At 39.9% G+C, this 72,089-nt stretch overlaps 1 protein-coding gene, 1 long non-coding RNA gene and 2 other non-coding genes across 4 annotated transcripts; 1 reads left to right on the top strand and 3 right to left on the bottom strand.

The window, feature by feature from the left end:
• The first annotated feature begins 5,606 nt into the window (after positions 1–5,606).
• Positions 5,607–5,713, top strand: LOC141650855 (small nucleolar RNA R71). The gene has a single exon (XR_012546867.1). It is a non-coding gene; the product is annotated as a small nucleolar RNA R71 (small nucleolar RNA).
• Positions 5,714–15,657: 9,944 nt separating this feature from the next.
• Positions 15,658–15,764, bottom strand: LOC141650010 (small nucleolar RNA R71). Its single transcript, XR_012546075.1, has one exon. It is a non-coding gene; the product is annotated as a small nucleolar RNA R71 (small nucleolar RNA).
• A 22,868-nt stretch (positions 15,765–38,632) lies between these two features.
• Positions 38,633–45,032, bottom strand: LOC141647802 (pre-mRNA-splicing factor SPF27 homolog). The gene is made up of 6 exons (XM_074456136.1): positions 44,672–45,032; positions 41,399–41,574; positions 39,985–40,068; positions 39,284–39,353; positions 39,065–39,198; positions 38,633–38,975 (listed from the first exon to the last, which is right to left on the bottom strand). The coding sequence occupies exons 1-6, from the start codon at positions 44,918–44,920 to the stop codon at positions 38,921–38,923; spliced, it is 768 nt and encodes a 255-aa protein (XP_074312237.1). The 5' UTR covers positions 44,921–45,032; the 3' UTR covers positions 38,633–38,920.
• Positions 45,033–68,056: 23,024 nt separating this feature from the next.
• On the bottom strand, positions 68,057–70,883 carry LOC141646199 (uncharacterized). Its single transcript, XR_012545421.1, has 4 exons — positions 70,727–70,883; positions 70,561–70,628; positions 69,642–69,728; positions 68,057–68,190 (listed from the first exon to the last, which is right to left on the bottom strand). It is a non-coding gene; the product is annotated as an uncharacterized LOC141646199 (long non-coding RNA).
• Between the last annotated feature and the right edge of the window lie 1,206 nt (positions 70,884–72,089).

Here is a 72,089-nt window from a genome sequence, read left to right on the forward strand (position 1 = left end):
GAGGTCCTTCATGGGGTTGCCCGCTTCGGGTGCTAGTCCTCGTTATTTGATGGCGGTGGGTTTGAAGGTTATTTACCTCATTTATCCCGAAAGGCTCATGAGGCAAATGGGGCGTCAACAAAAGGTGCCCGCTCAAGATACCCATGTCCAAGAGAATGTTTTCCGGAACTCCGAGCTTATGGAGGTCTTCGAAATATGGTGGGCCACTCGGCCGCTTTGGGAGGTACCAAACCCCGTTGCCACGACATGGGTGACTCCCGCTTATGTCAAGTGGTCACGAGCTCCGTCCTTGGAAGAGAGATCCAAATTCTGTAAGGACGAGGTTGTCGACTTGAAGTACCGAGAGGTTGGCAAAGCCAACCGTGCCTTCTTTGAGGAGTATGTTGATGGAGCTACCCCCGATGTGACGAGACCACCGAAGAGGAGGAGTTCCGGCCCCAAGAATATGGTGGGCCGTGAATTGGCTCTTTTTGGGTCGAACATGGGGTCTTGTGCTAGACCGGAGGCCGTCGCCGTCTTAGATCCATTGAGGATCCGTTCCGAGGAGGAAGTCCATGCTAGGCGGGCCAACAAGAAGAACAAGGGGAAGATGTACCCCGAGGAAAAAGGCAAGGGTAGAATGGAAGAGTGAAGACCTCCATTACCCGTTCTATTATTATGTTGTATTATTGTTGTGAGTTTTTATTATGTTGTACTAGCTAGCTATTGTGTGTTTTGTGCTAGTTTTATTATTGGTCGAGCCCTCTTGAGAGGTTTAGTTTTCGGTACTTGTCGTTAGGAGCACCTAGACCAAAACAATATTTATAACTCCACAAACAACTCTACTATTAGTAAAGAGGCAAGTAAAGGTCGGATCCCAAGGGACGGGTATTGAAGTGAGATTTTCAATTGCAAGTAGCGGTGTCTAGGGGTGTCACAATTTGGGGTTGGAATAGAAGATCACTAAACTAAATAGCAATGAAAGTAAACAAGAAAGATGATTAAAAAGGGATGTAAACAATTGATAAAAGGCACTAGGGTGTCATGGGGTCATAGGGGATTCATGGGAATTGATCATACAAACATATTCTCAAATTATAAGCAAGCAATTATTGTTGTGATGGATTGAGTTGGTTTATATCTTACAATCCTAGGAAAGTTTCGGTCCCGGAGCCGAATCGACCCTTAATGCTTGAGGAATCCTAAGAGCGTGATTAATGACCCTTAATACACCCAGGTAAATGCTCCATCTATCATCTGTAGAGCTCCCAAAAAGCATCCTAAGCATGTTGGAATCTTATGCTTTGCACCTTGACTTGGACTTGACCATTGGGCTTTGACTTTGATTGTTGGCAATATTTGCATTATACATATTAATCCATCAATTTCTCCATGCAAAACCCAATCCAATGCTCCATGCTTAGTCCAACACTTGGTCTTGATTAGCTTAGTGAACTTGGTGTATAAAATGATAAGAAAAAGCCTCTAAATGCTTAGATTCCTATAAAACCGTAACAAACACGACAATACACCTAGAACACAAGATTAGCTCAAAAATATACTAATTAAAGTATGATGAACAATAGAAACCGAGATAAAATGAGGGGTAAAAGTATGTAAATTATGCACTTATCAAACTCCCCCAAGCTAAACCCTTGCTTGTCCCCAAGCAAGAAATCAAATCCCATCAATTGCTATATCCCAAACAGGCTAAGCATAATGATTTAAAAACCCGAAACAACAAGGGCAAGGAATAGAGCAAAACATGGATGAGATTTACATGGCGGCATAGCATGGAAAACTTTGAATGAACCTTTAAGCTCTTGCATAGTCTTTCGACTTATGGACTCTCACGGTGCACTCAAACTCTTTTTTTTGTATGTGAAAGGACAATTATGTGAACGATCACTCAACTATCCTCGACTTATAACAATGTGCCCGCAATCTAATATGGTAAACATGTCAAAACTAGCAAGCAAAAACAATCAAATGTAAGCATGATAAAGAAGCCAAATGGGTAGGAAGAAGGCAAATAAACATGGGTAAAAAAGGGAAACAAAAGAGTTATGGTAATGTGGAGCTAAGTCAAGCTAGCAACTACCAAAATGCAAGGATGCTCAATCCCATTTTAACCCAATTTTGCAATTCAACCCATAAGAAAATTCTCCAAAATAATATAAATAATGCTTGAGAATTTCTCATATCTTTTCTTTTTCTTCTCTTTCTTTTCTTTTTCAATACATACTTCTTTTTTCATGTTTTTTCTCATTCATTCATTTTCTTCATTCTCATTTTTTTCCGTCATTTCAACTCTTTTTTTCCTCATTTTTTCTTTCTCTTTTTTTTTTCTTGAGCATTAAGACCAAGCTCACATGACTTCAAACAATAAAACATATCCCAATGAGCACCCAAACACTATCCAACTAAGCTACTAGCTCAACAAGGGTAGGCAATTTCAATGATGTAGCTAGGGATAAATTTTTGTGAAGGGGTCAAAAAGGCTAAAATATCGTGTGAATGGCTCCAAAATGCTATAACAAATGAATGCATGCTTACCAAGAGATGACATGAGAACCATACTTGTGCGTTTTGATGAAACATACATTATAAGGAGACACCTACACTCACCTAAGAGAGACCGGATATGGATGCATCGGTCAAAAAGAGGCTCTACCTTACCATTTTGTAGCTTGCCACAAGTCAAGATCAAGCCTATTCGGTTCATTCTTCATCTCCCACCTACTATGTCAAGACATTCCTATGTAGCTAATATCCCATCATTAAAGAATAAATCATTAGCAACAAGCCATTATTAGGATAAGCAAAGAGGAAAGTGGGCTACAAGCAAGCACAAAGCAAAAATTTCTCTCAAAAATTTTCAAAATTTCTATACTACATGCGAACTACACTATATGCAAATGCAATATCTCCCCCCAAGCTAAACATCACATTGTCCTCAATGTGCCAACAATTCAAAACACCCAATCAAACCATAAAAATGGCTCAAGGCACAAAACAAGAAGGACTAGAGGTTATGTTTAATGGGTTGCAAGATCTAAACTAAAATGCAAAGCAATGAAAAACTTACTCGACTTGCTAGCCTCCCCCAAGCTAGCATGAACTCGGGGGATGTAGATGTTTCCTTGTGACTAAGGTGAAAAATAGTGAAGAAAAATGGTAGAGAAAGAGAATGGAGGTACCATCGGGTTTCTATAAGAATGATAAAATGATTCACTCTTTACCCGCATAAGAAAGAAAGGCCAAAATTTCACGGAACCACGACCCCGATCGGGGCTGGCAACCCCGATCGGGGTTGACCTCCTCTTCGGGTTTTGACTCTTTTCCGCATTTGATTTTAATTCCTTCTCGTTTCTCGAAAACCATGTCCCCGAACGGGGATCTTGCATGGGGTTGCGTGCCAGATTCACTTTTCTCCATTTTCACCTATAAAAGACAAAAAGGAACATTATTAAGTCGAGTATTTTATTACTAATCTACGAAAAACAATAAATTGCAGAAAATTAAAAACAAAAATAAATAAAAGCAATAAAAAGCTTGGGTTGCCTCCCAAGAAGCGCTGGTTTAACGTCCCGCACGACGTAAGAAGCTATTTGATTCAAGTTTTGTTTTTGAGCTTGCCACCAACCAAGCTCCATGTCATAGCTCCTTTAGCATTCCGCAATCATTTGAAATTTCTCAAATAAAATTTCCCTTTCTTCTTTTTGGCACTCTTAGCAATAGTGCCCTTAGCATCATCACCTACAAAACAAACAACACCCATATCGTCCTCCCAACGGATCCATTAGTAAGGAGCCAAGTGTAGTAGAGGCAAGAGAAGAGTCCACAGTGCTAAATAAATAACAAGACTCTTGTAACATTGGGCTTCTAATGGTGTTGTTTTTGCTAAAGGAGACCCGGTCATCACCCACTTCCAACGTCAACCTCCCATTTTTCACATCAATTAACGCACCCGCGGTGCGTAAAAATAGCCTACCCAATATAATTGGGGTTTGTGAGTCCTCGGCCATATCAAGTATGAGGAAGTCAACGGGTATGAAAAACTTGCCAACTTTGACCGGTACATCTTCTAAGACACCTAAGGGTCGCTTTAAAGAACGGTCCGCCATTTGCAATGTTGTACTTGTGCATTTTAGAGCACCCATGGTCGCAAAGGGCCTTATCAATGGTATATGTGCCTATAGTGCAAGGAATAGAATAGCTACTGGGGTCCTTAAGTTTCGGGGGAGACTTATTTTGTAAGAGTGTACTACACTCTTCGATGAAAGCAATGGTCTCAACCTCATTGAAGGATCGCTTCTTTGAGAGAATTTCCTTCATAAACTTTGCGTAGGAGGGGACTTGGGTAAGCAATTCTAAAAATGGGACGGTGACTTGTAAATTCTTACACATTTCCATGAACTTACCGAACTTACCTTCTTCCTTGTGCTTTGCGAGGCGATGAGGAAATGGTATTTGAACAAATTCCTTGGGAGGAGTATCCTCCACACCTTTATCATTCTTATTCTCATTGGGAACACTCACCATCTTTGAAACGGCATTACTCTCCTTAGCATTAGGAGAGACTTCTTCAACAATCACCTTGTCACTTTTTTCGGGCATAGGGTGCTCAACAACTTTGCCATCAAGCTTGCTCTTCCTTTTTAGCATCAACAACCGGTGGGGAAATGGTACACGGTCCTTAACAAGAGGCTCTTCACTAGCCTTCTTTTTGTCATCTCCACCAAGCTTGGCCTTTTTAACAACCACTTCTTCATCCAAAGTCATGGACGGCCCATCGTATCTAGTACCACTTCTTAAGGAGATAGAATTGACGGTCTCGTGTGGTTGCTCACCTTGGGGAGGTAGTTGACCGTTCTTCCTTTGAGAATTGGAAGCGGCTAATTGAGCCACTTGTTGTTCCAACATCTTGAATTTGAGTCAATAGTTCCCTTTGCATTTGGATTATCGTGCCCTCGAGCTTACTAACTCCTTGATTGTTTTGTTGGGTATTTTGTGGTGGATTTTGTTGGTAATTGTTTTGTGGGGGCCTTTGTTGATTTTGATAACCCGGTGGAGGGATATACTTTTGTTGTTGAGGAACATAGGCATTTTGTTGTGGTGGGGGTTGAGGGTTTAGCACATTGTTGCTAGTGTAAGACAAGTTCGGATAAAATTTTATATTCGGGTTATAAGTGTTGGAAAATGTACCCGATGGATATGAACTTTGTCTTAGAGCTTGAAAAGCATTCACCTCTTCAATGGGGGCTCGGCAATGAGCGGCATAATGACCCGCACCTCCGCAACCATCACAAACAATGATTTGGCTTGTTGAAGACATGGCATTGAGTTGTTGAACGGAATCTTTAGCATCCCTTTCCGCCAATTGTTGTTGGAGCAAAGCAATTTGAGCTAGTAAAACGGAGTTGTTGGAGGATTCTTCTTTACCTTTGGATGGCACAACCCGGGAATTGACATATTGGGCATCATAGACCGCTATAGATTCGATCGTGGCATGAGCAAGGTCGGTGTCAATTTGATCAAACCGCCCATTGTTGGCGGAATCAAGAATCCTTCGGGATTCCGCACAACATCCATTGTAAAATGTTATTGCTAGAAACCAATCATCTAGCCCATGATGTGGGCATTGCCTTTGAAGATCTTTGTACCTCTCCCAAGCCTCATATAAGCTCTCAAGAGCTTGTTGACGGAATTCGGTAATTTGGCTCCTCAAAGTTTGAGTTTTCTCCGGTGGAAAAAACTTTTGGTAGAAGGCTAGAGCCAAAGTCTCCCAATTGGTGATTCCCATGGCGGTGCGGTCAAGGCTATTGATCCAAAGCTTGGCCTTGTCCTTCAAAGAGAAAGGGAAAAGTATCTCCCTTATTTGGGCTTGAGTGACACCCGTTTGACGGATCATGGAGCAATAGTCACAAAAATTTTGCACACGCAAATTGGGATCCTCCAAAGGACTTCCTCCAAATTGCTTCCTCTCCACAAGGCTAATGAAAGCCGGCTTGATCTCGAATTCCGGCGCGGTGATTTGAGTGGTTGTGATTCCGGCCGGAAGCATGGCCGCGGTGGGTTTTGAGTGATCGGAAAGTTTCACCATCTTTTTGGTAGTAGATGGTGATGGTGGTGGAGTTGATGAAGAAGAAACCTCCTCCTCTTCAAGAACCTCTAGATCGTCTAAGTAAGACTTTCTAGCACTTTCAACTTGTATGGGAGAAGTGGCCTCTTTCACTTCCTTCCAGAAACGTCGTCTTCTCCTAAATGTTTTCTCGGGATCGGAATCCGGTGAAAGCAATTCTCCACTACGAGAGGACCTGGGCATAAGACAACAATTTCTAGGAAAATGATAAGTAACGGTCTTAAGGAACAAGTGTTCCCCAAGACAAAGGAAAACAAGATAAAAATCGACAATTCAAAAAGCAATAAAACTGTTTCCCCGGCAACGGCGCCAAAATTTGATAGGCTTATCGCGTACCTATGCAAAGATAAATTCCCTAAACACAAGTAAATGTAGTAATAGGGGTCGAACCACAAGGAAACGGGAATTACGTTGTGAATTGCTATGGGTAGATTTTTATCAAGGTCGATTTCGTTTTTGGTTTAGTTTGTTTGTTTGATGATTAATAAAAATTGTAATGTAAATTATATGATAAAAGAGAGTCTAAGGGGTTCGGGTCACACATGCAAGGGTAAATATACGATCATGATAAATTCAGTACTAATAACATTGTCAATTGCTTAGGCTTAGAGACACCCACCTTACGATATTAGTGTCAACCATAGACCCGGTCCTAGAGAAACTCCCGTCCATGACTAAGTCGTCCTACTATACATGCTTAGTCTAATTCAATTCCGTGCCTCTCGACTTATAGAACGAATGAACAAACTTAATCAATTTAATAAGGCCTTAAACAAAGATTAAACGTTATGGCGCAAGCATGTCATAGAAGCAATTTGAACAATATTAATATTAACTTATTTTATCATGTTACATATTTAATTTATGCATGACTCCCCTAGCCCTTAGACTAAGAGATTTAGCTACTCATATTAAGGTGTAAATTGTAAGCTATATTAAGAGAAATGATAAACATGATAATGAAAATGATGTAAACTAAATGGTAAGATATATGAGATAAAATTAAACTATGTGGTATAAAAGGACTAGTGATGAAAACTATATGATAACTATAATAAAAACGTAAATTAAACAAGCTAGAATTAGAATTACCGAATGGAAATAGAACTTGCAAGGAAGAACAAAGTAGAACAAAAAGCTTGAATGTATAAATAACCAAATGTTTAACAACTACAAGCTTAACAATATTGAAAACTAATGAGAGAAAAAATAATGCTTAAGGCTATTGTAAAGTAAAATGAGACGTGAAGAAGAGGTGCCTAAGCCTTGGGATACCTCTCCTATTTATAGGAGAGGAAGAAGAAACGTAAACAATCAGGATGCATGCGGCCCCGATCGGGGTTGGGTGGCCCCGATCGGGGTTGTGTGTTTCCGGGTATTTTCTCTTAATTCCTCACTTAATTGCTTGAGGAATCCTAAGAGCGTGATTAATGACCCTTAATGCACCCGGGTAAATGCTCCATCTATCATCTTTAGAGCTCCCAAAAAGCATCCTAAGCATGTTGGAATCTTATGCTTTCCACCTTTATGATGCGTGTCTATAATATGATGTTTTACATCTTTATTTCCACGCATTTTATGTCTATTATTAGTAGTTTATTCTACTATTTGCCCCTTTTCGTCGACTTCCGCCTTTTTATGTAATATTGCAGATTATTGCGGAATTGAGTAGATAATGAGCCAAATCCGTCCCAAAGTGTTTAGCATAGCATTTGACATGAAGGGAAAGGTCGAGAAGTGAACTTGGTGCGCATTTCAAGGCCTGAAAGATATATTTGCGAGAGTTTAGAAGCGGATTACCAGCTACAGTGGTCTATAGACTGACCTACATGGTCTATAGACTGTCAGAATGCTTCTTGACATTTCAGCCTTATTCAGATGGCCATATCTCGAGTTCTAGACCTGATAATCAAGTGATTCCAATTGGAGGGTAAAGCTTATCCTCTTAGCTTTCCAACGCTGTGTAGAACGCCTGATTTGACCAAGTGACGAAGAAATGGCAGCTGTTTTAAGATCGGTGCGCGCTGCAGGAATCGTCAGAATGCAATTCTGTACAGCACTCTTGGTCGATCGACTGGTACAAGTGGCCGATCGACCACCCCACGAGCTGATGCGCAAGTTAAAAGATCGAGAATTCCAAAGCCTTGTGATTAGGTTTAGGAATAAAGGTTACGCAGGATTATTCCTATATAACAACCTTAGTTTTCAGAATAACTATCGAGTTATTATTTCAGTCTTTATCATCAAATTTATTAGGGTTCTATATTGCGTTTAGCATTAGGGCATAATTGTTCGAATAGAATTTGCTTTCGTTCTTGCTTTTCGGATTCTTCCTTTCTCTGCAATTCCATTCGGTATTTCTTTGTTCCAATTTCAGTTTACTGCTTTATTTCGTTCATAGTTTAGAATTGTTAGAGTATTTTCCCAAAAGCCAATTTATCGTCTCATGTTAATTGCTTGTTTCGTTAGTTTAATCATGCATTCAATATCTTTGTTTGTTAATTTCATTGTTGTTTTTATCACAAGTATGAGTAGCTAAATTACCCTGTGCTAGGATGTAGGGGATCTATAGCGTAGATGGTGTAGAATTAGGCGACCTGAATTAGGGCATTGGTCGATCGACTGGCTTCTTTGGTCGATCGATTGTGCCAGTTGGTCGATCGACTGCCTATAGTGGTCGATCGACTGACGCGTGTATGATTAGCACCGTTTTAATTTATTAATTGCAATATTTGACAACGAGACCGAGAGGGGACCTGTTAGATGCTTAGTATTGACCAACCCATTAAGATCGAGAGATAGGGGAGGGAAATAATTAATGAATTAGAACGACTAAATTGCCAAGATCGAAAGACAGGTAATTCAGGCTTTAAGAATCACTTTTCAGTGCGAGAGCTAGCATTAGTGAGACTTAGGGGCTAGTAGCATAGGCCGAAAGGAGCTACTGGTTAACTTGGACTGAGAGGACTTGTTATTTACCCATCTACACGACTTTATTTCAAACTTACCTAGGATTTTGTGCCATCGCAGCTATAGTGAACCGACCGTCTTAGCATTTCTTCTATCATTGTTTACCTTCTTTATTACATTTATTGCTTATTTAGTTTATGCATTTTGACTTAGATTTACTTCAATCCAAAACCCCTCAAACTGTTACCTTTAGACTAAAATTAAAAGCAACTATTATCTCCCTACCTCCCTGCGGATCGACCCTTACTACCGCTTGGTAGTTGTAGTTTGGAATTTATAAATATTATTTTTGGTACTCACTTCGACAGGTATCAAATTTTGGCGCCGTTGCCGGGGAGGCAGCGCTAGTTTTAGTTGTTTTTATTTTAGTCTGTCTTCAGCCTCAAGGGATTTATTCCTTGAGGCAGTTCTCATCTTTTTCCTTTAGTTTTGTTTTTTATAGGTCTTTTAGGTCCTATCTAAGCAGGATTTTGGAAGGAGAACATCAAAGGGAAGGCTTGAGTACCTTTGATTCTTCCACCAATATGTCCAACGTCTCCAGAATTATAGCACAATTTGAAGCTCAGAATGCAAAATCTGACAAGCTGGAGAGTAGACAGTCGCGGAAAGCAAGTGTAGAGATGAGTACTGTTGCGGCACTTGAGGCTTCTTTTAATGCTCAATCTGAAAAGCTTGAGGTGGCACAATTGAAGCAAGAAAATTCAGAGCAGAATGCTTCGGTTCATGGCACCAATGAGATTGCGGAATTGAGAACGGTAGTCCAAGCTCTTATGGCTCATATGGTGAAAATTGAAAGCCAAATAGCAATCTTAGCGGCTAATCAGCGAGGAGAGGATTCAGGTAATATGAAGAAGCTTATTAAAGTTTCTGATGCGGAAAGAGATCACGTTCCCAGTGCTCATGGTCGACCGACCGCCCACCATGGTCGATCGACCAACATACCTGATGCTACTGTACACGCTGACAGTCAGGAGCTTTCTGATCCCAAATCCAGTGGTCGACCGACCAGTATACCTGAGCAGAACGCAAATCCGTCAATTAATTTGTATGACACCACAGCTAATGATAATATGACGATGGTTTTGAACATGCGCAAGTTCGATGTTGTTGATTTGCATGATACTTCGGCCCGAATTATTGACGGGTCGTTCATTTCAAGAGCTATGAAGTCATTTCCGAGAGTTGATAAGGACAAGATCCTTAATTCAAAGGATGTTTCGAGGAAGGAAGTAGAAGAGCGGGCCAAGTTGTCGATAAAGCTTCCATTTCCTGAGCGGCTCCAGAAATCGGAAGATGAGGTACATTATGTGAATATTGATGATGTCCCACCTTTTATTCCTACCCTTATTACTGCTCTAACACCTCCGCCCCAGATTGGGAGCAAGATGGAGGAAGATTTTCCGCTTTGACTGTTTCAGATTTGGTTTGGGGAAGAAAGAGCCACCTGATTTTCCAGCTTTGAAGAAGTCAGAGCGAGGCATGGAGTATGATCTAAAATTCGATGAGCCGGACGATACTAGAGCATGGAGGGCTAGAGCTGCTGACGATCCATTGAGTTGCCTAGATGACGGAGATGGGTGGTCTTCATCTGCTGAGATTAGTATTGCTGAGGCGACTGCATCTAGCCAAAGGCCATGGTTGGAGTTATCCCGCAGTTTCCGCGGATAAACACTTTCACATTTTATTGCTTGAGTTTTAAGACAATTCTTTTTATTGCACTTGTTAGACTATTTATTGTTTTGGTTTGCGCGAGACTTCGCATTTTATATTCGTTTGCTTAGAATTTTTAAAAGACCTTTAGACTATTACTTTGGGTTTTGCGCAATTTTTGGGCGCGTTATTGTGTGTATTTGCAGGTTTATATACCATATTAGCTCAATTTATTGAGCTAATTCGAAGAAATCAGAACTTACAAAGAGATTTTGGTCGATCGACCGCCTACTTGGTCGATCGATCGATCGCTACTGATTCTGAAGCTTCATTCGTGTCAACTTGGTCGATCGATTCTGCTATGGTCGATCGACCGCCTTTATTCTTTGTACTGTTTTTGATCATTCCCCTGCTGTGTTTGGTCGATTTGCGGAGTTGAGGGAGTCTTTTCTCCACTTTATTCTCCGCTTAGTTTCTGTTTCCTTCTGTTTTATTATTTTACACATAATTACCGTTCCAATATTGTTTTCTCGGAATTACGCATGGTATTGTTTGTCTTTTCAGGTACTTATTGGTAGCACTGCTGGCTACGGAAACCTCCTAGCTCACGCTGGTTTGGGGAGGTTTCCTTCTGCGCTTAAAGTCTTGTGAGTTTCCGAGTTTTAACTTCATGTCTTATTTAGTTAATTTTATCGCAAATTCCCGTTTCCCTTTTATTTCATTACATGATTTTGCACAATTCCTTGGTTCGTTGGGACAAAATAAGCTTCCTTAATACCCAGCTTGTGAGCAGTCTTGAGGGGAATGACATTCACCGTGGATCCGTCATCTACAAGGATCATGGGCACATTCTTCTTGAGGCATTGTACGGTGATGTACAGGGCAAGGTTATGGTTGGCTCCGAAGGGAGGGATATCTTCGTCGGAGAAGATGACTGGGTTGTTCAAATCAGGGGCATCCCTCGTCATGTGCGCCACTATTTCTTCAGGGAAGAGGTGGAGGGTACAGTTAATTTTCCCAAGGCTTGCAGCAAAGCATGTCGATGCTCAAAGGATGTCGCGATCAGTTGCCAAATCGAGATCTCGGCTTTTGCCTTCTGAAGCTGTTTGAGGATTGAATTCTCAGGAGCCCTCGGTTGAGTGTCTACTTCCGGGACAACTTGGTCGTTTGTTGTTGGAACGACCGTTGGATGGTTTGGGTTCTGATAGGGGCGTCCGGACCGAGTAAGGTGGGCGATCTCATTTGCCCGTTTCTCTTTCTCTGGGACAAGGTAGACATCTTCAATGTCGTTTCTCCAAATGTCGTTGATTTCAGGATCTCGAAGGCACTTTGGAGGGGTATTTCTTGGTGGGCAGTTTTTGTGAGGGATATTTTTGTGTGGGTAATTTTTGTGGGGGTAGTTTTTGTGGGGTTAATTATTGTGAGGATGATTATTGTGGGGTGCATGCCAGAATGATCGCGGGAGCAATCCGTCCTGGTGTGGGTAGTTTTGGGCGCGCGGGTGATAAGTAGTATTTTGGTAGCTTTTACCCCTCATTTATACTTTATTCGGACTCGATTTTGTGTGCGTTAAATGATTAATAGCTCATTTTACTATTTAATTATAAATAATTAATATTATTAATATCATTGCGAATAATTGTTATTATTGAAGAATTTGGCACTGCTCTTTATTATTTCAATTTTTGTAGGAATGAAGACGGAAAATTAAGAGGTAAACAAATGAAGACGGGTCAAAGCTAGCTACAAGACAAAAGAAAAGGGGAATGAAGGTCAACCTTTGACCTTCAATTATGCAAAAGTGTATCTCCTCCATCCTGTATTTCGTTTCATCACCAGTACACTTCATCACCTTCATTTCACCATTCATCATTCAAAACCTTCATCACTATAAACCCGTCATCATCAAACCAGACCTGCAAACAATACCACCATTCACCATTTTCACCTTCCCCTGCATCATTCACCAACCCGACAATCACCTGCAGCTTCGACATCAACAACAACTGTAGCACCATCTTCATCGTCTCCATCACCTCCGACCTGACCTGCGACAATTCACCTGCTTCTCCTCAGCGTTCAAACCCTTTCGAACTCGTCAATCTCCGACAACAACAATCAATCATCTTCTTCAGCAGCTTCACTTCATCACCCGCCATATCTCCACTCCTTTCATCACTCACCATTTTCATCAATTCTCCATTAACAACCACCATCACCACTTCTTGTCAACAGCAACAAGTCGCAGCAACAGACCCCGAGCTCGAAATTCACATCACACACCTTCATCATCATTCGTCTCCATCATCTTAAACCCGTCACTTCCCTATCACTTTCATTTCACCATGACAACCACCCTTTACCACCATCTCACCTGCAAACCACCATCATACCGGCAGCAGCAACATTATCAACAATTGAAGCCCGAAAACCCGACCACACCATCATTCTCACGCTCAATTTAAACCGCATATGTGCCCTATACCGGTCAACCGGCAGCCGCCCTCAAACCGGCAGGGAATACCTTAACATTTTGGTCCAATTAATCATGCACTCGCTACCGGCCATAGCCACCGGCAGCCGGGCAACCGGCATACAACAACGCAGACAACATTATCGCATCAATTTGTGTTCCTATGCCGGTGCCCCGGCAGCCGCCCCACCGGCAGCCACACACACCTAGTGAATTTCCGCCTTTTCTTCAAGTACGCGCTGCCGGCACCTCGCACCGACCGCCGGCTGACCGGCAAAGAACCCTTGTGCTGCGATTTGTTCACCCGCATTCTTCTCTTTTTCCCTTTTTGTTTTTGTTTTGTTTGTCTAATGTATTACTATGTCGGTTGATTTGGGGTTTTATTAGTGCTAGGTTTATTATTAGTATTAGAATTATTATTATCATTATTATTATTATTATTATTATTATTATTAGCTAATTAAAATTGTAATTAGAAGATGTTATATAAGTCTCCTCTCACATTACACACTAGACTTTACATTAGACATTAGATAGAAAATTAGATTAGTTCATCTTTCTCTCAACATTTTGTAGAACCCTAATATTTACTCTCTCATTTTCATTCAATAAAAAGTTGTAATCTTTCTTTAATTATTAGTTTAATTCTTCCTTTGTTCATTCAAGTTCTTCATCTCTCATTAATATACAATTAGTATTTTGGGTTGTATTTGAAGATTAGAAGAAATTCATTCTTCCATTATTATCCAAGATTGTTACTTTCCTCTTTGTTGGTAAAATTCTCATCTTTTGTTTACATTACTTTCATTAGTTTACATTTCTTATGTTGTTTTATCATTATTCATCAAAAGTTTCCATCTTTATCAATTTTACAATGTTTACTTGTGTATTGTTGGAAATTGTTGGTGATTTCTCATCCATGAACATGAGTGAGTAGTCTTATCTAAGGTCTAGGGGGAATTTGGGTAATTAAGGGGATGAATTTGGGTGGTTAACCTTTTGAATTGGGTGATTATGTGGTTTATACTCTTAATGCATTTGAAGTGTTTGTGGAAATGCCTCAATGAAAATTGGACATTTTATTAACATGTTTGGCTTAATTACCTTGGTGCATTGTGCTATTAGATGGTTATAGAAGTGTTTATAGATGAGTTTTAATGAAAGTTAGAACATCTCTTTGATGCATTCGGTCCGTCTTGGTGCTCATGCTATTGGGTAGTCTTTATGCTTTATTTGTAGCTAGTTCATCTCGATCAAGTGACAACTTATTGAGGAGCTTAAGGTGACTAAGAAATTAGTCTTAAACCCTTGACCACTATTATTACCCTTCTCTTGTTAGACCTTGTTTCTCCCCCTAATTGCCCTTTGTGAACCCAAAGACCTTAGCCTCCCCTTATTAATTAAAAGCAATTTCATCTAGTTTAAATTTTATACCTTGTTGCATCTTAGTTTATAATTAATCAATCTTATTTTGTTTGACTAAAATAGGACTTAAACGGACTAAGTATACACCCCCGCCATCTTTGTGTTCGACACCCGAATAAATACTACTTTTATTGGGTTCTTTATAAATAGTTTTTGGTACCGGAAGTGACGACAAAAGCCGGTCATCAAAATGGCGCCGTTGCCGGGGATGGCGTTAGGTTATGCTTAGTTAGTTAGAGTCTTAGGCTTAGTCTTAGTTACTTGTTGTTTGCTTGTTTGTGTAGTTAGTGTGCTTCTTGTAGAGTGTGTGTGATTTTTGCCTTGCCCTAGTGTGTAAAAGCACTAGGAGTCTTACGGTTTGTCAAGTTGTATGCCTAGGAGGAACCACCAAGCTTTGCTCTTTGACTCCGATCCCGAAAGGCTTTTTAGAGCCTTAAGGAATAGGACCATTGCAAGGGTTAGAACCTCTTCTCAAGCAACCATAAACCAAGCAAATTCACCCACCCAACCTCTCTTTGAAAACACAACACAACAACAACCAAACAACACCATTGATCACCCCCTAGAAAATCCTTTCTACAATTTCCAACTCCCAAATACTCCACCTCAAACACCACCTTCTCATATACCAAATCCACCACCACCACCACCAATGGCTTTACGTGACCATAACCGTCCTAACCACAATGATGCTTGTGACCCTATCAATTTTGGCACCTTGGCCCCAAACAACTTTGAAATGCATCCCGCCCAAGTCGGGTTAATTGAGAAGGACTTGTTCGGGGGTCATATTGAAGAGGATGCCCATGCTCATCTCCGGAAGTTTAAGAGGAAAGTTTCAATGATGAAGAAGAATGGGGTGTCCGAAGACACCTTGAGAATGATGTTGTTCCCGTTTTCATTGACGGGCAAAGCGGACCGATGGTTGAACATCCACCCACCGGATACTTTCACTACTTGGGATGCTTTGGCTAAAGCATTCATGGCCAAGTATTACCCTTCCTCCAAGACCGCGATGCTCCGTAATGAGATCCATACGTTCCAACAAGAGGATGGGGAGTCCTTGGGTGAAGCTTGGGACCGTTATCAAGACTTGATAGCAAGTTGCCCCCACCATGGAATACCGGAATGGTACATCACTCAAACATTCTTCCAAACTTTGCTACCGAGGACTAAGGAGATGGTAAATGCCTCCGCGGGGGGAGGATTTGATCACTTGAATGATGAAGAGGGCACGACATTGATCAAGAAAATGGTAGATTCGGAAGCAAACTATGGTTCTAGAGGAAACATGCTAAGAAGGAATGGGAAGTTTCCTAAGGAAAACTCCTCCAACTCCGAGACAAATGCCAAGCTCGACTTACTCACAAAACAATTTGAGAAGTTTCAAAGAAATCAAGTGCACCAAGCCGCAACCTCACATGGGGCACCCATGGAGGAAGTGGCTCAAGTCTCAAGTTGTGAACTTTGTGGAGGAAGTGGTCACACATATGACTTGTGTGCCAACAATTACAACAACTTTGATGGGAACAATGTGCAAGAGGTGAATGCTTTCCAAGCATTTAACAATTTTTCCAACCGTCCACCTAGACCCTCATTCAACAACAACCAAGGATCTAACCAAAACTTTGCCAACCAATCTCATGCATATCAAGATTATAAGGGTAACCAAGGGAACCAAGGTAATCAAAACTTTTACCAAGGAAACCAAGGAAACCAAGCTAACCAAGGGTTTGGCCAAGGATTCAATCAATGGAACAACAACAATGGGTTCAATCAAGGATACAACAATAATCAAAGGTACAACCAAGGGCAAAATCAAGGGTTCAATCGAGGGTACCAAGGGAACAACCAAAATTCCAACTTTAAAGATCAAGGATATGGCTTTTCTCTTCCAATTTCCAACCAACCTTTCAACCAAGAGCCACCATCCCAAGCAAGCAATACCATGGGAGATGATAAATATGACAACTTGGTGAAGTTGATAGGGGATTTGGCAAGTAATACCCAACAACAAATCAAGAGTCTTGAAGCTAAGGTGGCTTCCCAAGCTCTCATGAGTTCTCAAAAACCACCGGGTGTGTTTCTAAGACAAGGGCAAAATCCAAGGGACCCTATGAAGTCAAAGGAAGTTAATGCTATCATGGTTGGAGTTGAAGAGGAAAAAGAAGAATCATTTGATTTGCCAAGTCAAGAGAAGTTATCTTACACTACTCCATTTTCCATGACTATGGAAACATTCCAAGAAGTTGACCATGAGCCCGAAAAAGAGAGCATAGAAGACTATGTACTTGAGCAAATAATGACAATTCATGGTACAAGCTTGGATGTTGAAGTTGACCCGGGTAAGGGAGAGATGATTATGACTTCACCAACCACTATGAGTGAAGAATTTGTGCTTGAAGAAATTGTGAAATCACCAAATGTGATGGTAGAAGTTGAGAAGAGCCCGGAAGAAGAAGAGGTGGTGATGATTGAAGATCACTCTTTGGCCAAGCAAGAAGAATTCATTTCTAGAAGAGTGGAGATTAGTAGACATGAGCTTGATTTCTCAAGTGAGAAGTGCAATGTGGTCAAGTCTAAAGAAATCCCCATCAAACTTGATGACCCCGGGAGTTTCTCAATTCCTTGTACCGTTGGTGACCAAAAGGTGGATAGTGCTTTGTGTGACTTAGGGGCAAGTGTGAGTGTCATACCACTTGCCCTTGTGAAGAGGTTGAATATTTCAAGCTTTGCCCACACTTCCATTACAATCAAGCTTGCCGACGGGACAATCAAATCTCCGAATGGGATTCTCAAGGATATCATGGTTCAAATTGGTAAGCTTTCAATTCCTACCGACTTTGTTGTGTTGGATATCCCTATGGGAAGAAGCTCTCGTGTCATTCTTGGTAGGCCATTCTTGGCCACGGGAGGAGCTATCATAGATGTCAAAGAGGGAAGATTGTCATTCAAAGTTGGGAAGGAAAAAGTTGAATTCAAGCTACCACATGCTTCAAAGAAAACCGTGGTTCAAAACATGTTTGCCGTGGAAACATTAGAACTCCATGAGAATGAAGATGAGAACATGGAGCTCTTAATTTCTTGTGAGCCGAAAGTTGATGATAAGCCACCGGGTAAGTTCCTTGAAGAACAAGTGAATGCTAAAGATAAGTGTGGGGAAATGAGTAAGACTTGGGAAACCAAGTTCGATTCTAGCACAAATGCCCCTCCAAATTCAAAACCAAGAATTGAAAAGAAGAAACCAAAAAGATGGAGGAAGAGATCGAAAGGAAAAAGGGTATGTGACCCTAATGTTGATAAAGAGACTAAGGAAAAGCTTGAAGAAGAAATGAACCGAAAATGGCAAGAAGTTCAAGATGCCATGAGTAAGTTGCATGCTTTGATGATGAAGAACAAGGGTTCATGTGTTGTTGATCCTTGTATTGAAGGTAGAAAGTTAGTGGGATCTCGGGATATTGATCCCGGTTGATTGAAGACTTTGAATGAAGAGGTTTGGTGGAGTTACTTAAGAACCACCGCAATGTATATATTCTTCTCCTCTTTAATTAAGTTTTTACCGCATTTTGCATTTAGTGACATGATTTGATAAGGAGCTAATCCAAATTAGCTCTCTTTGCATTCATATAGTATAGCTTGCATCGTATTCCAATATTGCATATAGGTTAGATCATGCATTGCATGCTTATTTGAAAATCACTAAAAATTTGAATAATCAAAAATCACCAAAAACATGTATTTCATTTCCGAATTTCCTCCACACATTTATTTCCATTGGAATTATGTAAATAAATAAGTGTGGGGAGGAAATTCCATCATTTAAAAATACAAAAAACATGTTATTTATTTTCAAATATTCAAAAAAAATCAAAAACATGTCTTTAATTTTGAAAAATTTGAAAAACACAAAAATATGTTATTTATTTTTCCTATTCTCTCCCTATACTTTGTTCCATTGAGGACAATGTAAGTTTCAAGTGTGGGGAGGGAAATATCCACTTTGTGAATATTTGTTTATATTTGTATATACCTTTAAATGTGATAAAAATTCAAGAAAATGCCTAAAAATCGAAAAATCGAAAAAATTCAAAAATTACAAAAATATTGCATTGTATATATATGTTTGTCTAACAAGTGGTGCAGGCACATACGGGACATTTGAGGCATTAGGAGACTAGAAGACCGCTCGGTTTAATCTTTCTTATCTCTTTCTCCTTTTTCATTCCTTTTCTTTTACAATTGTTGGATATATGGAGGAGGATGGGCTATGTCGATGAGGATGTTCCATTTTGGAACTTGGTGTGTGTTGCTTACGTGCTGATAGGTTTAGACAATTGTTGCATGTTTATTTATGTTGCTAGTACTTAGAAATGCATTTCGTATCTTGTGAATATGTGTTGGTTGCTTTATTTACAGTTTGCATCAAGTTTGTACGTATTTTAAAACAAAATGTGGTCTAGGAAGGGAGCATGATACCCTCAATGATGATTTATGTCTTGACCGTGCCTTCCCCCTCCCCATGGCTCGCACCCGTGTCACATGGTTAGCATATGGGAAAAAGGGCATGTCCACCAAGTTTTGGCCGCCTTGTGAGACCGAGAGGACCGTAGTCTAGATCTAGACCTCGACCTAACTACTCAAATGTGAGGATTAGAGCCTCCTAGGGTCGGTGCATTTATACCCGACCCCCACTTAGGATTGTGAGTAGGTCTCCTCGCGAGACGTGTTATGTCTAGACGCATAAGTGTGTCGTTCCGTCCTTTGGCCATGATTTGCATTTCATTTTTTGTGCACAAGTTATGAAATAAAATTTGTTTCCGCATGCATATGAACCTCACATAGCCAAATTGCCTTGTTTTGTCCCTTACGTTATCTCCCTTTTTGATTCACCCCCTTTGAGCCTCAACCTATTCATTTGGCAAACTCACTAAAATAGCTACATCCCATAACCACCCTTCCTTGATCAAGAATTGGTCGGTTTTGTAGTAGTGTTGTAGGAGGTGATTTGGGTCATAGTGGTGGATAGTTTACATATCCACATGGGTCGGAACTTGGTATGCATTTGGCATTGTATATAATTAAGAGATTTTGAAAAAGAAATGAAAAACAAAATAGAAAAGTGAAAAAGTTGTGAAAAATTCAAATCTTTGTGTTAAAAGAAGAAAAAAGGCAAGCAACACCCCTCCTCATCATTAAACGGGGTAGAAAGAGCCGTTGCTAAATAAAGGGGCAATTTGATGTTTTTTCTAAAATGAGTCGGGTTTACACAATTTTTGCAAGACTTGAGAAACCGAGTCTTTGTTAGGGTGTAGACGTTACCATTTGTTGAAATAAGAGGAGTACTTTCAAAGTTTTTCCAATTTGAGTTGGGTTTATGCAATTTTTGCATAGTTTTGGTGATCCATTCTATGTTAGGGCATAGACGTGTCTCAAGTGTTGCAATAAGGAAAGGGATGTGATGTGTCGATAATTCTTGATTTGAACTCCACATATCCAAACGGTGCTTGCACCAATCCCGTTCCGTCCTACTCCTTAGCCCCATTACAACCCTTATTTCATGGCTTGCGCATTGTTACATTTTGCATCTCATTTGGACATAGGACTGTCTTACACATTAGATTGCGGACACGTTCTCACGAGTCGTAGTAGGAGAGTGTTTGGCTACTTTTTGTACAAAAACACCCGGTCTTTAAATGAGTGACGAATGAAATCCGTGAGGTTGTCGATGGTCTAAGTCCCCTTAGCCATGGGTCTCTTTTGGTTGAATCTTGCGCGTGTCGTGTCATTCTTGGAGGACTAGCCTTGCTTCCCCTTTTCCCGCCTTAGAATGTGTTTCTTTGGCTTTTGTGAACATATTTGGGTTGCTTGTGCCACGTTTAGGGAGTTGGCACCTCGTTGAGACTATGAGACGGTATCTCCCGACCAAAACCTTTAATCTTTCAAAACAAAACGGCCGCTTAGATGAGAAAAGTGGTTTGACTTTTTGTGATGCATCTTATATCTTGATTCTTGCTGAAATGTTGGATGTGTCAAAATTTTTCCGCAAGCCCCCACTTGCCTTGCATCGGAATGCATACCTCATTGTGTTTTGGTGTGAGTTGAAGGGACGGAGGAGGCCCGTTAATTGCCTTTCATCGGATATTATTATTTAGGCTAGTTTTTTTTATATTACGGGTCTTAGTTTAATTTAATGAGCTTACTCGAGGACGAGTAAGGTTTAAGTGTGGGGAGATTTGATAAGTAGTATTTTGGTAGCTTTTACCCCTCATTTATACTTTATTCGGACTCGATTTTGTGTGCGTTAAATGATTAATAGCTCATTTTACTATTTAATTATAAATAATTAATATTATTAATATCATTGCGAATAATTGTTATTATTGAAGAATTTGCATCGCTCTTTATTATTTCAATTTTTGTAGGAATGAAGACGGAAAATTAAGAGGTAAACAAATGAAGACGGGTCAAAGCTAGCTACAAGACAAAAGAAAAGGGGAATGAAGGTCAACCTTTGACCTTCAATTATGCAAAAGTGTATCTCCTCCATCCTGTATTTCGTTTCATCACCAGTACACTTCATCACCTTCATTTCACCATTCATCATTCAAAACCTTCATCACTATAAACCCGTCATCATCAAACCAGACCTGCAAACAATACCACCATTCACCATTTTCACCTTCCCCGCATCATTCACCAACCCGACAATCACCCGCACTTCGACATCAACAACAATCGTAGCACCATCTTCATCGTCTCCATCACCTCCGACCGACTGCGACAATTCACACCGCTTCTCCTCGCCGTTCAAACCCTTTCGAACTCGTCAATCTCCGACAACAACAATCAATCATCTTCTTCAGCAGCTTCACTTCATCACCCGCCATATCTCCACTCCTTTCATCACTCACCATTTTCATCAATTCTCCATTAACAACCACCATCACCACTTCTTGTCAACAAGACAACAAGTCGCAGCAATGGACCCCGAGCTCGAAATTCACATCACACACCTTCATCATCATTCGTCTCCATCATCTTAAACCCGTCACTTCCCTATCACTTTCATTTCACCATGACAACCACCCTTTACCACCATCTCACCTGCAAACCACCATCATACCGGCAAGAAAGAACATTATCAACAATTGAAGCCCGAAAACCCGACCACACCATCATTCTCACGCTCAATTTAAACCGCATATGTGCCCTATCTTGGTCAACCGGCAGCCGCCCTCAAACCGGCAGGGAATACCTTAACATTTTGGTCCAATTAATCATGCACTCGCACGGCCATAGCCACTTAAAGCAGCGGGCAACCGGCATACAACAACGCAGACAACATTATCGCATCAATTTGTGTTCCTATCGGTGGTGCCCGGCAGCCGCCCCACCGGCAGCCACACACACCTAGTGAATTTCCGCCTTTTCTTCAAGTACGCGCTGCCGGCACACTCGCACCGACGCCGGCTGACCGGCAAAGAACCCTTGTGCTGCGATTTGTTCACCCGCATTCTTCTCTTTTTCCCTTTTTGTTTTTGTTTTGTTTGTCTAATGTATTACTATGTCGGTTGATTTGGGGTTTTATTAGTGCTAGGTTTATTATTAGTATTAGAATTATTATTATCATTATTATTATTATTATTATTATTATTATTATTAGCTAATTAAAATTGTAATTAGAAGATGTTATATAAGTCTCCTCTCACATTACACACTAGACTTTACATTAGACATTAGATAGAAAATTAGATTAGTTCATCTTTCTCTCAACATTTTGTAGAACCCTAATATTTACTCTCTCATTTTCATTCAATAAAAAGTTGTAATCTTTCTTTAATTATTAGTTTAATTCTTCCTTTGTTCATTCAAGTTCTTCATCTCTCATTAATATACAATTAGTATTTTGGGTTGTATTTGAAGATTAGAAGAAATTCATTCTTCCATTATTATCCAAGATTGTTACTTTCCTCTTTGTTGGTAAAATTCTCATCTTTTGTTTACATTACTTTCATTAGTTTACATTTCTTATGTTGTTTTATCATTATTCATCAAAAGTTTCCATCTTTATCAATTTTACAATGTTTACTTGTGTATTGTTGGAAATTGTTGGTGATTTCTCATCCATGAACATGAGTGAGTAGTCTTATCTAAGGTCTAGGGGGAATTTGGGTAATTAAGGGGATGAATTTGGGTGGTTAACCTTTTGAATTGGGTGATTATGTGGTTTATACTCTTAATGCATTTGAAGTGTTTGTGGAAATGCCTCAATGAAAATTGGACATTTTATTAACATGTTTGGCTTAATTACCTTGGTGCATTGTGCTATTAGATGGTTATAGAAGTGTTTATAGATGAGTTTTAATGAAAGTTAGAACATCTCTTTGATGCATTCGGTCCGTCTTGGTGCTCATGCTATTGGGTAGTCTTTATGCTTTATTTGTAGCTAGTTCATCTCGATCAAGTGACAACTTATTGAGGAGCTTAAGGTGACTAAGAAATTAGTCTTAAACCCTTGACCACTATTATTACCCTTCTCTTGTTAGACCTTGTTTCTCCCCCTAATTGCCCTTTGTGAACCCAAAGACCTTAGCCTCCCCTTATTAATTAAAAGCAATTTCATCTAGTTTAAATTTTATACCTTGTTGCATCTTAGTTTATAATTAATCAATCTTATTTTGTTTGACTAAAATAGGACTTAAACGGACTAAGTATACACCCCCGCCATCTTTGTGTTCGACACCCGAATAAATACTACTTTTATTGGGTTCTTTATAAATAGTTTTTGGTACCGGAAGTGACGACAAAAGCCGGTCATCAGCGGGGGACTCTCCCTCGGATTGAAGATAAGTCGACGGTAGGCATCGTCAAGTGGGGTGATCCTATCAGAGAGACTGGCTATGGCTTCCTCGACCTGTTGGAACATGGTGAGCATAGTGGCAGCACTGAACACAAATACCCCGTCCGAGGGATCTTTCTCCAAGGCATTCACCTCGTCATCAACTGGCAGGATGAGGTATGAGCAGTCCAGAGTTGGCTCATCGTCGGAGATGGCGTAGATCCCCAGAGGGTTTGTTTTGTTGTTTAGCTTAGTCGGTGGGGGTAAAGGCAAATCTCCTTTCTCAATCATGTCTTGGATGATGTGTTTGAGTTTGAAGCAGGTTTCAGTATCATGCCCCTTCCCTTGATGGTACTGACAATAGGCATTGGGGTTCCAGAAGCGGGATTTCTTAGCATCGGTCGGATCCGGGGTGGGTCCGATCGGTTGTAATTTTCCCTGGTCCATGAGCCTCTTCAGAGCACTTGCGTAAGTCGACCCTATATTAGTAAACACTCTCTGGGAGCGCTCAGCTCTCTTAGTAGATGGTTCAACGAGGTTGACCTCATCGATTTTGTTCGTTTGGCCGTAGGGACGAGACCCGGTCGAGGTGGATCCTTGGTAACCTCTGCCAGTAGTCTTGGCCAAGACACCCTTCCGGAGGTCATCTTCAATGCACGTCCCCATAATTTGCAGATCCTGGAAGGTCTTAATATTTTGATCCCTCAGTAAGTTGGCATACACTGGGCGGAGATTGTTGACGAACTTTTCCACCAAAGTTGATTCACTCGGTTTACTGACCAGTTGAGTACTCACCCTCCTCCAACGGGTTAAGAACTCGGTGAACCCTTCCTTATCGTTCTGGGTTAGAACTTTAAGAGTACGGGTATTGGCTTGGATTTCAACATTGTCGGCGTATTGTTTGGCAAATTCAACTGCGACCTCATCCCAAGTAGTAAGGTTTTTCGGGTCAAGGGAGTAGTACCACTGGCGAGGGATCGGTTCTAAAGAGGACGGAAAGATCCGGGTGAAAAGTTCTTGTTTGACCCCTTTAATGGCCATATAGTCTTTGAAGGCACGGATGTGATTGAGCGGGTCCTCCACTCCTTTGAACTTAGGCACATCAGTTTGGGTAAAGTTGTCGGGTAATTGATCCCCAACAGGTTCGAACCTTCGGTTGTTCTCAAGATGGATATTGTTACCCCGGGCTAGGAGCTGTTTTTCCAAGAGCTTTAGCCTCTTCTCAGTTTCAGTCAGAGGTGTAGTATTATGTTCTCCAATTTCCTTGTTCTCCAGGGGGTCGATACAGGTCTCGACGCGATCCAGGGTGACCTTAAGAGCGGTAAGCAGGCTGGCTAGCTGATCAGTCGTGACATCTCTGTTGTTATCATTATTGTTGTGGTTGACAGACGAAGTTGAAGACGGGGCCATGGCTCTGAGGCAGAAAAATGGCTCACATTACAACTCAATCCGACACGGTTCAAAGACTGAACGCAGACAACGCAAAGGGCGAGACAAAGATCAGACTCAACAAGACGAGGGTGGCCGTGTATGGTTCCTCGGTGCTGGCTCGATTTATGACGTGACGGTGTTGACCTAACTTTTGACATGAGTCCAACATAACGGCGCGACGCCATTGGACGGGTCTCGTGGTGAGACGACTCATAAGTAAAGACCCATAAGTACGTTTGCTTCGACTCGGTAGATATGAGGCGAAATTGGAATGGTGGACTGAAGTTTTCGAAAATAGAAATTTTCAAAAAGATTCATTCGTCGCTTTATGGACGGCTTCCGAAGATAGAGATCTCCGCAAGTCGATCAGTTGAAAGGGTTGTCTTAAGTTTATTTACAAAAGACGGTTCGAGTTTGAATCAGCTCGGAAAGCGGTGTATCGTTTCCCAAGACGGTTTTGGAAATTCAAAACTGTATGTTTTGAAAATCGGGTGTGAAATGTTTGAAGAGGTCTCAGGGACGGTGCATGGTCCTCGGGATCTCGAAAGTATCTCGAGAAAAGGGTGTGTGCTTTTCTCGGGTTTTGAAAGAGCCATTGTCAGCGCGAAACGGGTTAAAATCCGTGTCTAGACGCGGCGATTATAACGGCGTAAAAAGGTGATTTGAAATGGTTGTGAAAAACTGAGTTTGAAAATCGTCATTACGACGGCCTAGAAAGGCGTGTTGAAATGGTTGTGAAAAACCGGGCTTGAAAATCGTTATTACGACGGCCTAGAAAGGCGTGTTGAAATGGTTATAAAAATCGGGTTTCAAAATCGTCATTACGACGGCCTAGAAAGGCGTGTTGAAATGGTTATAAAAAACTGGGTTTGAAAATCGTCATTACGACGGCCTAGAAAGGCGTGTTGAAATGGTTATAAAAACCGGGTTTGAAATCGTCATTACGACGGCCTAGAAATGCGTGTTGAAATGGTTATAAAAACAGAGTTTGAAAATCGTCATTACGACGGCCTAGAAAGGCGTGGTGAAATGATTATAAAAACCGGGTTTGAAAATCGTTATTACGACGGCCTAGAAAGGCGTGCAACGGTCGGCGAAAGACCGAGGTTTGAAACGGCCATTTAACGGCGCAAAAGGGTGATTTTGAAAGTTTGAAAATGACACGGAAGGACTTATGATCAAGTAGCACATAAGCACTCGCAGTTCATTATATTATGCATTATGCTAACACGGGTTTTGGCTTAAGAGGGTGGGTTACACACCAAGCAATCAAACCCCGATTTGCGAGAGGGATACCAATCCAAACAAAATGTGTAAGGAGGGTGCCCTAGCCTCGTGCTCGAAAGTGATGAAAGCTCTTTAACGAAACAGAAATGTGTAACGTCAATGGTATGCTTGACTCAATCGGGATTCGAAACGCGGGGATGAGAAAGCTCACGCCGACGAGACGAGCCAATTGGTCGAAAAGGGTTAGGTTGTGGGCCCGGACAAGGAACCCGACCGTGAGCGTAATATCAATTAATGCATTCCAACCAAGACCTCATTCGAGTCTCACCATCTAGGGATCACAAAGACGTAAGTGTCCTAGTTCTCCCCAGTGGAGTCGCCAATCTGTGGACATGAGCCACGTCTCGGTCTGTGGATTTAGGCCACCTACCGGTCCGTAGTCATGGGCCACCTGCACGCCAAGCCAATCTGTGGACATGCAGCGGTCTTTTGAAAGCCACACTCGGCTGCGTAAAAATGCTTTCGACCGGATCATTTTAGATCGGTCGGTTTCGTCTCGGTAAGGGTCTCGAAACGATTAGAGATGTTCGGAGTCGCCACCAAGCATTTGTGGGATGTTTGGAACCCGTTCGAAATCCACTTTATACCTCGGTCAAATCGAAGCACAAAGCAGTGTTTGACATAGGTACTAAAGATAAGGAAATCGTCCCTGTTTAGCATCCTATCTCTAGAATGACTCTCGTACGCCCTGGATAAGGTCGTCCACTATCCAAAGTTTCTGAGTAAGAGGTGAAGGTACGTATTGGGAAGCCCTTTGATCAGACACCCAATCCCGCCCGCGGTAGCGGCCTCTACTGATCGATCTTGGTTGGTTGAATGCAGAAGTTGATAAAACGGTTTAAATGCATGAATGCGCATCCAATAATTTAAACCTAACATATGAGAGCATTCTAAGTCGGTTGATTTAATCCAAGTATCAAGTATAAGATGTCGAGTTGGATTAATGATTGATTTGCATGCAAGACGGAAATTAAACATCCATTTACCGTATTAGGTTTAGGGTGCATAACGTGATCCATTTGTCTTAGTAAGACATTTCGCAAATGTGATTTTGAATAAACAAGTAGTCATCTGATCCGTCTTATATCCGGGCTAACCGGAGTCGGGATCGTCCTAGACTAATGTTGGAAAGGGAACAGGCCCTGTACCAGACGGCTATATGAGGCGCGAGCCAGTCGACGATACAAAGGGCCTCCCCTGGTTCTGAAAATGAGAAAGAAAAGGCCTGCTTGAGGCGCGGGTCAGCCTACGGTTATATTCCGTATTCTGACCATTTAGAAAACGTTGTAAAATGTGTTAAGAAATGGGTGTTTGAACCCGGTTTGGTTTGAAAGGGTCGCTTAGACCGCATTTGTTGATTTGAAGAACTAGACTCGAATAATCATCATTATTTTGATAATATTCGGTGTCGGGTCCGACTTGACAAACTTGACATGAATAGTTTTGAAAATAATTATGAACTAATTGTTTTTAAGTTCATTTGAATATAATTAGTCGATACTCATCATCGTACCCGGGTTAAAATCCGGCATGGTATGTAGAACCAAGGATGACTTTGTGTTGGGGACTAATATGTTTGTTTCGAAAATGTAAAGAAATGATGAAAGGCTTTAAAATACTTCCCAAAAAACGAAATAAAAGGCTTTAAAATATCTTTTAAATGTTATTAACCAAATATTATCACAGAAACACGGATTTGACCGTCATGGTATATGGAACCAAGGGTGAAAAATGTTTTATGGTTAAAACAAATGAAATAAAATAAAAAGGGTTTGAAAATATTTGAAATGGTAAAAATCTATTACAAATATGAAAATGAATTAAAGGGGAAAGACGAGAACAAACACGGTTGATCTCTGACCTGAACACCCCATTTAGGCGTGGGCAAGCCTGCAACCTAAGGGGCTTCTATCTCAGACCAAAATTCAGTTTTGGCTCGTTTATCCCATGTTTTGGTTCATGTTATGCACGTTTTAGCATGTTATAGTCATGAAACAAATGAAAATATGATAAAAAGAGGATTTTTACACCCTCATACTTACATGTTTGGTTATGGCGAGTGACCGACGTAAGTGTAACAACTCGTTTGGTCGAAAAAAACTCAGTTTAAAACCGTTTTGGTAAGTAAAAAGAGTGTTTTAAGATTAGTGACGGTGTAGTGGTCGAAGTGGTCGGTCAAGTGATTTAATGCACGATGACGGTACCAAACAATGTGTAAGGCTTGTATTTACGATCGGTAGGTCGTAAATACACGTCGGATTGTGACTTAAGAAGTCGAGTCGAGAATTTTAAGGGAGAAAAGAGGGGGCGGACACTCGCGTGAGTCTCAAATGGGGGCATTTGAGGGTTATTTATAGTGAAATGAGTGGTTGTATGAGTTTCGAGCGACGTGGCCACCTGGGCTGCTCAAAGAGGCGCGAGCCACGTCGCGGGTCTTCGAGGTGTCTTGTCGCTTTCACACAAGTGCAATCATGATTTGTTCTATCCTAGGTTTTGTAGTCATATGTTTGGTACTTGACCAAACATAAATCCGGGAAAACATAAGGTAGAAGGTTTGAAATGTTTTGTTTTTGGTGGTTGACTCGGTTTGACTCGTTGTTGGAGTCGGGATTTGAATTTTTGAGTCGGTTTTTGGTCTGGTGTCGGTTTTGACTCTAGTTAGTGTCATTGCGACCCCGTCGTCGTGCATTAAACACTCCAAGTATTTTTGAAATGTTTTATTTTCGAAATCGTTTTAAGTTTTCCGACGTAAAGTTGTACACAAACTGTCGATCAAACGCCGCGATTCCAAAACATGTTGTAGTTCGATAATCATCGGGTGTTTGTTGGAGTCTCAGCAGATAGTGGGTATCTACACTGAGTGTTTTGTTTTACGCAGGAAAGAGGAAGAAGAAAAGGGGATTGTGGGGTTGGGGACACGGGATACAACAACAACAATAATTTATGATAATAATAATAAATAAATAATAATAAAAGAATTATAATAATATATAATAATATATAAAAGAGATATTTAAAGGTAGGGTGTAAGAGGGTAGGTGAGTGTGTTGTCAATATAGGATAGGTCGAGAAAAAAAATTAGTCTCACCAGTGGAAAAGTGACGGTCTACAGCTAGACGGAAGAATGTCTCGAGTCTATATTAACTTGAGACGGAAACTAATATTATTACTGTCACTATTATTATTGTCCGACCAAAAATACGTATACATTTATTTATATATAAATTATGCCTCAAGAATATAATTTAATAATACGCATTTTTACAAAAATGAGCTTTTATATATTACCTTTATAAAAATCGGGTTTGAAATAAAATTAATTAAATTGAATAATTCAAAAATATAAAATAAAATAATCAAACGGTTTAATAAATTTTAAATCTCAAAATGGGGAATTCGCGCGTGTTACAATTACCCCACTTTTTAAAAAGTTTCGTCCTCGAAACTTGAAAGTAGAAACGAAAGGTTATATAAAATAAAACTGTAATTTTGGAATCGGTAACTAAAACATTTAAAAGGTTACTTATCGTAAGAATTAAATTCCTTCGAAAGTTTCAAATAAAATTTTCCGACAGAACCAGATTGAAAGGTAAATCATTGGCATAAATTAAAAATCAAAATACTTTCAAAAACATTAACGAAGAGTTTTCAAAAGTATAAGTCTCATTCATGGAACGAAATTGCTCTTGTCGTGCACACAAGAACGCTAACTTTCCAAGTCAAAGACAATTTAAAACAAAAATCACTCGCCGACAGGCGTAGGACAAGTTATTAAACGTCTCTAATAACGAGTTCTAACATCCGATCAACGTCAAAATCAAAAGAAAAATATAATCTACTCAAATTTTCTTTTGCAAAAACCGAAATAAAAATGAAGGTTTCACCTTTAAACTCAAAAGGGAGTTAAATTCCTGGAAATATAGTATTAAACTTTGACAAAGAAATCATAAATAGATCAAAGTTAATAGAAATTGGATAAAATTTAAAGAAATCTCGGGTTTAGCAATTAATATCATGAAAAAGAAGTCTATACTCAAAGAACAAATATGGAACTAAATCAAATTTTCATTTTCAAACCTTTAAAATAGGTAAAGTTTTGCAAAAGTAACATCAACTTTTAACAACGAAACAAGACTGATAGCTTGAAGGTTTAGAAATTGAACAAAAAGGAAGGTAACTTAGACATCATAGATACAAGTATGCTAAGAGGATTCAACTTACCTAATTAAAAGAGATGTGATGAACTTACTAGGGATAAGAATTGAAGTCAAACCAATGAGAATGTCAAGGGTAGAGTTTTATAGGTCACTAGCATCAAACTCAAGGGAGGAGCAAGATAAAGCGAGGAAAGAGAGGTATGAACGGCAACGCTTATGGTCAAAGAAGAAAGGGAATTAGACAACAAGGAAATGCCAGGTACTCAAATCTCAAACAACATCATCCTAAACGGTTCCGAAAACTTCCTAACAACAAAACTTATAATCGCAACACTCCCAAGAATTTCCTCAAACACTCATGTTACTTCATCCTAATATATTCCCTGAAACAAAGTACTCCACTATAGTGTGATCTCATCACTCCAAATCCTCAAACATCCACAAACAACTTCCACAAGATCAAGGTCAAGGTTTCCAACAAAGCTACACTCATATCCAACTAGTGTCAACCACGGGTTTCTCAAAAGGGTAAAATCCTAAATCAAGAATCCTCATTCCAAGCTCTAAATTCCCTCGAAAGATTTCTCAAATATTCCACAAGGTTAACAAAGACTTCTTGACACTAAATCTCTCTCAACTGAAGAACTCTCAAGAGCCAACTAATATCAAATCACATCACCAATCCCGTATGGTCATCAACATCTCAAGGTATATTCTTTCAAATCCGATATCCTAAAACTTACATACCATCGAGTTCCCAAGAGACAAGATCTTAGTTGTAACAACACTGTACTACCTCATATATTTTCATTCTAACACCATAAATTGAAACTATGTCCTTTAACTTAACAATTGGCGTCAACCATACCATTATCCTTTCTAGTTACCAAAACAAGCGCTAAGACTTCCCAACCATGTAGTTTAGTCTCACTTTCATACCATACCTCAAGTAGTCATCAAGATCACTCACTTAGACTAACTAATAATCCCACAATTAGCATTTATCATATGGTAACGTGCACATTATCAAACCCTCATATCCGAAGTGATTATGGAAGCCAATCAAAAACTCGACTTACTTGGTCAATCCTACATCCTCAAATCCACCATTAAATTTCATCCATTTTAAGTGAAGTACTAAGCACTAGTATCCCAAGACACGTCTCATTACACTTCCCAAGCCCTTCAAATCCCAAACATAAACAACAAAGCCAAGTTCTCTAACCTTAGTAACAAATGCAACTCACACTTAACACACAGAATCCACCAATCAAATATACTCACTTAATCAAGGATCTAGGTATAAGAACCATCAAGTATGTCTCATCACACTACCTAAGTCTTTCTAACACCACAACCTCTCAAAACCAAGGTTATGGGTTAAACACAACAAGCTCCTCAAAAGTCAAATTTTCCAACCAAGGTCAACATTCCTCAAAAGAAAGAGTACTATCAAAAAGGCGTTAAGGAAGAATAAGCAAGGAACAAAGGACAAGTTAGGAAATACAAGAGTGACTTACAAGGAAAAAGAAAAGAGGATTTAGAAGAAGAAATAAGCATTAAGAATTGAAGAACAGGGCAAGGTACACAAAGAATGAGACATCTTCGAGGAAGTAGAAGCATTCTTCAAGATTGAACAAATCTTCAATCCTCGGCAATAGGCACCAAATCTTGATCACCACATGGTAAGTTTACCGTTATTGATCCAAGGGCACAACAATTATTAAATGACAATCAACAAACATGTTAGAACCTAACAAAGAGCAAACACACTACAGACTACCACCTTAGGTCCTTAAGTCTACCCATCTCTCATTCATTATTCAAGGTCAAGTTCAAATTTAAATTTGGGGTGCACGTGTGTGCGTCGGGAGCAACATAGGCTCTGATACCAACTGTGACACCCCGCGATAAAGAGGAAAATATAACTAATAAATTAAAGCGGAAATTTATGATATTTTTAAAACTTTTTTTTACTACTAGTTAAAGATTAACACGCGGGTGCCAAAAATGAAATGAAACAAGTACTACAATAGACAAACTTAGGTTATTACAACCCAAGTCTAGAAGGCGGAGAAAAGATATCCCACGAATAAACAAATAAAGAGTTTCTAAACTAGCAAACTAAGGTCCAAGGGTTTAGTTCTCGATAGCCCACACGTCTTCCCCACGTAAGCGTCTTCACAACCTGTCATTCATGTAAACATGAACGCCACAGTCAGTGGGGAGTAACTCAAGGTTCTCCCAGCCACAATATGTCGAAACACAGATATACAAGAACATATTAGAACATCATAAATATAACCATTTGATGCAAGCACTCAGATATGAGACTAACATTCAAAACAGGCGTAGACAATCATAGATAAGGTATATGATAAATCCAACTTTGAAAACCAAACAACATACAATACATGAAATAGGTCTACTAACATCACATAATAAGAAAAGCACCTGGCTCAGAGGCTACCTTTAAAGCATGTCCGAGACAAAAGTCCTTAAGTACCTTGGCTCAGCGGTTACCTTTAAAACATGTCCAACGCACTACCTCTAAAGTATTTGGCTCAGCGGTTACCTTTAAAACATGTCCAAATACTACAAACAAGTGCCCGACTCAGAGGTTACCTTTAAAACATGTTCGAAGCACCACACATAAAGTATCTGGCTCAGCGGTTACCTTTAAAACATGTCCAAATACTACAAACAAGTACCCGACTCAGAGGTTACCTTTAAAACATGTCCGAGGTACAACAAACAAGTATCCGGCTCAATGTTACCTTTAAAACATGGCCAAATACAACAAACAAGTGCCCGACTCAAAGGTTACCTTTAAAACATGTCCGAGGCACAACAAACAAGTATCTGGCTCAGCGGTTACCTTTAAAACATGGCCAAATACAACAAACAAGTGCCCGACTCAGAGGTTACCTTTAAAACATGTCTGAGGCACAACAAACAAGTATCTGGGTCAGCAGTTACCTTTAAAACATGGCCAAATACAACAAACAAGTGCCCGACTTAGAGGTTACCTTTAAAACATGTTCGAGGCACAACAAACAAGTATCTGACTCAGCGGTTACCTTTAAAACATGGCCAAATACAACAAACAAGTGCCCGACTCAGAGGTTACCTTTAAAACATGTCCGAGGCACAACAAACAAGTATCTGGGTCAGCAGTTACCTTTAAAACATGGCCAAATACAACAAACAAGTGCCCGACTTAGAGGTTACCTTTAAAACATGTCCGAGGCACAACAAACAAGTATCTGACTCAGCGGTTACCTTTAAAACATGGCCAAATACAACAAACAAGTACAACAAACAAGCACAACAAACAAGCACATAGAACGGGATTATTAATGTCACATTCATACTTATGGCTTGCATCTCACCATAAGTACGGATGGGAACATCAATCCTGACGACCTTATCGCAACTAGATGGCCTATGGCTCACCCCTAGTATACGATAGGACCGTGACTCAGGGACGGGATGATTAATGTCACATTCATACTTATGGCCTGCATCACCATAAGTACGGATGGGAACATAACTCCCGACGTTCATACCGCAACTAGAGGGCCTATGGCTCACCCCTAGTATCCGGTAGAACCAAGACTCTCACAACCGAACAACGCTAGACATTATCTAGAGTACGACTCACTACAAGTAACTACTTATAATAAATATTTCATACTTGTATTATATTAATAAATATTCCACTTCATAATTTAACATGCCGGCTAAATAAAATATAATGAGCGATAATGAGTAATTTACGTTAAATGAAATTACGGAATAAAATGTAACTAATAACAATTGGGTCATTCGTAACTCTATACCATCCTATAGGGTTGGCCCAATAACAAAGAAATATGATTCAGTCCAATTACGAGACAAATAACCATGGCCCAATATCAAGCATGTAAACCAGTCCAATTATCACACTAACACCCATGGCCCAATCAAATATATAAAGCAAGCCCACTTTTTGGGTTCTCATAAACCCGACCCAAGCGCTCATTTTGGGACCAAAAATTAAGACGGAAAAATAATAATTAAATAACGGAATTCCACGAGTATAAATCATGAGAGGAAAAAAAATATATGAATGAAGATATTTAATGAAACACGTTATATATATAGCATGAGTCGGAAATTTGAATGATTGAAGCAAACGCATGTTATGCCAAACAAACTACCAGACACAACTCAAAGAGTGGACTTTGGACAGTCACAATCACGTCCCAACCACCCACCGTGACAAAGCTAGGCTGTTGCCCAGGCTAGCCGTGAGGAAACAAGCCACGCAGGCCCCTACCCAGTCCACAAACAGCCACCATCTCACTCCTAAAATAGCCCAAACAGCCCCCGAAACCAACCAACTCAGTCGTGAAACCACCAGTCCATAAGACGAGATTACAAGCTCCAAACATAACACAAGCGCGTCCATTAAAAGGGCACCAATAAATAGCGGGGAAAAAACTCCAACATATGCTCGAGACGGAAGTAAAAGAGTAGTCTACCCACAACCTCAACACTCGACATGGACCACAATGACACTCGAAATCGTGTCAAGTCAGCCATTCAGGGTACTTATAAGGCGGATTTCTAAGCAAAAATTGAGACGGAATTTAAAGATACTATTTCGTGAATGACCACAACCGGTCTACACTCAATTACTTCTCAGTACTACCCTGTAAAACAACCCACCTAGCTCTTAATTCGACTGCTAACACAGAGGACGAAACCGTCCAAGGGGACTCATTCTAAGACGACAATTGAAGCAAGGTTAAGATAGAAATTATCATGCACAAAGGGCCGAACTTTGTCAATCAAGGGCACATAAAACGATACATAAGACGGAAATTTCAACATTTGTCGAGTAACCTATCACCGTTACCTTATAACTTCCTCAACGAGCACGATTTCTGACTCAAACTGCTCCGGGTCTTCAAATCCTTCATCAGAGAGCAAGAAAAACGGATAAAGAAGCTAAAAGACGATACTTTTATAAGACGGCGAAAGACGAAACCACCACAAGAACGAGACTTTCTTACCTAGAAAGAAGGAGGAAGGGACGAGGAAGCTAATGGTACAAAAATAATGGAGTTTGGTTGAAAAATAAGGGAGGAAATGGAGGTTGAAGGAGGCGGGGATGGGTGTTTGTTGGTGTTGCTGCTGAATGTTTTGTTTTACGCAGGAATGAGGAAGAAGAAAAGGGGATTGTGGGGTTGGGGACATGGGATACAACAACAACAATAATTTATGATAATAATAATAAATAAATAATAATAAAATAATTATAATAATATATAATAATATATAAAAGAGATATTTAAAGGTAGGGTGTAAGAGGGTAGGTGAGTGTGTTGTCAATATAGGATAGGTCGAGAAAAAAAATTAGTCTCACCGGTGGAAAAGTGACGGTCTACAGCTAGACGGAAGAATGTCTCGAGTCTATATTAACTTGAGACGGAAACTAATATTATTACTGTCACTATTATTATTGTCCGACCAAAAATACGTATACATTTTTTTATATATAAATTATGCCTCAAGAATATAATTTAATAATACGCATTTTTACAAAAATGAGCTTTTACATATTACCTTTATAAAAATTAATTAAATTGAATAATTCAAAAATATAAAATAAAATAATCAAACGGTTTAATAAATTTTAAATCTCAAAATGGGAAATTCGCGGGTGTTACAATAATAATCCGCAAATATTAATTATTAGGGATTTTAAGTAGAAAAGGATTTTATTAAATAAAATAAGAAACTTAAATTGTAAAAGAAAGAAAGATGAAGAAGAGGAAAGAGAAAACATTCGGGTACTCGAGGAAGAAGAAGGAGAGGAGCAGCGGCTAAGTAGCCCCTGGAAGAGGTACAACAGTTGTTGCGACTGTTCCAGAAGGCGCAACAGTTGTTGCGTTCCTTCTCGACGGTCTTTCCGAGTTGTTTCGTCAAAAAGGGTTTGAAAACATGATTTTGAAAACCGTTTTGAGCATGCTTATAATATAAATTCGTACAAAAGGAATAATACAAAAATAAAACAAGATTAAAGTGAGATTTACACCCTCAAACTTACATGTTTAACGAAGCAAGATTAACTAAGCTGTCGTTTAGTGGTTGCTCGACTCAATTTGATGCAAATATGAATGTGCCTTTTAAAAAAGGAGTTTAGAAACAAAATTGATTAGATTAGATTAATTGTGGAGTTGTCAAATTGGTCGGTCATGGAATGAGACTGGTACCCAAAAGGATTTGGGCTTACATGGTCGAGTGATCAAGCACGTAGGCATCAAAGCAATAGCAAAGCTCTTAGAATGCAAAGGGAAAAGAGAAAGGGTGGACACTCGCGTGAAGAATATGTGAGGCGAAGGCCTCTATTTATACTAATCACGAGGTGTAGGTTTAGGAAAAGATAGGATTTGGAAAGAATCCGGAAATATTCTGGAAACTGGTGAAAAACCGGCCCAGGAAGAGGCACAGCAGATACTGCGACCTTTCCAAGAGGCGCAGCACCTGTTGCGTTCTCTCCTGAGGCCTTTCCTCCTCAGCAAGAAAGATTTCCGCGGGTTTAAATAGAAAATAGGGAAGATAAGGACTTCCTTACTACACAAGGCAAGATATTTCGGGAACTAAATACTAAAAAATAATATTTTAGGAAAAACTTCTGGAATATTCCGACTCGGAGCAAGACGGTTTTAGAAAATGAAGACGGTTTTTGACTCGGACTCCAAATGTACTCTAATTACTGTCAAAAAGACCGTATCAGCACGTAGATGACGATCAAGAGGTTGACAAGACTTTTTGAGCTACCACTTGTCGACGAAATTACGAAATATCATAAATCGCTCCATATGCTTAAACATACGGTCCAATCATCACCGAGTGTTTGGGGGGAGGTGCAGAAATGAGGTATATACGGGAAGAAGTTATGAGTTTTTAGAGAGAAGGGAGAGGATTTGGGTTGAAGAGAAAGGAGAGGAAATGAATTAGGGTTAAGTGGGATAAGGGATCTCGAGTAATCTATAACCCGGCCTGACACAGTGCACTCGGTCGATTGCTGAGTCCACTCGACCCAGTGTCACCCATTCGGTCGAGTACTGCTCGTACTTGGCCGAGTGCCACTCACTCGGTCCACTATACGCTCCATTAGGTCTAGTATAGGTTGCACTTGGTCCACTGCAAAGTTATGCCTTACTCACGAGTAGCCTCTCGTCAAGCCTAAGGGTCTTCTCACGCATCCCAAAGTTCCTTAATCGATCTCTAAATCTTCGGGTATTACACTGCTTATTCCTCGTGTCATTTTGATTGCATTTTATTTATGACGATGAAGAGGATGATTCTGACCCTAACTTTATTGAACTACCCTCGTACATCTTTTTCTAAATTGGATATGCTAAATAGGTTGATTACCACTATTACCCCTAATCTTTTAACTATTAATCTCTATCAAAATAACATTGTGCCCATTCTTCTTAATTGAAAGGGTAGAGATGTAATTTATCCCTATTTCTTAAATCCTTCTCAAAGTGGAAATTAGAATAACTGCAATTGGGTAGTACTTGTACACAAGGCTTCAATATCGCTCAGAGCGTAAATTTGTGGAAACGTTAAGGGTGTGTTTGGATAGCAAAAGTGGAGGGGAAATGAGGCAAGGAAACGGAGAGAACGGAAGGGGGAATGGGGTGTGGGTGTTTTGGATACAATTTCACTCCAAATCTTACCTATTGTGGAGAGACTTTGATTAGGCTTGGAGGAGGGAAACTAGATCTCTCCAAATCTCTCCCCCTCCATTTCCTTTCACTCTCACTTGCTATCCAAACAAGGAATTTTAAATCCTCTACTCTCCCTCCCTTTCTTTTCCCTCTAAATCCCATAATCCAAATACACCTAGGGTGTGTTTGGATAGCAAAAGTGGAGGGAGGGGAGGGGGAAGGGAAAGGGAGAGAAGGGAAGGGGGTGGAGAATGGAGGGTGAGTGTTTGGATACAATTTTTCTTCAAATCATGCCTATTGTAGAGAGATTTTGATTAGGTTGGAGGAGAAGAATTAGATCCCTCCAAATCTCCTCCCTCTAATCCCCACCACCCTCATTTCCTATCCAAACAAGGAATTTTAAATCCCATACTCTCTCTCCCTTTTTTTTCCCCTCCAAATCCCTCAACCCGCTAAGAGATGCAATTTCTACACTAAAATACTTCTAAATTACAAAACAAATATTTCTAAACGTGCACTAGTCTTGTAAAATGAGAGATTAGCTATAAGGAAGATTGTTTGTTTCTTGCTATTTCAAACATCATAAAAGTAGTCAAATTCACAAGAATTTTCAGCGAATGGAACATTACAGAAACTCACGGTATGCGATTAAAGCCTCGTGAATTATTCTGTATTACACAAGGTCATCACCCTATTTAGACACAGCATCCCCAGTTTTCCATACAAGAAAAAAGGAAGACAAGGCACTGATCAAGCCCATTCGTCACACAAAGTGTGTTACTAATAAAGTTCCAAGTGCTCAATTTCATCACACGAAAAACATGTATATCACTACTTGGAAGGAAGCAAAGAGCCATTCTCCATATTAACATCTAAGTTCCAGCCTCTGAACACATATTAACAAAAAATTCAATCAGCACCAATCTGTCTCAGATTTAAAAAGTTGGAAGAAACTAAATTAACACTGTAAACTACCTTTCAACACCTTCTTTTCTAAGTTCTTCGAGATGATTTTCTATTTTGGCAGCGGCTTCTTGAATTTCAATATTCTTCAAGCAAAGCTCTCTCCATTGTGTAGATAAGACATTCAACTCATTGGCGGCATTTTGCTGATAAATTAAACCATCCATATAACAGTTACTCCAGTAAACAGATCATATGATGGAGTAACAAATTTTTCCTTTTGAGTTTTACCTGATGAAATTTTCTTTCTCGGTTGACCGTTTCGATTTTTTCATTTTGTTCACCACCAACTGCTTGCATCCTAAGGAAAATAGTGTGACCGACAGTAACAAGTCAATAACAAAACTGTAGCCCGAAAACTCCAAATATGGTTTAGGGCTGGGCTAACATAATCTGAGGTCAGCCGTAAATGTAAATGAACTAGAATTAGAATATGGTTAGTCTGTTTGAGCGCCTAAAAGTCCACAAAGAAGACTGCTGGCGGGAGGAAGGCGGCTGTACTTTGAAATAAACAAATAACAGTCGCATCACCATATGCACAGTAGAAAATAGTCATATGTTCATGGCTCCCAAGTAAAACAACTACAATGACAAAAAAAATAGTTTCAAAAAAATCAGGGTCAGCTAATATACCCCTATATTTAATAGAGAACATATTTCACCCAAGCGTTTTGTCAGTTTGTCACCAAAACTAGATAGGTAGGGATCCATGGTGCATTGAGTCATTGACGCAAGTTAAAATTATATCTTACATCACAGGCGTTCTACTTTGAAAGGCATTAAGCAATGCTCTTTGGATTATCCCTTTACCATTTAAGTAATTATGTCAAATGTAGATGCTATGCAAACCTGAAAAACCATAGAATTGGGGAACTACAACAGCCAAATGCCCATATCAAATAAAAGTAGCACATGATGCCATGAGAAATAACCTGGCTAGAGATGCTTCAAGCCACTGATTGTAGAGTTTCCACACTTCAGGACCATACTTATCCATCAAATCAAGATTTTCCAGCCTAGATACAGTAAACCATTAAACAAGAAAGATATATTACTAATCAAACATAGGTTGTGTATCCTTCAACAGTTAATAGATCTTAGCTCCAAAAAAACAATTTATAAATCTGAAAGTTGTTCCAAAAATACAAAAAAAAAAACAAAAAGGCATGGTTCAGTAACTGAGTTAACGAGTTAACAATACTTAAAGTAGCAGCAATATTAATAGCATGTTAGACTTCATTCCACCAGGGGCGAAGCTAGGATTTTAAAGTTGGGGTAGCGAAAATAAATGTTATTATTTCGCCATCTCACTCGAGATGAAATGACCTTTCCTAGCCTACGTCGGCTAGACACACGTGATAAAATCACTGATTAATGATTATAATATATAATAAATCCAAATTATTAACTCGCAATTAAAATTGACAATTAGATAAATTTACTTAATCGCTCATTTTTTTTTAAGTTAATAAGAGTCCTATTTTCTCTTTCGAACTTTTCATCTTATAACCTTCGTATTACGAATTTACGATTCACCAACTACTTCTCATTTTGTAAGGATCGAGACTATCGCTTTATAATTTTTTAACTTAGTTTTTATATAATTCAACAAGAGTCCAACTTTTTAAAATTTATCAACATGTCTTGTTTTCTACTTCTCCGACTTATTTAACCAACATAAATAGTCACTTCGTATCAGTAATAACATTGGATGTCTAATTATTGTAATCTTTGAACATTTTAAAAAAAAATACTAATATATATATTTGATTAATTAGCACTATAATACAGAAGCTCACTAGCAAGGTTGATGTTTGAGACTCCATATGTAATTTGCTCGGAAAAAATATCCCTTAAATTATGGTTGCAAGCTAGTAGGATTCGAACCCAGGTATCCAGGGAAATCCACACTATCCTCACCACTAAGACACAATCATCTTATTGTCTCATTTAATACGTATTATTTACTTATCATTTAAATAGATATTCCAGATTTGTTGGGGTAGCAAAAATTAATCACTGCAACTAATTTTTTTGGGATTGGGGTTGCAATGGCTACCCTTTGCTACTACATACCTTCGCCCCTGCATTCCACTACAATTTTATCCCTTAAATCCAAGAGAATGAGAGCCATGTTATTGTCATGAAGGAGTGATAGATAAATATCAAGGGTAGTGTTGAAGGTTCACCTAATTTTCTTACTAAAATTAGAAAAGAGGCTATTAATATGGGATAACTAAAGAGGGAGAAGGGGACAACAAATATGGAATGGAGGAAGTACTTGATATGAAGTGCTTTTACGTAATATGAAGTGTTTTATTTCTGCAGAATGAAGTTTTTTATCACCTAATCTCCTGATGTTGTAGCAGGCGTTGAGCTTTCTGAAGAGCTTGCTTCCAAGCAGTTTCATCATTTTGCTTGTTAATTGGTGGTGTATCAGGTATGTAGCGAGATGTATCAAGTGGCACAGGAGGCCTCCCTGCCCTGACTCGCTCATACTCCCTGGCAAGCATTGGGTGATCCTAAAATGAACACATGAAGTTACAGAAACTAACAATAGAAGTACATATTACATACTCCCCCTATTTTATTGAGTTAGCCCGATTAACCCACTTTTTGTCATGGGGAAAGTTGGCTAATTCAATAAAATGACGGGAGTATCACAAACAAAATTTAACCAAATTCTTCAAAGAGCGACGTGCATAGTATTAAATCTCTATTTTCTACTTAATCTTGCTAAATGCCAATATTGCATCAAAATGCAGTAAAAAATGTTCCCACCGTGATATTCAAAGCCTTTACAAAAACAGTTGCATACGAACTGTAGCGGCCTTTATTCAATACAAATATGACTTTACAATTTAAGAGTTAGTTTTAAATAATGAGCAGCAAAATTATACTCGACTACATTTACAAATCATGGAAACATTAAAATCATGCTTCGCAGCTGAAAGATGACACATAACATGAAACAATTGAACGACAAAAACCCGATGGCATGTCTTATGCATCATATAGACCAATCCTCAACCTCAATGAACACCGTAGAAGCTTCTTTGTCATATATGGATACATGATACACACTTACAGGAGATGGGAGTATCAATAGGTTATGACTTATGCGTCTACAATGCAGAGAAAAATTATTTCATACACATCCTGTTACCCAATACGAAAACTCAGATTTCCCTGGGTATCAGCCAAAAATATTTTCAAAATCAAGTCATTTCCTTAGGCTTTCTTTGGAAGGAGGGAGTCAGAAGAAAACGCAAATGGGATGCATTATGCCTTGTTTGTATAGTAGGTTGAGTTAAAGGGAAAATAATGGTAACATTATATGTAGTCTTGAGGAGAGTCTTGTCTCAAGACTTATATGAATCTTGCCTCAAGACTTGCAATAAAAACCCAAATTCTTAGGTTGAGTCTTTTACATCCAAGAGACAAGAGTCGCGTTAAAGGTGTGTTTGGATAGCAAAAGTGGAGGGAAAGGGAAGGGAGGGGGTTGGAGGGAAGGGAACGGGAGGGAGGGGAATGGAGGGGGTTGGAAAGATTTTGGTTTGCCTTGGAGGAGAAACTGGATCCCTCCAAATCCCTCCCCCTTCATTTCCGTCCTTCCATATATATTGTAGCCAAACAAAGGAAATTGAACCCCTCCCTTTCCCTGCCTTCCCTTTCCCTCCAATTCCCTCAATCCAAACACACCCTTAGGGTAAAAGTCTTGGCACATGGTTTTTGGTATGCGATCCAATATATGGCTCCTATGTGTAAAAGTATCTTTTTCTTTTTTCTTTTAAAGCTGGATAAAAAGAAAGTGAATAAGTAAAATTTGAGGTAAACCTAAGAGATAAAGTACAAAGTCTCACTCAGATCCAAATGGATAGATTTAAACGATTTATAATTTATTTTTAAGTCGGTTTAGACTCTCATATGTTTTCACTTTATTCCTAGACTATTGATGCTCAGACTCACGAAAAATTTCTACAACCATATATGGCACCCACTGGCCTTTTCCCCACTCACATTTTACTATTTATAAGTCTTAAGTTGAGTTTTGGATTTCCAAAACCCAACTTAAGACTTGAGACTTAAGACTTGTGAATAGTAAATGTAATTATCCCAACTCTTTTGTTACGACTTGCATGGGTCTTGTCCCCTGGGAATAACGATAATATTAGGTGATTCTGAGCCATGTCTTAATAAAAAACTAATTAAAGTTAGTGAAAAGCTTATGCCGTAGAGTCTTAAAGCTAGGAAAAGTCTTGTTGATAAACTTACTCTAAGGGTGTGTTTGGATTGACTGATTTGGAGGGAAAAGAAAGGGAGGGAGAGTAAGGGATTTAAAATCCCTTATTTGGATAGCAAATGAGGGTGGAGGGAAATGGAGGGGGAGAGATTTGTTGGGATCCAATTTCCCTCCTCCAAGGCTAATCAAAATCTCTCCACAAAGGGCAAGATTTGGAGGGAAATTGTATCCTGTGTTTGGATAGTAAATGTGGAGGGAAAGGGAGGGGAGGGGGAAGGAGGGAAGGGAAAGGGAGAGAAGGGAAGGGGAGGGCAAATGGGGAGTGGGTGTTTGGATACAATTTCCCTCCAAATCTTGCCTATTGTGGAGAGATTTTGATATGCCTTGGAGGAGGAAAATGTATCCTCCAAATCTCTCCCCTCCATTTCCCTCCACCCTTATTTGCTATCCAAACAAGGGAGTTTAAATCCCATACTCTCCCTCCCTTTCTTTTCCCTCCAAATCACTCAATCCAAACACACCCTAAGGGTTTGTTTGGATTGAGGGATTGGAGGGAAAGGAAAGGGAGGGAAAGTAGGGGATTTAAATTCTCTTGTTTGGATAGAAAATAAGGGTGAAGGGAAATGGAGGGGGAGAGATTTGGAGGGATCCAATATTCCAATTTCCCTCCTCCAAGCGTAATCAAAATCTCTCCACAATAGGCAAAATTTAGAGGGAAATTGTATCCAAACACCCGCATTCCTTTCCCCCTCCCCTTCCCCAAAACCCATACTCGTACCCTCACCTCTCTCAACTTGTATCCAAACAAAGGGCTAATCTCTTCATCTACAAAACTAATCGTATGAAACTATTTCTAGGTACCTAAGCACATAATGGTAGCATATTCCTACCGTCACAATGTGTCAACCAATTTACTCATCCCTGCTTGAATCCAAATATTTTTTGCCAGTTTGGGCCAATTTAACTAATGAAGTAGAAAACTACACTAAACTGATTCAAGTTCATGCCGATGAAACTTCGCTTCATTACACAGTTACAGTAAAAACAATAGTTTTATCCCCGTAACAGAGACAAGGTTGGAATGACAATGCTGAAAAGCAATGTATTACCGATATGATAACTCGACAAGAACATCAGTACCCACACACGATTAATTAAACACAATGCATCAAGAAACGACACCGAATTAGCAAACGAAGAGTCAAACCTACCGCTAATCCATAAACCATAACAACACAAAGCCGATAAATAAGAAGAAATAAGAAGATTAAATTAAGAGCTGAAGGGTAAACAATAGTGGCAACGAACAATCCCGGTAAAACAGAAACCCTAAAAAATTAATCCGTAGTTCATTTAAGCACAGTACGAAAAATAACCTCGAGATTGAACTTGGGAAGAGGAGGAAGATCCTTGAGATAATCAGAGGGTTTTTTGGAACTACGACGCATCTCTTCCTCAACCAAGCGGTCAACTTCCTGTTTAACAGAAGGATTTGCATAGTCGTCGTCAATGTATGGCAAAGCGTCGATAATCTCTGCGTTGGATGCACTTGCCCATGGTCTTGCGGCGTCTGGTGCTGCCTCCAGCATTAGTATGTCGCCATTTGCGCTTCTGTTATTTGCCATTACCACTTACCAGTTGTGTTGCTTTTCTTGATGAGAGTGAATGAATGAATAATAACAAGTAGAGATGATTCGGGAAGATAGGCTCGTCGAGTAGATGAATCAGTATCATAATAAGAAATTACCCTCAACTATTCGACCCATTAAGATATGACACGACTCGTAAACCTAACCCGTTTGTTCACAGTCAAGACATTAAAGTCTCAACCCGCGACCCGTTTAATCCGACTCAAAATCTATATCTATCTTTTTCCGAGCGATACAGAGAGTCCAAGTTTTTCGAACGACTTTTGAGCAATAAATTAATGAAGTGAAATAATATAAGAGATAATATATAAGATATTAAATATTTATATAAGATATAGATCAATAAATTAATTAATAATGTGTTATGGTATGATATCAATCCTAAACTAATACAAAAACTAATCATGTTGGTTTATTTTTTGTATTAGCTTAAATAATAAATAATAAATAATTTAAATGTAAACAAACTCCATCAAACTTAAGATAAAGTTTGTAATATAATAAGCCTAACAAACGACTAAAATAGCAATAGGAGTAATAGGACTACTAATAGTCTAATATTAGTGTGTTAGAGAAGACTCATATTTGTACCAAAAAGAACTCTAATATGACTCAAATATAACTTCTACCTCCAGTGTTATATATATATATATATATATATATATATATATATATATATATAGGGTTATTTAATGTAAATACTCCAAACTATAGGCGGTGTTCTCAAAATACTCTAAACTTTAATAAATCTCAAAATATACCCAACTTTTAATACTCTCTTCTCAAAATGATCTATGGTGACCGGCTACCCGATAAACAAGTCGTTGCCTACTTTTATTCATTACCTTATTTCATTTTCATCCCTTACCTTAGTTCATCTTCATCCCCTACCTTAAACAACCTCTACCATCCACAACCCTTCAACACCTAAATTCATCACTAAAATCCACCAGTGAAACCCTAAAAAAACCACCCGCCACTCTCCCAGATCTGTCGCCGACCAAAGCAAGCCTCAACGTCGCCATAGGCACTGCCCCTTTACTTCCCCTTTTAATCTTCAAGGTCCGATACATAGTTTGCACCCATACTCCATTACCAAAGACAAGAAAACCTCAAAATAATCAATCAAACCAAATTTCCACCAATAAACAACACGCAAAATCGACGACAAAGACCTGGCCTACGCAAATTCCAAAGAGCCTTTTTCAATTTCAATTTCTTCCAACTATTTGTGGATCTCGTCTTTTACAATTTCAATTTCTTTCAACTAATTAAATTAACAAAGTTTGATTTTTCTTTCTGTTTCCGCTTGATTGTTGTATGACAGATAGAAGATTGGAATAAGAGAAAACCCTCTTAATTTATCTCACCTTTTGACGCTTTTTTCCGAAATTTCTACTATTTGGGTTAAGGAGAGAGTGAATTCAAGGTGCAGTAGGGTCTTGTTGTCTCAGACATGGATTCTCTTACCATTTCTTGGTGGTTGTTTTTTTTGGTAAGTTAATGTCAAATATCTTCAAATTATTGATAGAGGGTGTTCCATCAAATTTTGATAGAGGGAAGTTGTAGTATGAATGAGGAAGATGAAATACAATGAAGAGGGCCATGAGTGGGTCCTGTAACTAGAGTTAACCTGCTGCTACAGGTTAGAAAGAGGACAATTCTATTAAAAGATGAGGTTGGTGATAGTTGAGTATATTGTGAGTTATATTGTAGTTTGGAGTAATTTAAGAAGATCAGTAATAGTTTGGAGTATTTACATTAAATAATCCATATATATATATAGATAGATATATAGATAGATAGATAGATAGATAGATAGATAGATAGATAGATAGATAGATAGATAGATAGATAGATAGATAGATAGATAGATAGATAGATAGATAGATAGATAGATAGATAGATAGATAGATAGATAGATAGATAGATAGATAGATAGATAGATAGATAGATAGATAGATAGATAGAGAGAGAGAGAGAGAGGAGTTCAAATGAGTCCACCTAAAATGGTGAGTCCACTAAGTCCTTATCTTAGCCATTGATCTTCTAAGATTGATGGTTGAGATTTTAAAATTTTAGGTGGAAACTTTAATGTTTTATAAATGAAACTTTAATTTATGAGTGTAACTTTAATTCTTTATAATTATAACTTTAATATTTAAGGTAATTTTATTAATAAAAATTTAGTTTCATGTTATAAAATTTTATTTTAAATATATAAAATTGATTTTTGAATCTAACTTTAGTGTTTTACGAGTGAAACTTTAATACTAAAAATTGAAACTTTAATTTTTTTTGACAATTTTTAATATAAAAATTTGAATTTATTTAATTTTACTGATTTAAAAATATAACGTTAATGTTTTACAATTGAAATTTTAATGTTAAAAATTGAAACTTTAATTTTTTTTAACCAATTTCTAATATTAAAATTTGATTTTATTTAATTTTACAGATTTATAAATATAACTTTAATGTTTTACGATTGAAACTTTAATGTTTTTCGAGTGAAACTTTAATAATATAAATTATAACTTTATTTTTTTTGAACAAATTCTAATATAAAAATTTCAATTTATTAAATTTTACTAATTTATAAATTTCAATTTGATGAATGTAACTTTAATGTTTTACGATCGTAACTTTAGTCATAATTTTTGAAACTTTGTAATTTAAGTCTTTGGCAAGTATAATTAGTCAGCGTAACTTCAGTCCATATAAACGTAACTTTAGTCCATATGCGTTGTAACTTTAATCCATGCCGCTAAAACTTTATTATAATAACCACCAACAACCACCCCTACTTTCACCAACCACCATGACGTCACCCTGCAACCGCCTCCATCACGAGTCACCATACAAAAAAAAAATCTGAAAACGAAAAGGAAAAAAACAAAGTGGCGGTAGCCACGACATCATCACCACCCCATCCCCACAAAAGACCCACCATCTAAAAAACCACCCACCATAGATCTCAAAATGAAAAAAAAAAAAAAAAAAAAAAGTAACAGCCAACCGAGACCAACAACCCCACACGACCCACCAAAACGCCACGACAACCACCCATTAAATCTAAAAAAAAAAAAGAGAAAGGGGGAGGGTGTAATACTACGGATTTTCTTTGGTGACTACTCGACCGAGTAGAGCCTACTCGGCCGAGTAGTGCTGTTGTTGTGGGTTGTTTTGGTTCTGCCGATGAATACTCGGCCGAGTATAGTGAATACTCGACCGAGTAGAGGATACTCGGCCGAGTATAACTTTACTCGACCGAGTATTCGGTCTGGCGAGTGTTATTTTGACGGTTTGATTAGGAAGTGTTTAAGATTATTTTTATATCCCGCGTCAGTTTCTAAACATCATTTCAAACTTCATCATTTCTACGTTAACCCTAATCTCTCCTTAATCACTTCCTAATCATCCCATAGCATTGTTGTGTGTGTAATCGTCGGAGTTCTTGCGTATAATTCCTCATTCTACTGTTGGTAAGTTCTATCTCTATGTTATTCGTATTCGTTGGGGTTACTGTGTACATTTACGGAATTGGGAATATGGGGGTTGTGCAATGTGTAATTGTGTTATGTGATTATGGTATAGGAGAAGACTTCGTAGAGGAGCCTTTCTGATTGTTCGAGTTCATTCCACTGTTGATTGCTAAGGTAGGGTTTCCCTACTCAGTTTACTGTTCTTTGTTAAGACATGTTTGTTGTGTGATTATTGTTATCTGTTGATCATCGGAGTATGGAGATTGTCGTGACGATGTTGGTGTGAGGGTGTTGTGACGGTTGTGATGTCGTGTGATTGTGATTGTGGTGGAGTCACTTATAGGAGTGGCTTCACACCCTAGTTCGCCCTCCGTGGAACCCGTCACGGGAGGGGATGTGCACATTAATGGACAGGGATTGTTTGTCGCTCGTTGAGGAGCTGGACTAGGTGGGATCGGCTGCGGTCACCCACTGGCGGCGAGGATTACCTGTTGCGATGGGTAATCTGGCAGGGCTACACACTTCGGTGTGTAGTCGGTTACTGTGTGAGAACGAAAGATTGGAGTTGGAGATGATCAGTTGATTACTTCGTTTGTTTGTCTTATTATTTGAGTATCATCGACCTTTGTTGTTGTTTGTGGAATCTGCGGTGATCCATTCGGGGATGGTGAGCGGGCTTGACAGGTATTGCTAGTGTGAGCTTGGGGACATGACCATGGGAGTGTTGTCATCACCGGTCATAGCATCACCGTCTGAGTCTTAGTTTGATTTCTTTTATTGTCAGACATTGGAGTTGTATTTTGTTGAATCAGTATTTGGATTTGGATGTTGTAAACTTTATACTTTACAGTACTTTATTAAATGTGCTTAGTTCAGACGCTTTTGATATGTACTAACCTCGGGCAACCGAGACGGTAACACACTTTCATGGTAAGGTGGTCCTGGTAAGGCACCTTGGTATGAGGGGGTGTTACAAAGTGGTATCAGAGCCAAAGATTCCGGCACCTAAACAAATGAATTTAATGAACCTAGGGAGTCTAAATAAAATGAACCCGGGGAGAGTTGTTTGGAGCTACCGCAAAGACTCGGGAGACGTCCCGGAGTCGCAAATTGGCCCTCATTAACTCGAGCCGGTAACATGGGGAAGTGTGATGAGAGTTAGGTTTTGTATGTACATGTATGTGAAGATGCATGTTGGTAATAGTTGATAATTGAAAGGGTATGTGTTGAAATTTGTAAGTGTGGTGATTGGAGAAATGGTGGAGGTGACGGGTTTGTGAATGTTTGTTATGTTGGAATTAGAATATGCATGAATTGTATGCTGGTATGTTTATAACGTGGCATTTAAGTCCTTGATGTTATGTGTTTGCTGCGGGAATAGTGAGCATGATAGAGAACTTTATACTGTATACCCGTCTATTGTGTGACTCGGCCGAGCAGGGCAGGTACTCGACCGAGTAGGGAGCACTCGGCCGAGTAACCAAGCACTCGACCGAGTATTGTTTGGCAGTGAGTAGCAGTGGCTACTGTATGTGATAACTCGACCGAGTAAGTAAGTATACTCGACCGAGTAGTGACTACTCGGCCGAGTGTTGTTTTACTCGACCGAGTGTTGTTTTTGAGTTTTTGTCGTTTGCTTCTGGAGTCGAATACTCGACCGAGTATCTAGGATACTCGACCGAGTAGTCGTTACTCGACCGAGTATGGTTGTATACTCGGCCGAGTGTTCTTTTGGCGGAAGGTTGTTACATTTTGAGCCGTAGGCTTTTGTGTTTACGTTTCCTTGTTTCTTGTCAGCTCAAAATGCCGCCCAAAAGAACTCCCGCGCAGATCCAAGCTTCTGAGACGACTCTTGATGAGGTTGCTCGCATGATTGAGCAACAAGAGGCTCTCCTTGAAGCTCTCAAAAATGTGGGAAAGGGGAACGAGAAGTCGATGGATGCTACTCAGCTCAGCATCATCATTGCTCGCTTCAACCCTCCCACATATGATGCGGTAGGTGAACCAAAGCTACTCGAGAAGTGGCACCGTGAGATCGAAGCTCTCATGGAAATGGTTAAGTGCCCCGAAGACATGATCGTCGAGCAGGTAGTGTACTACCTAAGAGGTGAAGCTGCAGTTTGGTGGCAAAACGTCAAGGAAGATGCTAGAGCTTTTTACCAGGCTGAAGGAGCTATTCCTTGGTATGGGTTTAAGAGTGCTATGAGGGAGCAGTTTGTGCCGGAGCATATCCGACACAAGATGATATCCGACTTTGATTCCTTTACCATGACTGATGAGATGACAGTCACTGACTATTATCATCGGTTCCTGGAGCTATCTCGTTATGTTGAGGACATGAAGCTAGGACAGAGAGGGTTGGCTCTCCATTTTGAGAGGGGTTTATCTGCTAAGATCGTGAGTCGTATGCCAGCCGGGGTTGCTACTAACCTCAAGGAAGTGTATCTGAGAGCGGGTCAAGCTGAGAGAATGGTAGATCTCTCAAGAGAGATCGATGAGAGGACTGCTGCGAAAAAGAGGAAGGCTGACAGTGGAAGCAACAGTCAGTCGGCTAACAAAAAGGGGAACTTCAACCATGCTAAGGCTTTTTCTGGTGGAGCGGGTTTCTCGGGTGGATCTCGTGGCTGGGGAAAGAATGGAGGTCGGAGTGTGAGTGACAACTCTAACCTTACATGCTTCAACTGTGGTGGGATAGGCCACAAAAGACGGGAATGCACGAGCTACAAGCCCGGCACTTGTTCAGGAGCTCGGTCAAGGAATTTTTCTCAGGGGCCGACTCAGAGTTTTGCTAGTAACCGACCGGGAGGTTCATGGGGCAACAGAGGTGGACAGGGCAACCAGGGCGGTTACAACCGCAGTGGTGGTGGATCATATCGGCGCGAACAACAAAGACCACCCAAGATTCGGCGAGCGCCAAGCCAAGTACCTCCAATGCTTGATTCGGGGGTGGAGAACAGAAAAACAGTGGGAAGCTTTTCATGATGGACAAGCAGGAAGCACAGGATGATGCTCATGTAGTTACCGGTACCTTTCTTGTTCATAATGTACCGTCCTTTGTTTTGTTTGATTCAGGGGCTACACACTCTTTTGTGTCTAAGAGTCATGCTGTGTCTATGGGTTTGGGAAGGTTTGAGGTTGTAAAGGATGTTGTGTTCATACCTTCAGGGGAGTTTGTGTCGCGTCTCAAGTTGTATAAGGGAGTATCCATGGTAGTTGGAGGGGTAGATTTACCAGTAGACCTGTTAGAGTTTCCTATGGATGGGTTTGAGGTGATTGTCGGGATGGATTGGCTGGGTAAGTATGATGCCAGGATAGATTGTCGGCAAAAGAGGGTGTCCTTAAAGGGTCCCAAGGGTGTTAGGCTGTCATATAGAGGGTTTGTGGTAAAGCCTAAGTGTAGGTTCATAGCTGTGATGACTTTAAAGTCGTGTTTGAGGAAGAAGTGTCCCTTGATTCTCTGTCATGTGAGAGACCACCGAGTAGAGCCGCCGACAGCTTCTGAGATATCTGTGGTGAGAGAGTTCGAAGATGTTTTTCCGAGGAGATCGAGTTTGCCTCCCAAGAGGGATGTTGATTTCAGCGTGGAGCTTAAGCCGGGAACGGGTCCTATATCTAAAGCACCTTACCGTATGGCACCTAAAGAGTTGGCAGAGTTGAAAAAGCAGATACATGAGTTGCTAGGCAAGGGTTACATCAGGCATAGTGTGTCACCGTGGGGAGCTCTATTTCTTTTTGTAAAGAAGAAAGATGGGAGTATGAGACTGTGCATCGATTATAGAGAGCTCAATCGTGCCACAGTGAAGAACAATTATCCGTTGCCTAGGATTGATGATTTGTTTGATCAGCTAAGTGGAGCAGGTGTGTTTTCCAAGATTGATCTGAGGTCGGGATATCACCAACTGAGGATAGCAGATGAGGATATTCCTAAGACAGCGTTCCGATCTCGATATGGTCATTACGAGTACGTGGTGATGCCTTTTGGGTTGACCAATGCACCAGCAGCTTTTATGGATTTGATGAATCGAATCTTTACACCGTTCTTGGATAGGTTTGTGGTTGTTTTCATCGACGATATCTTAGTCTATTCTAAGACTAAGGAAGAGCATGAGGAGCACTTGAGGATAGTCTTGCAGACCTTGAGAGAGAATCAGCTTTATGCCAAGCTATCTAAGTGCGAGTTCTGGTTAGAGGAGGTGGCTTTTCTAGGCCATGTGATATCTAAGAAGGGAGTATCTGTGGATCCTAGTAAGATTGAGGCCGTAACCAAGTGGGAATCGCCGAAGAATGTTGCTGAGATTCGGAGTTTCTTAGGCCTTGCTGGCTACTATAGGAGATTCGTGAAAGATTTCTCTACCATAGCGCGGCCTATGACGTCTTTGATGAGGAAGGAAGTTAGGTTTGTTTGGGATGAGAGTTGTGAGACGGCGTTTCAGACCTTAAAGGAACGCTTGACCACAGCCCCTATCCTAGCCTTGCCAGAGGGATGTGAGAACTTTGAGGTATATATCGATGCTTCAAAGAATGGTCTTGGTTGTGTTTTGATGCAGGAAGGGAAAGTCATAGCTTATGCTTCGAGACAGCTGAAGCAATATGAGGAGAACTACCCTACTCATGACCTAGAGCTGGGTGCAGTTGTTTTCGCTCTTAAGATTTGGAGGCACTACCTTTATGGAGCAACTTTTAAGGTGTTCTCTAATCATAAGAGTCTAAAATATATCTACACTCAGAAGGAGCTTAACATGCGACAGAGACGGTGGATGGAGCTGATCGGAGATTATGATATGGAGATCATCTATCACGAGGGTAAGGCTAATGTTGTTGCAGATGCACTGAGTAGGAAGAGCGTTCATTCGCTATGTACAGCTATGTCCTTGCTGAAGTTGAGGGATGAGCTGTCTAGGATGGGGATCTTTATGATACGAAAGGGGGATACCATCGGGGATTTGACGATCGAGCCAGAGTTGTATGAGAACATCAAGAGTAAGCAAGAGCTTGATCCTAAGATTCAGGAGTGGAAGTCAAGGGTAGAGAGTGGAACGGTTTCCAGGTTTTCTATCCATACAGATGGGAGTGTTCGTTTTGATGGGAGATGGTGTGTTCATGAGGATGCATAGTTGCAGAGAGTGATCTTGACGGAGGCTCATTGCACTCCCTATTCAGTTCACCCGGATGGTGACAAGCTTTACAAAGACCTTAAGAAGACTTTTTGGTGGCCAAACATGAAGAGAGATGTAGCTGAGTTTGTAGCCAGATGTTTGACCTGTCAAAGGGTTAAGGGTGAACAAAGGAGACCACAAGGTAAGATACAGTCTTTGGAAGTACCCGAGTGGAAGTGGGAGTCGATCTCTGAACTTCATTGTGGGGTTGCCTAGGTCACAGCAAGGTAACAACATGATTTGGGTGATTGTTGATCGGTTAACCAAGTCAGCCCATTTCGTTCCCATGAAAGATACTTGGTCTAAGATGCAGCTGGCATTGAGTTATAGGAGGCATGTGGTTCGGTTACATGGTATACCTAAAGATATCGTTTCTGATCGTGATGCGAGGTTCATATCCAAGTTTTGGCAAGAACTGCAAGAGTTGATGGGTACAACTTTGAAGATGAGTACAACCTTTCATCTGGCAACCGATGGTCAGACAGAACGGACCATCAAGACCTTAGAGGACATGTTGAGGGCATGTGTTATGGAGTTTGGGGGTAGTTGGGAAGATAGGCTTGATCTGATCGAGTTTTCATACAATAACAGTTATCATACAAGCATCGGGATGGCACCTTTTGAAGCTTTGTATGGCCGGATGATACCCGTCGTTGTGAGTACCAAAGATAAAATTTATAATTCCTATTAAGACTAACCTAGGCTAGTGGTAACAAGGTCGAACCAGAAGGAGGCAGACGTAGTTTCTAGCTGTCTAATAAAAGTCTAAGGTAACAAAAGTGGGGGTTGATTTGAATTGGTCTATACTAAGAGTGAATAAAGACAATAAACTAAAAAGGTAGAATTAACAGATAAAGAAGGGGGTACTAGGATGGTCGGTTCATTATAGCTTCGGCGGCAGCAAACTAAGTCGGTCTGAATCAAACACAGGTGAGGCGGGAAATAAAGAGGTCCTCTCGGTCCACTCTTAACAAATAGCATCTTTCGATCTCGCTATAGGTCCCTAATATCACTAATACTAACTTTCGTTCTGAAAAGTGACTAATGGTCTAAACTATACCTATCTTTCTATCTTTAGCACAGTTTAGTCGATTCAATTGATGGTCTAACAACTTACCCTATCTTTCGATCTATTGGGTCAGTCATAAAAGGGTATCTAACTGGTCGCATGCATTCGATTCGTTAAATACAACAATTAAAATCAATTAAAACGAAATAAGCTCACGAGGTCAGTCGATCGACCGGGTAAGGTGGTCGATCGACCAACACGCGGGTTCAGGCCGTGTCTAATCTAATGCCGCCTATGCTACAATTCGCCTACATCCTAGCACAAATTATTTAGCTACTCATGCTAAGGGTGAAAACAATAACATTGACGATGAAACTGGCTACTGAATTCATGCTTAAAACGGTAAAAAAAAACAATTAACATAAACGATGAAATTGGTTGCGGGAATCTAGCTAGCAATTCTAATCTAATAAAATAAGACAACAAACTGGAATTAGGGCAGATGAATACCGAATTTGCAGAGGAGAGATTAGTTAATAAGAACCAAGATCCAATGCTTAACAATAATCCCAAACCCTAATGAATAAAGAACTGTTTTATGTAAAACTACTGAATGTCAAACTTAGGTAAAAACTTGATAAAAACTGAATGTTTCTAGGTTACGTTATATAGCAATTAACGTAACTTCTTATTTCCTAAACCTAGCATCATGGGCTTGCGCTTCCTCAGTCTTCTAATTCTCGTCTGAAATAGCGATTTGGTCGATCGATCGATAGGACTGGTCGTCGATCGATCGGTCCTCAAGAAACAGATAGCTTCGGAACCGAACATTGGTCGATCGACTGAGGGTGATGGTCGATCGACTACTTGAGCTGCTACTTGACTTCTTAAAACTCGTGGACTTGTCTTTTGGGCTTTGAATTGCGCACCAAGCTCGTTCCTTAAGCATATACTTCACGTCAAAATGAAATGCAGGGTACTCGGGGACGGATTTAGCTTGATTTCCGCTGGATTCTTCACATTTCTGCAATAATGTACAAAATACGGAAGTAGACGGAAATAGGGAGAAATGTAGCATAAACTACAAGAATGAGCTCTGAAATGCGTGTAAAATGGGATGTAAAACATCATATAAAAGACACGCATCAAACTTCCCCAAACCAAACCCTTGCTTGTCCCCAAGCAAGAACTAGACTCGATCTAATGACCTAATGGAACGAGTTCAATCTCAGAGCGAATTGCAACCTGTTAAGCCTAAACCATTTTAAAGCAACAACCAACAATAAATTAGCAAACGAATCATGCAAACGAGTTATGAAGTCGTTAAAAACATGCTGAACCGCCAACTGTAGAGACTTATCAAATTGGACTCTCACGGGTCGCTCAAATCACTCAATAAGTACAGGTGAATATATGTAAGATAGAAAGAATTAATTTTGTAGTGACTCGCACCTAACTACGACCTATGAAGACATGCCAGCAATAAAATATGAAAATGATCTCTATGACCGTACATATGCATTCCAACTAACAAAATGACCATGACACATGCCGAGGTATATATGGGATATGTGAGGTATGTGTAAGAAGAGGCAAAACATTTTATGGAAAAGTGGAGGTACAGGTGATCAAGTTAGTACCAAAACGGAACCATATGGCGACATCCAACTTCCTTCTCATAATCAAATGAAACGGTGCTATAGCAAGCACAAATCTCACAATCTCCAAGCTAATAAATCAATAAACTCCCCATAAAATATAATTGAATCATGGGAGCAAAAATCGCCAAAAGATAAGGATTTTGAATTATGCGAATTGATTTCTTCCTCGAATCTTCAGTCGATCGACCAAAAGGGGCAGTCGATCGGCTGCTTTGAACAGTACAGAACCCTTTTTTTTTCTCTTTTTCGAATCATTTTTTCATCTCTTTTTTTTCTTTTTCTATTTCTTTCTTTCCTCCTTTATTTCATTTCCCAACCATCATCTCAACAGAGCATATGCCACCAAAAATGGGAAACAACCCCAAGAACACGGACTACTAGCTTGACAAAGGACAGGCTAAATGTAGGATGTAGTAAATGGGACAAAAAGGGATATTTTTGGCAGTGTGGAGTTTATGGGCAAAATGAATAAAGGGAAACCTCTACCACATGTGTCAACAAACCGCAAACCGAATGCATACAGGTATTAAGTAGATCAAGTTCATAATTATGCAAATTAAGTAAACATGTCTCATAAGGAGTACTACTCACATTCCTAAATGAACTGGTCATGAATGTCACCAGTTATAGGCTCTAAATCTCAGAAATATGATGTAGGTTGCCAATTTTCAACGTCAAGTCTCAAGTTCAGCAAATATTTTAACGAAAACTCGTAGATATGCATATACGATTCTACTAATAACATGTCAATTAAGCAAGGCTCAGGCAAAACGGGTGCAAATGCAAAATCATCATAGAAATACTACCGTTCCGACTCGACCTATATGCTAAAATAAACGTGCATTTTATGGAGTTTTTGAAATTTTTCAAATTTTTTTTTTGAATTTTTGATGTTTTCTGTATATATAAGAGAAATGAAATAAACAATGCAAAACAAAATTAAACGTGAATGCAAGCAAATGATATGCGGCGCAAAACCCTTGCCCAAACCAAATCGCACAATGTCCCCATTGTGCAGAATCATGTAATGAAGAAAAGAGAAACGGGAATTTGCGAGAAAAGAAATAAAATATAATGACATGAAGTAAAGAAATCAGGAACTCACAAGACTTTAAGCGCAGCAAAGGAAACCTCCCCAAACCAGCGTGAGCTAGGAGGTTTCGTGAGCTAGTGATGCTACTAAAAAGAGTGCCTGAAAGACAAAAATTACCACGCATAAGACTGAGAAAACAATTTCGAAGCGGTAAAGTTGTGCATAAATGAGAGAACAGAAGAAATATATAAATTTTACGGAAGATAAAATGGAGTCGAAAACTCCCTTAAGTCCGCATATCGACCAAACACAGCAGGGGAGAGGTCGTGAACAAATACAGCAGCAGCAGTGGTCGATCGACCAATAAGATCAGTCGATCGACCGAGTGAGCGTGAACAGTAGCTCCTGTAGACCTGCAAATCGGTCGATCGACCATATAAGCCAGTCGATGGACTGAAAACACTGCTGCAAATTCTTATTTCTTCGTATTAGCTCAATAACTAGAGCTACCGAGGTCTAGAAACCTGCAAATGCACAATAATACGCGCCCAAAATTGCGCAAAACCCAGAATGAAGTCGAAAGTACTTAAAAATCCTAAGCAAATAAAATAAAAGCGAAGTTTTCGCCACACAAGAGCAATAAAAAATAGTTCGAAAGCAATAAAATGTTTGTAAAGCTTTTGATCAACTAGTAGTTGATCAGGAAAGGCCACGGTATGGCCCACTTCATCGGCTTCTGGCCACTCGAGGTAGCCTCAATGGTGCTTATCTTATCAGCTGTACCCTTCTTCGCTTCCACATCCGTATGGCTCAACGGATCAACATTCTCATCATCTCCCCAGTCAAGGATCTCTTCGGGCTCATCAAAATCCAAGTCGGACTCCTTTGCCTTGACCGGCTCGTCATCAACTATCTCATCAATTCCATAACTCAAGCAACCAAGCCCTCCTCTTTGAATGATCGGCTTCTTTACAGCTGGCACAACTTGTAGCACTTCCTTCCCCAAACCAGCTCCTGCATTATCTAAAACAACAGATTCTTCCTCCTTCTTTCTCCCAATCTGGGGCGGAGGGGTTAACACAGAAGTAGTAATAGAGACAGGCAATTCAGGAAGCACAAAGTACGATTTCTTTTCAGAAACCGTATTACAAGTAACAGGCCGCATGGGGTCCTTCTTTCTAGCAGGTTGGGCAAAAATGATAGAATGTTTCCCAACTTTGAAGGTCAAAGTTCCAGAGCCTACGTCAATAACTGCACCAGCAGTGTGCAGAAACGGCCTACCTAGGATGATCGGTATATGGGCATCCTCAGGCATGTCAAGGACAACAAAGTCAACAGGGAAGAAAAACTTCCCTATTTGGACGGGTATGTCCTCTAGGACTCCTATAGGCTCGACCGCAGATCGGTCGACCATCCATCTTGTCATGTCTGTGATAGCAAACCGGGTCAACTTAAGCTTCCTAGCTAGACTCAAGGGCATGACACTTATACTAGCCCCTAAATCACACAATGCCTTCTCAATTGGGAAGGTACCTATGTTGCAAGGAACAAAAAAACTGCCCGGGTCCTCTAACTTAAGGGGTGGAGTGTGAGACAGATAAGAGCAAGACTCCTTAGTAAGTGCGACAGTGTGCACTGTTTCAAGTGACCGCTTCTTGGACAAAAGTTGTTTCATAAATTTAGTATAAGCGGGCACTTGGTTTACTAACTCAAGGAAGGGGACTTGTACATTCAGACTACGAATAACTTTTTCAAATTTGCTGAAAGATACCTGTTCCTTCGTTGGCACGAGTCTCTCCGGATATGGGGCTGTAAGAAGTACCTTAGCCCTCTCCTCCAATTCGCGCGCGCCGGCATCCTTGGACTTCGGCTGGAAGTCCGTCACCTTCTCCTTGTTGAAGCTTGACCCTTCCTCAGACCGTCTCAAATGAGAACCATTAACCGTCATTGGATCGAACTTCGGAGCCGGGACTGACCCATCAGCACTCGGGTCTTGTCCTAAAGTCTTCGGGACTGTCGAACCCCGAAACAAGTGGCCTCGCAGATTATTTGGCATTAAAGGACGAAATTCCTCGTTATCAGCAGTAATCTCGGTCGATCGACCACTATCCCGATCGATCGATCGACAGCGTATGCGATTCGAAGCTCTCAGTAACCGTGCTTGCTTGATCGATCGACTAGGTATATCGATCGATCGATCGATATACCCTGGTAGACGATTTGTTTCTTTGATTTATTCATTGAAGCTTTCTTTTGACTTGTTTCCGGCTCATCTTTTTCAACAGCGTCCTCGACCATGGCAGGACCCTCAAGGGTGGACCCGCTCCTCAAAGTGATGGCATTTAGAGTCTCCTTTTGTTCAGGTTGAGTTGGTAAGTGTCCGGGAGCTCGAGTGTTACTTTTGCTAGCCAATTGAGCAATTTGGCTTTCTAATAACTTCATCCCGGCCTCTCTAGCTTGGGACTCCTTCAGCAACAAATTCTTAAGCTCGGAAAATTCAGAATTCTGCGATTGTTGGTTCTGCGGCACATAGGGAGGTTTCTGATATTGTTGTTGCTTTTGATGAGGGGGCACATAGGGTTGCTGCTGCGGCGGAGGCTGAGTTGGATTAAGGACATTTTGGCTTCTCCAACTCAAGTTTGGATGGGTTGGCTCGTAGTAGGTGTTCGTCCCGCCTATAGTGTTGAAAGGCGACAAGACTCAAAGGGACTAGGGCGTTTTTCGAGACATGTCCCTCGGCTCCACACCTTTCACGAGACGAAAGGACCGTCGACACAAAGCATTTACTTGGTACATCCCACCTTTAGAAGCTCCTCCTAGTTCATACTTGTCAAATCTCGCAGTGAGAGCCTCAAGCGCAAAGAACAGAGGAAGATTCAGCAGCTCTCCTCTCGGTTCCCCTGGAATTCCCATACTCGGCCTTGTGGGTAGCTAGATCGTCAATGATCTTCCACCCCTTGGTTGCTCCCAAATTCTCAAAGAAAATCGACCATTGGTCGCAGCATCCAAAATAGCCCCGATCGATCGTCGACAACCCATTGTAGAAATGATTGCACAAGCTCCACTTTTCGAACCCATGGTGCGGTATGGTTCGCACCAGCTTCTTAAATCGGACCCATGCCTCGTGGAAGTTCTCATCTGGCCCTTGTTTAAAGCCCGTGATTTGAGCTCTAATCGCAATCGTCCTTGAAGCAGAAAAGTACTTCTTGTAGAATGCCAATGCCAATGAATTCCAATCGGTGATCCCCTGAATGGTTCGGTCTAAATCTCTATACCACTCCCTTGCAGCATCACGAAGGGAGAAGATGAACATGGTCTCCTTGATCTGGTCTTGGGTCACGCCGGTGGTGGGGGTATGGAGCAATGATGAGTCAATAAAGGTCTCCATATGCTTTGCATCTTCATTTGCGGCTCCCGAACCGGTTCTTCTCAACCATGCTAATGTATGAAGGCTTTGGTTCGAACTTCCTGGCATCTCCTGGTAATTCGAACCCCTTATATAAGTTTTCGGCTGTCGGCTCAGAATGACTAGCTATACTTGCTTCCTCGGCCATGTCTGAAATTTCTGGAGAAGTAACTGTCTCGGCTGAAGAAGTGGAAACGGGCGAAGATGGTGGATTTTCCTCGAACAGCTCGTTCTCGTAAAAGCTAGAACGAGAATTGGGCTCTTCCTCTAACTGTTGCTCTTGAAATAGTCTCCTCTTTACGTGCAAGGATCTTTCAATCTCAGGATCGAATGGTAGTAGTGGACCACCCTGCGACCTGCGCATAAGAAGAAACTACAACAAAGAAATAAGAAAAGTTTAAGGAACGGATGTTCCTTAAACTAAGAAAGACTAAAATTAAAACAACTAAAATTAGGACTATTGCCTCCCCGGCAACGGCGCCAAAATTTGATACCCGTCGTTCTGAGTACCAAAGATAAAATTTATAATTCCTATTAAGACTAACCTAGGCTAGTGGTAACAGGGTCGAACCACAAGGAGGCAGACGTAGTTTCTAGCTGTCTAATAAAAGTCTAAGGTAACAAAAGTGGGGGTTGATTTGAATTGGTCTATACTAAGAGTGAATAAAGACAATAAACTAAAAAGGTAGAATTAACAGATAAATATGGGGGTACTAGGATGGTCGGTTCATTATAGCTTCGGCGGCAGCAAACTAAGTCGGTCTGAATCAAACACAGGTGAGGCGGGAAATAAAGAGGTCCTCTCGGTCCACTCTTAACAAATAGCATCTTTCGATCTCGCTATAGGTCCCTAATATCACTAATACTAACTTTCGTTCTGAAAAGTGACTAATGGTCTAAACTATACCTATCTTTCTATCTTTAGCACAGTTTAGTCGATTCAATTGATGGTCTAACAACTTACCCTATCTTTCGATCTATTGGGTCAGTCATAAAAGGGTATCTAACTGGTCGCATGCATTCGATTCGTTAAATACAACAATTAAAATCAATTAAAACGAAATAAGCTCACGAGGTCGATCGATCGAAGGGTAAGGTGGTCGATCGACCAACACGCGGTTCAGCCGTGTCTAATCTAATGTCGCCTATGCTACAATTCGCCTACATCCTAGCACAAATTATTTAGCTACTCATGCTAAGGGTGAAAACAATAACATTGACGATGAAAGCGCTCTCTTGAATTCATGCTTAAAACGGTAAAAAAAACAATTAACATAAACGATGAAATTGGTTGCGGGAATCTAGCTAGCAATTCTAATCTAATAAAATAAGACAACAAACTGGAATTAGGGCAGATGAATACCGAATTTGCAGAGGAGAGATTAGTTATAAGAACCAAGATCCAATGCTTAACAATAATCCCAAACCCTAATGAATAAAGAACTGTTTTATGTAAAACTACTGAATGTCAAACTTAGGTAAAAACTTGATAAAAACTGAATGTTTCTAGGTTACGTTATATAGCAATTAACGTAACTTCTTATTTCCTAAACCTAGCATCATGGGCTTGCGCTTCCTCAGTCTTCTAATTCTCGTCTGAAATAGCAGTTGGGTCGATCGACTGATAGGACTGGTCGATCGATGGTCCTCAACAAAAAAGAGCTTCGGAACCGAACATTGGTCGATCGACTGAGGGTGATGGTCGATCGACTACTTGAGCTGCTACTTGACTTCTTAAAACTCGTGGACTTGTCTTTTGGGCTTTGAATTGCGCACCAAGCTCGTTCCTTAAGCATATACTTCACGTCAAAATGAAATGCAGGGTACTCGGGGACGGATTTAGCTTGATTTCCGTTGGATTCTTCACATTTCTGCAATAATGTACAAAATACGGAAGTAGACGGAAATAGGGAGAAATGTAGCATAAACTACAAGAATGAGCTCTGAAATGCGTGTAAAATGGGATGTAAAACATCATATAAAAGACACGCATCACCGGAAATGCCGAAGTCCAGTTTGTTGGGATGATAGTTCTGAAACAGTGGTTTTAGGGCCACAGCTTTTTCAAGAGATGGTTGAGCAAGTCCAATTAATTCGGCAAAAGATGAGAGCAGCTCAAGATCGTCAGAAGAGCTATGCCGATTTACACCGCAGGGACATTGAGTTTGCGGTAGGTGACAAAGTCCTTTTGAAAGTGTCACATATGCGAGGTGTTATGAGGTTTGGGAAAAAGGGTAAGCTAAGCCAAAACTTTATAGGTCCTTATGAGATTTTGGACCGTGTTGGCGAGGTAGCTTACAGGTTAGCGTTACCACCAGCTTTGGATAGGGTACACAATGTTTTTCATGTATCTCAACTTCGAAAGTATGTGAGCGATCCGTCGCATATCCTTGAAATGGAGAACATCGAGCTTGATGAATCCTTGTTCTACGCCGAGATTCCTAAGGAGATTCTTGATCGCAAGGTTTGTAAGACCCGGAATGGTGAGACGGTCTTACTCAAGGTCCTCTGGTCTAATCATAATGTGGAGGAAGCCACATGGGAACCCGAGGAAGCTATGCAAGAACGTTTTCCTAACCTTTTTTATCAGGTATGTTTGGTTACGGGGACGTAACCGTTGTCTTTTTAGGGGGGTAGGAGATGGTCGCGGTCGTGTTTTGTCTTGTTTTATTGTTTTGCTTTGAGTCGGGGTAGTGAATTTTGTGGTGACTTGTGTAGTTCTTTGGTGTTGTTACATGTGGTTAGTATAGTCTTGTTGCGTTGTGTTGTGCCTTGTTTTAGAGTGGAGTGTGAACTTCGGGACGAAGTTCTTTTTAAGGGGGGAAGACTGTAATACTACGGATTTTCTTTGGTGATTACTCGACCGAGTAGAGCCTACTCGGCCGAGTAGTGCTGTTGTTGTGGGTTGTTTTGGTTCTGCCGATGAATACTCGGCCGAGTATAGTGAATACTCGACCGAGTAGAGGATACTCGGCCGAGATAACTTTACTCGACCGAGTATTCGGTCTGGCGAGTGTTATTTTGACGGTTTGATTAGGGAGTGTTTAAGATTATTTTTATATCCCGCGTCAGTTTCTAAACATCATTTCAAACTTCATCATTTCTACGTTAACCCTAATCTCTCCTTAATCACTTCCTAATCATCCCATAGCATTGTTGTGTGTGTAATCGTCGGAGTTCTTGCGTATAATTCCTCATTCTCTTTTGTTGGTAAGTTTTATCTCTATGTTATTCGTATTCGTTGGGGTTACTGTGTACATTTACGGAATTGGGAATATGGGGGTTGTGCAATGTGTAATTGTGTTATGTGATTATGGTATAGGAGAAGACTTCGTAGAGGAGCCTTTCTGATTGTTCGAGTTCATTCCACTGTTGATTGCTAAGGTAGGGTTTCCCTACTCAGTTTACTATTCTTTGTTAAGACATGTTTGTTGTGTGATTATTGTTATCTGTTGATCATCGGAGTATGGAGATTGTCGTGACGATGTTGGTGTGAGGGTGTTGTGACGGTTGTGATGTCGTGTGATTGTGATTGTGGTGGAGTCACTTGCGGGAGTGGCTTCACACCCTAGTTCGCCCTCCGTGGAACCCGCTGTAATACTACGGATTTTTATAAGCTAAGTACTCGACCGAGTAGAGCCTACTCGACCGAGTAGTGTCAAGGGTGTAGTTTGTTTGGGTTCTGCCGAGGAATACTCGGCCGAGTATGATGAATACTCGACCGAGTAGAGGATACTCGGCCGAGTATGCTCTATACTCGACCGAGTATCCGGTCTGGCGAGTAATATTTCAGCGGTTTGATGCGGGAGTGTTTGGGGTTGTTTTATATTCAAAGTCAGTTTCTAAAACGTCATTTCAACCCTAATCATTTTACGATCTCTGTAATCACTCCCTAATCATTCTCTAATCTCTTTGTGTGTGCAATTGTCGTAATCCTTGCGCGTAATCTCTCATCCTACTGTTGGTAAGTTTCATTCCCCATGTCATTTATGTTCTTTTAGGGTTACTGTATATATGGAATTTGGGGAATAGGGGGAATTGTGCAATGTGTGATTGTGTTATATGGTTATTGTATAGGAGAAGACTTCATAGAGGAGCCTTTCTAATTGTTCGGTTTCCGTACTTCTGTTGATTGCTAAGGTAGGGTTTCCCTACTCAGTTCTGTTTAATTAATTTGAGATGTTGTGATTGTACTGTGTATAATTGTTGTTATCTGCTGATCATCGGAGGATGGGTGTTGTGGTGACGGTGTTGGTGTTGGTGTGGTTATGTTGTGACGATTGTGATGTTGTGACAGCTGTGATGCTGTGTGTGATTGTGGTGGAGTCACTTGGGGGAGTGGCTTCACACCCTAGTTCGCCCTCCGTGGAACCCGTCACGGGAGGGGATGTGCATATTAAGGGACAGGGATTGTTAGTCGCTCGTTGATGAGCTGGACTAAGTGGGGATGAGCTGCGGTCACCCACTGGCGGCGAGGATTACCTATTGCGATGAGTAATCTGGCAGGGCTACACACTTCGGTGTGTAGTCGGTTACTGTGTGAGATCGATGATCAGCTGGTGGTAATGTTTGTTGTCTTATTGATTGAGTAGTACTGACCCCGTGTTGTTGTTTTGTAAAACCTGCGGTGATCCATTCGGGGATGGTGAGCAGATTGTGACAGGTGATACATTTATTGAGCTTGGGGCAGTCATGGGAGAGTCACCACGCTGGATTAGATGACACCATCACAAGCCTTAGTTATTGTTTTGGTAGTTGTTGCCATTTGGATAATTCGTTTATTTGATTTTGGAGACTATGTAACTTTTATAATTACCGTACTTTAATAAATTTGTTTGGACTGTTGCTTTTGATATATACTAACCTCGGGCAACCGAGATGGTAACAACCTTTCATGCCGGGGTAGTCCTGGTAAGGTACCTTGGTATGAGGGGGTGTTACAAAGTGGTATCAGAGCCGAAGATTCTGGCACCTAAAACTAATGAACCCAATGAACTTAGGGAGTCTAAATAAAATGAACCCGGGGAGAGTTGTTTGGACCTACCGCAAAGACTTGGGAGACGTCCCGAAGTTGCATTAAGGCCCTTACAATCTCAAGCCGGTCACATGGGGGAAAACTGTTGTATGTTTGATTCATGTGTGTTTGATATCTATAGTTTGAATCATGTGCATGGTTGGATGAAATGATGAAAGAAGTGGAATGTGATAGTTGTTGAAAGATGTATCGAGGATTGTTGATGTTAAACTTTGAACATGAATATGTTGGCATGTTAAGTGTTGGAACATGGTAAAATATGAAAAGTGAATTGTGAATTGTATCTGGTTGATATTGAGCATGAAGAATGTGATCATGTTACCTGTTTAATACAATGTTGAACATGAAGTATGGTAGTGGTACATGTGCATATGAACATGATGATTTTAATGCTTGATCGTTGGTAGAAGCATATGATTAAGGTCATGCGTCTATATATGTGAATGTCGTGTTTAATTTTAATGTGAGTATGATAAAAGTGCCTCTATGTACTGGTTTATTGAAGTATTGAGTTGTTGTTGTTGCCTTATGCATGTTCAAATTGTTTTGGTTGAGAAAATTTGATTTGTATGGAAACCGATTACAGAAGGGTTGTCTTAAAACTGTCATAAGTCGAGTTCTTGAAATGATATGGCTATGATTCTAAGTTGAGGTGATAGCCTGTCTTCTTACGATTCTAACGGTAGGTCACATGCTCAAAATGACCAAGTAACGAGTGAGATATGACTGTTTTACGAAAACTGGACGGTGCTGAGAACTGCGCCGATACTCGACCGAGTAGTCCCTACTCGGCCGAGTATCTTTTATAGTCGACCGAGTATTCCATATTCGGCCGAGTAATCTCTCTGTAATAATACTGTTTAGCGTCTGGAGTCGTGAACTCGGCCGAGTAGTCCCATACTCGACCGAGTAAGGTCTACTCGGCCGAGTATTCCCAATACTCGACCGAGTAATCCTTCTGCGACAATTGAGTTTGCTTCTGGAGTCGAAAACTCGACCGAGTAATATAGTTACTCGACCGAGTACCTTGTACTCGACCTAGTATGTTATGTACTCGACCGAGTACCTCATTGGGCGGCCACTTTGAGTCGGTGGCTATATTCTTACTTTTGTTTTGAGTCGGTGGCTATGTTCTTACTTTTGTTTTGAGCCGGTGGCTATGTTTTTACATTGTTTTGAGTCGTAGGGTATATACACATGTATGTTTTGAGTCTTAACGCATTCTTTTATATGTGAGACGGTCTTGATACGTTATGACATGGAGAATGACAGCTTATGAGGGACATGTGTTGGATAAGGAAGATATGTGAGAGATAGTGAAAAAAAAAAAAAAAAAGTAGAATGTGAGCTAATTGAAGCAAAGAGCATGTTTTGTGAGATATGGTGAGTGTTATAGTCGTGTGTTGAGTAATATAAAAGTAATGTAAGTTTAAAGAAACGTGAGAATGAAAGATTGAGATGAGGGATACGAATAGTGACATTTCGGGATGTGTAAGGACTTATAGAGGGAGACGGTTAGCATTGTGTTGCTTAAGGATATATGGAATAAAAGGTTGCTTTAGAGGGATGGAGAAGAGGGGTATATAGTGAACTTAGATAGAGTTATGTCGCGACGTGGATTTGTAGATAGTGACCAAGTTTGGGAATTTGGAATATCAAGAGGTGGGCCTAGTGTGTAATTCTTTGGGCGATTAACGGTATGAGATGAATTTTTGGTTTTCTAGAGATACGAAAGGGAGATGCGACTAATTGAAGAGTAACTGTTAGTGTGTGGAGTTGATGGTGACAAGGGTGAGTGAGAAACAAGATGAGAGAGGATAAATGATAAGAAGAATGATAAGATATTGATATGGATTAATGGAATTAGAGTTATGGAGCTATGGGAAAATAAACAGATTACTAAAAAGTTAGGTAGAAAGAGAAAGGAGATGAATTATTAATTGATATTATTGAGTAAAAAGGGGGAAAGAGGGATGGAAGTAAGTTGAGAGAACGTTGACCGGAGTTAAGGAGCATGAAGGTAGGAAATTATGGAAATGTACGATAGCCTCACTAGAGGGAGTGAGTTAATGGAAATATAGGAGAGCAGGACTGTGACACCCTCATTTATAGCGGAAAAGTAAACACGTAATTCTACAGAAAAACTGACAGGATATGTTTGTAATAGGTTCAATTGGGTAAAAATCTGTAATTTTTAAAAACCCGAACCTGTTATAAAGATATCCAAAAGGGAAGGTGTCAAACATGCAAGGTCCAAAATAAATCTCATGAATGAAACATCGCTAACGTCGCGAAACAAAGTTATACAAACCAAATATGAGAAAGGGAGACATATGTCCCTAAAATGTATGTGACATAAAAAAAAAAAGGTTTAAGGGTCACAATGAAATAAAACCAGTCTAGGTCCCAAGGTTACTTTGCTCGCTAGCTCGTCCATGTACCCCATATATGCATCACCTACCTGTCATTCGCATTTTATACAAATACGAAAGCCACGATCGGTGGGGAGTAACTCGAGTTCTCCCGCCACGAAATGTCATAATTAATATAACATGTAAACATAAGAATATGAATATGAATAACACATAGCCTTAGCATATAAATGCTAGACAATCGTGCTTATCATGTGAACAACAATATAACAACACATAGTCCTAGCATGTGATTACTAGACCGACTCATACTACACTATCATGTGAATCACATAACATCCAGGAATCCAAACTCTATCAACCATAGCCGGCTTGCATCTCACCTTCTATGATTCATAGAATCATCAAACAAGAAAGGGCAATATATCAAAGACAGGCATAAGTTCTTAGCACCGTCAATAGTCACTTTGTAACTCGAGTCTATACCACGAGGTAGGGAAGGTAATCGAACCGGTATCTTGGCTCAGCGGTTACTATTAAGAAAACATGGCCAAGAGACAACACAACCCTAGCCTAAAATCTCTGAGACCTAGACATGCGGATACACACCACCGCACCCAAGACCCACAACTTTTTTTAAAACAAAGTGAAGTGAGTACCCTAAGGACACCACCGAAGGGTTGGCTAGTACTTAAGCTGACCCCATACTATCAAAATAAGTACCTGAGGTCATGCCCCAACTTGGATATAAATCCACTAGTCAGGAACACAAAGGCTATCAAGCAGTGAACATATACTCGTCAGAGACTATAAAGACCTATCTATGATGAAGGCCGAAATACTCACCTAGGACCTAGTCCCAGCTAGTCCCAGCTTGAATACTTTAGCCCACACCACACAAGACTCACCACACAAGTCATTTAAGACACCCACTTAACCATAAGAGGGCAAAAAGTCCTACTTACCAACATAAAATCTAATATTCTATCATGTGAAAGGCTATATACAGCAGACAATCCAACAGTTCCTCAATAAGTACTCAATACTATTTTTCAATCCTAGCAATTCTAACAATATTTAAGGCTTTAGGGGAAACTAGGGCCATTACTACAAAATAAGAAGCTATTTAAATTCAACTAACTAAATAAGAAGCTATTTAAATTCAACTAACTACACATGTGAAATAGAGATATAATAAATGGCCTAAAACAAGAAAAAGGCCGATTATCTAATTCATTCAACCGAATTTTTACCCGCAACCTGACCAGCCCTGCGACAGTGCGGGTTAAATTGTGGTGACCAATCACTCAATTAAGCGACATCGCATCGATCAAAGGGACTAAGGCTCGATTTTAAGCACAATCATCAAAACATTACACTTATCACTATAAAACTCATTTTGAGCCTATTAATTACAATTTCAATTTATAAACTATCCTAACATGTGATAATTATCAATCACCTAAACACTTATCAAACAACAAACACAACATCAACTACTAATGTGACATTAATTCGTCGAGTAACTCGGAATAGTTACCTTAAGCTAGCAAAGAGACAAGCAATAAACTTGAGAAAGCTTCTAAAACCCAAAATTACTCTTCATCTTCAACCACATATGAGTCACCTAAAATAATTATGTGAAAGGACGATATTAACGAATTATCGTTATATAAAATATGAGACGGAAATTAATTTAATTATATTTTAAATAGACCAAACTAGCGTCAAAACAATTTATAGATACGGCCCAAACTCGCGACTTAGCCCGGCCACTGCCTAGGCCACGGCCAGGCCACTGCCTAGGCCACGGCCAGGCCGCTGCTAGGCCAACCTTATAAAAGTCACTCTCGTCCCAAAAATTAATTCAATCTCAACTCTCTACCCCATCTCTCTCATTACTCCGTCCTATAATATAATACTCCATAGTAACCAGATTTCCATCTCAATTTCAATATCGATAATATCAAATATTCCATTAAAAGAATTGCTCAACACTCGGGTTAAAACTCCGAGCTACTCACCCACGGGTCATGGTCAAAGAAAACGACAATAAAAATAGGATATCACGTACCAACACAATCCCAGAGATAATTAACTTCAAGCTTAAATGATAAAAGGACAAAACAGATCCTTAGAATTGTTCCCACAATACCATGCGTAAACTGAATTGATTGATTCGCATACACTAGCAATGAATTGATTTTATCCAAAGGCTTTGATCTTTCGCTAAAATCCCACCATTCTTAATAATTAAACTCCTTGTCGAAAAATCGTTCCAAATTAAACACTGTCATTTCTAAAAACCAAATTTAGTATCATTGTTATACAAGCTTCGTAACCTTCAATCATCTAAAGAATTATCTACCCCGTAATTCAACCCGTCTCACAAACAATTAACTTAACGAAGTAAGATATACAAATACTACTATAATAATATAGGGTAACAATCATGTTACCTCAAACGCCCCTTATTCTTCGGATATATGGTCCACAAGGCACGAGCCTCACCCCGGGCCTTCGAATCCTTCATAAAAGGGCAAGAAAACGGAATAAAGAAGCTAAAAGACGACACTTTTATAAGACGGCGAAAGACGAAACCACTACAAAAGGAGACTTTCTTACCTTAAAAGGACGAGGAAAGGACGAGGAAGCTAATGGTACAAAAATTATCGAATTTGGTTGAGAATGGAGGCGGGATCTGAGGTTTTAAGGTCGGGATGAAAATGAATGGTGATGGAGTTTGTTGGTTTGTTGTTTTCTTTGGTAAAACGAAAAGGAAAAGGAAAGAAGCAGGGAGGTGGGGAATGGGTAGAGTAATAATAATAATAATAATAATAATAATAATAATAATAATAATAATAATAATAATAATAATAATAATAATAATAATAATAATAATAATAATAATAATAATAATAATAATAATAATAATAATAATAATAATAATAATAATAATAATAATAATAATAATAATAATAAAAGAATTAGTTAAAAGTAGAGTATAAGAGGTAGGTGACCGTGTTGTCGATTTTCGATTGGCCCGGATTAAAAAGGGTACAAAGTAAAATGTGACGGTCTATAGCTAGACGGAATAATGTCTCGAGTTTATTTTAACTTGAGACGGAAACTAATATTATTACTGTCACTATTATTATTACGGTCATTATTATTGTCACTATTATTATCCGATTAAAATACGTATACATTTATTTTTATATAAATTATGCCTTAAAGATATAATTAAATCGTACGTATTTTTATATAAACGAGCTTTTATGTAATACGTTTATAAAAAAATCGTGTTTGACATAAAATTAATTAAATAGAATAATTCAAAAATATATAATAAAGTGGTTAAACGGTTTAATAAATTTTAAATGTCAAAATGAGAAATTTGCGGGTGTTACAATCACCCCATCTTTTAAAAAGTTTCGTCCTCGAAACTTGAAAGTAGAGATGAAAGGTTATGAAAATAAAACTGGAATTGAAATCGGTAACTAAAACATTTAAAAGGTCACTTATCGTAAGAATCAAAATTCTTTCAAGAGCTTCAACTAAAATTTTCTGACAGAACCAGACTCTCATCAGAGGAACGGAAGTGTTCTCGTTACGTATTCAAGAACATCACATTCCAAATCAAAGATAAGGTCAAAAGGCAAATCATTTGTATAAATCAAAAATCAAAATACCTTCAAAAACATTAATGCAGAGTTTTCAAAAATATAAGTCTCATTCATGGAACGAAATTGCTCTTGTCGTGCACACAAGAACGCTAACTTTCCAAGTCAGAGACAAATTTAAAACAAAAATCACTCGTCGACAAGAGTAGAACAAGCTATTAAACGTCTCTAATAACGTCCGATTAACGTTAAAATCCAAAGAAAAGGTAGTCCACCCAAATTTTCTTTTGCATAAGCCAAAATGGAAATAAAGGTTTCACCTTTAAATAACTAAAAGGGGAGTTAAATTCCTGAAATATAATATT

This window comes from Silene latifolia, chromosome 3 (assembly GCF_048544455.1).
Source record: "Silene latifolia isolate original U9 population chromosome 3, ASM4854445v1, whole genome shotgun sequence".
Taxonomy (NCBI): Eukaryota; Viridiplantae; Streptophyta; class Magnoliopsida; order Caryophyllales; family Caryophyllaceae; genus Silene; species Silene latifolia.

Bases quoted from the DNA above. Each gene is read 5' to 3' on its own strand.
- LOC141647802 (XM_074456136.1), bottom strand. From the start codon at position 44,920: ATGGCAAATAACAGAAGCGCAAATGGCGACATACTAATGCTGGAGGCA. The intron at 40,069-41,398 runs GTGATAAAAAAC...TACTGTATCTAG, and splicing joins CTACAACATCAGGAGATTAG to GCTGGAAAATCTTGATTTGA. The intron at 38,976-39,064 runs GTAGTTTACAGT...ATATGTGTTCAG, and splicing joins AGAAAAGAAGGTGTTGAAAG to AGGCTGGAACTTAGATGTTA.